We start from the raw sequence: 72,089 nt of genomic DNA, 5'->3' as shown, positions 1-72,089 counted from the left end.
TATTGGATTAATCTGCTGCCTTTCCACCGTCCAGAACACTTCCACCGCGTTGCAAGTTATGATTCCCAATGGTCCCGGGAACAGAATCAGACCGTAGATTCCCAAAGCGAGAGCTACTGAAGCCCGGTCCCACTGTTTCTCTTGGAGGCATTGATCTAAACATTTCTGGAGATATGTCCAATACCAACCATGTGTTTTTCCCTTGGCAGTTTCTTTGGACTTTACTTCTTCTGGGGGAGAACCCAACATATGTGCCAACCGTTTCCAGGTTTGCCTATGCTCGAGGTGTAAGTAAATGCAGTTACGCAATGAGTATGGGATCCCCAGCAATGCCTGATATTCTTCCATAGTGGGGACCGTATCAATGTCATTGAAAGAGAATACCCCATATTTAGGATTCCAAACCGACAACATGGCTTTTAATGCCGGGATTTGGACCTTGACTTGCATTAAGGTTGCAATCTTCCCGTACTTCTCTTCAAAACGTACCTTGGCCTGATCGGGAAGCAACCTCCATCCGTTAGACAGACCCTCTAGGCTGTTCATTCTGACCTCTATTTTATTCAGATCTAGCGAAGGTAGCGAGCTAGCAGGTGCCTCGGAAGCATCATTTTGCGAGGGTACCGGACTATGAGCTGATTTGGACCAAAGTTTAGCATTCTGAACCTTTTACGCCGTGACTCGAGGATGCCATGATAAAAATGATGCCTATCCTTTTACAGACTCTTGGTTTGGTAATGCCTGTGAGAAAATTCGTTAGTAAGACAAATTAGGGTAATCTTGAATCATACTGTTGACAGAGTGACACGTACACATTTATCAAAGTAGGAAAATGTATAGGTGTTCTAGTAGGATTCAAGATTACCCTCAAAAGAAATGAACAAAAGGAAATTAAAGCAGAATAGGGTAAGAGAAAGTATGCCCCTTTTGTCCTATAGTAGGGAGACTCCTAACACCGGGTGAGTGCTACCTACCTGGATAGTTCTATCTTATGAGGTAGTTTACTACGGCCTTCAACTATTGTGATAGTTTAGCTCAGGAACTAATTTTCTAAAAGCCACAGGTTCCCAAATTGCCCCTACTGTAAACAGTAGAGCCCCATTCTACCCCCATGATGTTATCGGGAAAATTCCACGAGTATCACAGTGGATAGAGCGAGTTTCAATTTGAGCAGAAGCCTTCACGGATACTAACGGGGTAAAACCCACGGGTACCGCTACATGACTCCCTCCTACTTTCCTAAAAGGGTAAGAAAGCCCGGGTTAGGACCATAGTGTGTGAGGACATTGTGTGAGTGTTCAGTGTGTGAAGGGACACCTTTACCTCTTCCCAATTCAGGGGGATTTTATTTTTCCATTTTTTCCTTTTTTTTTTCCTTTTTGAAATGAAGAGCACTGTAAGAGATAGAACAGGCAAAACAAAATAGTTAGCAGTAATAATAATTAACATATAAGACATCGCCGAGTGAGCCCATCTAACTATAATTTGATCGGACAAAATTAAATCTACTTTTGGACCACTAGACCGGGATATAGTCCCAATGAGACGCCTAAGTCGCATAATAGATTTTGCGGTCGCTGGACGATCACTCACCAAGTGGGAAAAAGTGAGTCGCCACCTTAGTTTTGAGGGAATCTAAAGAAATCCATTTGAGACGTTTAATTAAAAATGTAAACACTTAAAAACAGCGATTCTACGTTGGGGGTCAATAAACGGGTGGGGAAGGTGTTAGGCACCCCACCTCGTCCCTTAATAAGGGTAAGTAGATTTAATTCTGCGTCCTTTATAAATTAGTTAGGAGGGCTTAGGCGGCAATGTTAATCCTTTTGGTAGAAGGAATATTTGATTTTTCACTAAATTTGGATCACCCAGATACATAAGTAAATGAGACAACCTTAGTGAATGGGTGTGAGAATCGAATAAGAACTCTCCTCCAATCTCTTTTAAGTTATTTATTAAAATTTTGAGGGGAGACCGGATAAGAACCCTCCTCCGATCTCTTTTAAGTTATTTATTAAAATTTTGAGGGGAGACCGGATAAGAACTCTCCTCCGGTCCCTATTTAATAGTTATTAAAATTTTGGATTGAGACCGGATAAGAACTCTCCTCCGATCTCTTTTAAATTAGAATTTTGAGTTGAGACCGGATAAGAACTCTCCTCCGATCTCTTTTAAATTAGAAAGGAGCCTGAAAGGGATTTTTTCGATCTCCCGAATTTTGGTGTCCTAAGAACCTAAGGATAAGGATCCTTAAATTTAAAGAGGTTGGGGATAAGATTTCTCGATACCTTTTGGCTAGATGGGGAAAACTAGACTTGATTTACCGACCTTCCATGTATTCATTTTACCAATATCTATTAACATCCGATCTATGCTGTTATGTTTACTTTGGTTCTATTTCGCTTTATGACATCTTGCCGAATTCTTTGTTACGTCAGCCTAATAGTTTGGCTATCTTCCTGACGTGTTATTCATGTTCTCTCTTTTAAAAGAGACCCCTAAGTTGCAGCTACCTACGTTTACCCAACCATTTACATACTACTAGGAGTTAGAAAAACTTGTTTTCAGAAATGACGGAGATCAATAAAATGAACTGATCACTAAAAAGATGATTTGAGATTGACTTTCTTTGGGATTGCTTGTGCAGAAATGATCTTGAAGAAAATCGCAGATGTGAGAAGAACAAGGAAAATGCGGGAAATAAACGTAGACACTTAATAAAACAGTAGCATGAACTCTTACAACAACATTTTTCTTGGGTTCTCTTGTACAAAATAATCTTGAAGAAAGTTGCAGATGTATGAAGAACAAAAGAAGTGCGGAAAATAAACGTAAACAGCAGTATGAACTCTTACCTGTGAGGAGCCGGGTCTACTAAAATAGTTACGGGGTGGCAAATAGGGATAAGACCGTGGACTGATTAGCCTGAGAGTGGTGTTCTTCGTAAACTGGAGGGTGCTTAGCTAAAATGCGACCAGATCAAGATGAAAAGAACCGAATAGAATGAAGTTGAGCTTGGACAGAAATGATAAAATGGCAGAAAGTGAGAGTGTGACCAGATAATGAACAAACTGGAAATGTAGAGTTCCAGTATTCAGAATCTTTTCAAGAAAAACACTTCAGAAAACTTGTTTCAAAAGTCTTTTTGATTGAAACTTATAATTAGAAGAGTATTATAAAAAATGAAATTTCAGAGTTCCTCTGCTATAATAACAGCCTCTTGTCTATTTTTTTCTTGCCCGTCCGTTGAACAGTTTTTATGCAGGTATTTATAGGAATCGGGTGCTCTTCGTGAAGGGTCAGGATTTATTTGAGGGAGGTGGAGGGTCGAGATTTCGAAGGACATGATCGGAGGTTCAGGAATTAAAGAGAATCAAAATGAATGGTTGAGATCACTCTTCATAATATTTGTCCTTTTCTTCTTTCCATCTGACGGTCCCAAATTTCCTTGTCCGGAACGATCCGAGGGTTAAGAGCGAAAGACGCTGGTATTGTCGTCTTCTCTCTTGATCTAAGGGTTCCGGGTTTGTCCTTACAAGTGGGATCAACGGTGGAGATTGGGATGTACAGGACTGTCATGACATACCCTGGCACCTGTCAGCATTGCGGGCGATTCTTTGGCGTGCGGTGGAGATCTCGTCTGCAACGCCTTAACTACCTCGGCTCACGATTACGGCGCGGTTATTGGAATTTGTCTTATTCCTTTGCCTACCGATCCCTCCTCTTTCTGATCTCTTTCACATGTTCTTTCCGACCTTTCGTGCTGGTCTCCCACCTTCCGATCTACTATTCCGATCTTTTCCCTTCTTCAGGTCCGGTCTTGGTCAAAGTATTAATTGTCCCTCGATTCCCGAAGCGTTCGCTTCGTTTTCTGTTCAGCAATAAATGCTCATTTTCCCCTATATATACTCCTGTCGACAGAGACATTTCTTTCATCTGATTTTCCTCTCTTCTTTTCTTACTTTCCCTGTTCTAGCTGCTCCGGTGGAAGTTCTGGCTATAACTGTGGCTTTGATCTTTTTCCGATGAACTTCTTTACTCACCGACTGAAAATTCACGATCCCGGTGATCGAATGACCTTAACTGACGATGGTGAGAGGACTGGATTTGACCGATCTGTATTGCGGACCTTAGTTGTAGCGATCTCGAGTCGCTCAACTGAGTTCATTCGGTTTCTCATCACATTGAGTGTTAAACGGCGGTTTTCCTCCACATTGGGTGTTCAGCGGTCGGTTTGGTGGTAACATCGGTGGCGATGTCTCTCATCTTCATGGGAGTCATAGTCACCCCATCCGAGCTGCACATCTATCCGATGCCAACATAGGTCTTACGGTCAAACACATCTTTTGATTCACCACAAGACTAGGCTTTGACATAGGCCTTTTAGATAGGATGTTCCTTGGTCTCTAGAGATCGCCCAAATGATGTAATCTGAAATGTAATCAGATCTCTAGAGATTGCCCAAATGATGTAGTTAGACCTTTATTGTAGTCCGATCCTAGAGATCGCCCAAATGATGTATTTTATTTTCAATGCAATCCGATCTCTAGAGATCACGAAATGATGTGATCCAATGTTAGTGTAATCCGATCCTAGAGATCGCCCAAATGATGTAATCCGATCTTTTGAAAATAAAGACTTTATTTTATCGGTTATCATCTTATTATTTTTGCATTGATTATTTTTCCGATCTCTAATGTGGTTATCCGATCTGGTTCTTTACGAATGACACTTAAGCGATCCTTTATTCAAAATATTTAACTTATTATGCCGATCTCCAATTAACCGATCTACGAACATTCGGATATTTGAGAGAAGTGTCGTAAACATTGTCGAGTCCCACCAATCGATGCGTTGCCTAGAACCTCGCGAGCATTAAATGCTCGGACTAGTATAAATAGGGGTGGGAGGGTTAGCGGTTGTTCTCTCATTCCATTTTCAATCCCCTGCTCAAAACTTCGAAGATCTCTCGTTTTCTCAAGATCTTCCGACTCCGATCAGACTCCGGTCAGGGCTTTGATCCTCTTTTTAATTTAAATTATTTGTTTCTTTTGAAAATGAAGCGGTCAGAAGGTCGAGGCGGCCAGCCCTCATTCGATTCAGTTCTCGAGGTCATCGTCTGAAGAAGAGGCAGTCGGGCCAAGCGTTCAACAAGAACCTCCCAGGGCCTCCGCTCCAACTCGGGGGCGGGTCATACCATAGAGGCTCGCACCTTCTTCAAGGAGAGAGACCCTTCCTATAGACGAGCTTCCGTCGGTTCTTCGAGAATCCGATCTGCAATCGTTTGTTCAAGAATACAATATTTGTCCTGATTCATATGAGTGATCAAGTGCCATGGCGATCTTCGTGTCGATAACTCTTTTGAAGAGATTGACATGGTCTTTGTGTACGAGGAAGAGTTAAAGGCCGGTCTGAGGTTCCCTCTAGCCGATTTCTATAAGGAGGTCCTAAAACTTCACCGAGCATCCATTGTTCAAATTCACCCCAACTCGTGGCGGATCTTGGTAGCTTTCCGAGGTCTATGCCGAGCTAAGGGAATCAGACCTACGGCTAAGGTGTTCGCCGAGCTGCACAGACTAACTCGCCGAAAGGATGACGAACATTTGGTTCTTTCAGTGAAGCCTCATTGCGGACTCTTTTCCGATCGCCCTCATCCCTTAGAATTGGAAGAACCGGTTCTTCATTACGAGGAGTAAAGATCCGAGTGCTTTGAGGACTTTCCTCGTAGTGGTGGTACCAGGGCCTCGCTCGAAGCACATTACCGAGTCAAGAGGAAAGCTTAATAGTGATGGAGTGAAAAGTCGGGCCGCCACTCTAAAATATTCTGTCCAAATGCGGTGGCCGAGCGCACCATTGGACCATGCAATCGATCAGGCCAAGATCGCAAACTTAGCTCTCGACCTCGGCATTGGTATTTTCTATATCTCAGTTCTCAGGACCTTAGCGATCTCACTAACCTCTTTTCTGTGCAGGTATGGCGGGTGGTGAAGGTTCTAGGAAACGAAAGAAAGAAAGAGAGATCTCCCGGAAGATAAAGGAGATGAAGCGTTCGGAACGACTTCAAACACCCGGTCACGAACCTGGGGAGATACAAAGAGACCCGCCTCAAACTTTGGATTTGCCGACCGCTGAAGCTGTCCGATCACCTCCTAGATCGGAAGAGCAGCCTCCACCTCTCCCAATTGTTCCAAGTACAGACAGGGGTCCTTCTCAATCTTCTGGGAGGACCTCTTCTCGTGGCGCTCAGATACTGATCGATTCCTTGAAGGATAACCGGACTGTTAGGGAGAACCCCGATTTTGCCAAAGTCCTGGGGTCTACCATCTTCTTTCAGGAGGATCGGGACAGGCTATCCCGGAATGGTCTCGATGATATCTTGACTCGATCCATGAGCTTGAATGTGGAGTGTCTGGTGAACCAGACCATGGTTCGGGAAAAGATTCAACGTCTGGGTAAGGAGGTCGGGAAGAAAAATCAGGAATTGGCTTCCCTCCGATCCCAACTCTCATCCGCTCGGGATTATATATCTCAAGTCGAGGGACGGGCGAAGTACCATGAAGACCAGCTGGCCGAAAAGTCTCGTGACCTGGCTGAAAGAGAACGGGCTCTCAGAGAAGTCCAAGCACTTGAGCCAAGCGCTCAGTCGCTCAACTTATAGAGGAGCTTAACGCGAAGGATAAGGAGCTTACAGAGAAAGACAAAGAGCTTAAGGAAAAAGATGAAGAGATGGTGTCAGGAATAGCCGGAGCCTATGTGAATGCTCATAAGGATCTCTTGGCCGAACTCCAAAAGTGCTACCCTGAAGAGGACTTCTCCTGGATGGATGACACGGCTCCAGGGCGGCGTAGATAGTGTGGAGGAAGCCGAAGGTGAGGGAGAGAGGAGAGTGATCCAAATGTAGATCAGTGGGGTGATCCCCAGAATAACTGTCTGATTATGACATGAAATGGAATGCCTCTTTGTTCAATGAATGATTGTGATCGGAAAATTTTAAACCATTGTTTGTCTGAGTATTTGATTGTATGAGCACAGCAAAACAAAAACTAAATGTGATTATTAATCTAAGTATGAGAGATCGGAAAGCACTTTAAGCATGAGATCGGTAGGGAAGAAATGCTGAACGGAACTTGATTGAAAATTTAACTCGAACATTTAAGATCGGAATCCTCATTAAATCGAACCAAAACTTTAGCTCTTAAACCTTCGGAAAGGAGGTCGGCAATAAAACTGGTAGGAAAAGATCTAGTGCCAGTTCATTTTATTTATCAACAGAGATCAGGAATATACTTGACAGGTCCGGAAATTCGACAACGGGTTTGGGAGGTCGGTAAATGATTTGAGAGATCGGCGAGGCTTTAATGAATGTGAGGACTTAGCATTGATTCAATTCTTTGTGAGGAGAGATCGGAAATGTGACCGCCTATCAAAGAGGGATCGGAAACGTGATTAGCTGTTCAAAGAAGAATTTTTATTGATTCTAGGGGTCGGCCAAAATATGGTGTCGACATTATGTAAACGGAAAAGTGGAAATGCCTTTTATTAATAAAATATTTACAAGATACATACTAAATGATATGCTCTAGGACATACTACTAACAATCTCCCACTAGCACTAGAGCCATTCATTACAATATCTTAGACCCATCTTTTGAAGATGTCGGTCTAACTATGCTTGTGACAAAAGCTTAGTGAATGGATCAGCTGGATTTTAAGCTGATGCTATTTTCTGCATGGTTATATCGCCTTGCCCAACTATCTCTCTGATAATGCGGTAGTGCTTTTCTATGTGTTTGGATTTCTGGTGAGACCAGGGTTCCTTATATCCAAACAGCTTCTTTTACAGCATCTGATGCAGCAATATACTCGGCCTCTGTAGTGGAATCTGCAGTGGTACTCTGTTTGAAACTCTTCCAACTAACTGCACTTCCATTACAAATGAACACAAACCTAGAGGTAGACTTTCTATCTTCAATATCTGATTAGAAATCATAATCAGTATAACCATCCAATTGCAAGTCACCACCTCCATATATCAAGAATAAATCCTTAGTTCTTCTCAAGTACTTAAGGATATATTTGACAGCTATCCAGTGTTCCAAACCTGGATTGGATTGATACCTGCTAGTCAAACTAATAGCATATGCAATATCCGGCCTAGTACACAACACTGCATACATCAAACTTCCAATAGCCGAAGCATATGGAATCCTGGCCATTTTATTTATTTCTTCAGGTGTCTTTATAGACATCTCTTTAGAAAGGTGGATACCATGTCTCACTGGTAACAATCCTCTCTTGGAATCAAGCATGTTAAACCTTTTTAACACCTTTTCCAAGTTTAGACTTTGGGATAAACCAATTATTCTTTTCGCTCTATCTCTATAGATGTGAATCCCAAGAATATAGGTTGCCTCCCCTAAATCTTTCATAGAGAATGTATTTGACAACCATACCCTTACAGTTGTCAATATACCTGTGTCATTACCTATCAACAGAATGTCATCCACATACAAGACAAGGAAAGTGATAGCACTATCACTAACCTTCTTATATACACATGGATCATCCTCATTTTTTATAAAAACAAGTGACTTAATGGTTTCATCAAAACGGATGTTCCAACTCCTCGAAGCTTGTTTCAACCCATAAATGGATTGCTTTAGCTTGCGCACTTTGGAACCATCTTGGGATTCAAAACCCCTAGGTTGTTCCATAAAAATATTTTCTTCAATGTATCCATTGAGAAAAGCTATTTTTGACATCCATCTGCCAAATCTCATAATCATAGTATGCAGCAATCGCTAATAGAATCCTAATTGATTTAAGCATGGCAACAGGCGAGAAAGTCTCCTCATAGTCGATTCCTTGCCTTTGGCGAAACCCTTTCGCTACTAGCCTTGCCTTATAGGTCTCTACCTTTCCATCAGAATCAATTTTTTTCTCGAAAACCCATTTGTTCCCTATAGGTACAATACCTTCAGGAGGGTCAACAAGATCCCAAACTTGATTCTTATACATGAAATCAATTTCGAATTTCATAGCATCAATCCATTTTGAAGAGTCTATATCTGATATAGCTTCTTCATAGGTAAGTGGATCATCTCCATGATCTACTTCTTCATGAGTAGACAACTCTTGTTCTTCTTCATGAAGGAAATCATATCTCACTGGTGGGTGAGATATCCTGGTTGTTCTACGAGGAACAACTGTAGATGTTATATCAATAGGTGTAGGTTGACTAGATGGATCTATATCCATCTGATCTATTGGTTGGTCAGAATTCTTCAATTCTAACTCTATTTGCCTTCCTTTGCTTCCTTCTTGAACAAACTGTTGTTTAAGAAATGTGGCATCTCTACTTACCACAACCTTTTGTGATGTAGATAAATAAAAATAATATCCAAAACTATCTTTTGGATATCCAACAAATCGACTCTTTTCTAATCTGGTTTCCAATTTTATCAGTGTTCAGCTTTTTGATATAAGCTGGACAACCCCAAATCTTAACATGCTTAAGACTTGGTTTTCTTCCATGCCATATCTCATAAGGTGTGGAAGATACTGATTTTGATGGAATCCTATTTAGAATATGCAAAGCTGATTCTAATGCAAATCCCCAAAAGGAGATTGGCATATCAGTATAGCTCATCATACTACGTACCATATCCAATAGGGTACGATTTCTCCTTTCAGATACACCATTCAGTTGTGGTATTCCTGGAGGAGTTAGCTGGGAAACAATGACGTGCTCTCTCAAGTATTCATCAAATTCAATACTCAAGTATTCACCTCCACGATCTGATCGAAGAGCTTTAATACTCTTTCCTGTTTGATTTTCTACTTCAGATTTAAATTCTTTGAACTTTTCAAAGGATTCATGTTTGTATTTCATCAAATACAAATACCCAAACCTTGATTTATCATCAGTAAAGGTAATAAAGTAATGAAAATCACCTCTAGCCATTTCTTTAAATGGACCACGTATATCACTATGTATTAGCTCCAAAATATTTGCAGCTCTTAGTCCTTGTCCAACAAAGGGCGATCTAGTCATTTAGCCCTAAAGGTAGGATTCACAAGTTGGAGTAAGTCCAAAACCCAATGAGGATAAAATCCTCATTTTCCCTAGCTTTGCAATCCTATCTTCTGCAACATGACCTAATCTTAAGTGCCAAATATATTTTGAACTTGTGTTGATTTTCATCATTGCATTGTATTCTTTTAGATTGCTTGCCTTAGATTTGTATTTAACATTATTATCTAGATAATAAAGTCCATCATGCATATAACCCAAACCAACATATTTATTTCCAAAATAAATATTGCAAACATCATTTATGAACTGAAGTTCATAACCATCTCTAGTCAAACTAGATATAGAAATGATGTTCTTAAAAGGTATTAGGTACGTGCATAACCTTATTTAAATACAAAACATGTCCACACATATATAAAGATTTAGATCCAATGGCTAAGGCTTCAACAGTTGAGCCATTGCCAATCCATTGCCAATCCAAAATCTAACATCTCGTTACTGCAAGCTTCTATTATTGGCTATACTCTGGGCAGTTCCTATTCCTGTGCCCATCATTATGGCAGTGGAAACACTTTCCTTTTGCCTTTGTCAGCTTTGGTCTTCCCTATCTGTTTAGCTATCTACTTGGAAGGACCAGGAATCTGAGGTTTCTTTTTCTTATTGCCCTTCTTCTTATTGGACTTTCCAGCAGAAGAAGATGCTGTCAAAGCTACTTCTTTTCCTTTATTGCCCGGCTTATTCTTTTGGGCAATAACCAGCATGTTGAGTAAACCAACCAAGGTGCATTCCTGTTTAGTCATATGAAAATTTGTCACAAAATTACCAAATGACTTAGGAAGGGACTGAAGGATCAAATCCGTCTGTAGTTGGAAATCCATGTTAAAGTCAAGATGTTCCAACTGCTCAATTAGCCGAATCATCTTGTGGACATGATCCCCAATATTCTGTCCCTCAGACATCCTCATGCGGAACAACTGCCTAGATATCTTATACCTAGCATTCCTGTTGTGCTCACCTTACAACTCTTGTAGGTGAAGGAGGATCTCACTCGCACTCTGCATGTTCTCATGCTGCTTCTGTAACTCATTACTCATGGAAGCAAGTATGTAACACTTAGCTCTCATATCATGCTCCTTCCACTTGTCCAAAGTTTCATGTTCCTCTTGAGTGGCCTCTGGAGGTAAGGGACCAGGAATATTTGAGTCTAGAACATATCCTATATGTTCAAGGTTCAGGACAAGTTTCAAATTTCTTAGCCAATCAGACAGATTAGGTCCTGTCAACCTATTGCGATCAAGTATGCTTGTAAGGATATTGGTTGGTGGTGGTTGTTCTGTGCTCATTATTATCAAAAAATTAACTGCAGAAAATAACCAGATTAATTAGTAAATGTATCATGTAATTAACCAAAATGATTATGGTCTTTTAATCAAATTGGTCCTCCCACTAACTTAGCGAATCCTACACTTCCAAAGTAGAAAACAAAAATCCTAGTTGGATGGATTTCTAGTGGGGGATTGAATTCTTATAATTCTATTGATCATTCTCAGGTACATCCATTATTGGAATTACAATAAACTATAAGTGAGCAACTCCTTGCCCATCACATCTCATGTGAGGTTCAATCCTTTACCTACCACCTCATGCTCAAAATCTCAGGTACATCCATTATTGACTTATCTTGCATTAGTTAAGTTGATCCCATTGAGCCAGTAATTATACAAATAATTTTAATGTCCTCAGGTACATCCAATATTGGCCACCAAACCATTTACATATTTACAACATCTCATGCTTAGCAATTATTCTTAAGAAAATCTCTTAAATTAATTGCATCATATGCAACTATTTAAAATTTCTTAAAATAATTGCCCCAATGGAGGGCCCATGTTATAATTACTTTAATTATAGCATATCCAACTTAATCATTTGTTTGGAAAATTTTGTGGTCGTCCTAATTACTATTATGGTTTCACTTTGCACATTATCCAATTAGCATGCATATATCATTTAATTGCATACATTCTCATACATCTCATGCATTCATGGATAATAATAAATATGGTATGATCATGGACTTTCTAAGGGATTCAATTCTGAGCCACCAAGAATTGAATCAGGGCATTCCTAGGTGCATTTCATTCATTCATATTACAAGAGTTGCTGAAGGAGTACATAATCAACACTTGATATTGAATTCCTCCCACTGGTCCCACTAATACTCTTGACCTCCTTGATCTTCTTGCAATCCAATTACATAGTAATCCTTGGCATACCAAGGCGAATTTACAAGAACTAAATAAATGAAATTACAACCCAAAATTAATACAACCTTAATAATACATGCCCAAAATAAATTAAAATAAATTAATTAATTTACAATCCCAAAGAAACATAAATGAAATAAATCCAATCACATTGGTCTTTTATAGTCCATGATCATCCATCATGCATATCACTATTTAACTGTAACACCCTCCCTGTAGCAACTCCGTACATTCTACTGTTCCAGTGACCAATGTCGGTCCGAATAGCTAGAACGTCCGGAAAAATATTTAAACTAAAGTGAGGAACCATAATTAACTTAAATATTAATAAGAAAAATTTAGAAAAAATTTTAGAAATAAAATACAACCAAGTTAAATGAACCGGTGCCCTAGCGATGGGTAACCCAGTGGGAAGTTGCGGTTCTTGCAACTAGGAGCCCTAGACCAGGGGAAAAATTTATAAAATAATTTTTGGGACTCCAGAAAAGGGTCATTGAGGTTCCTATGGCATTAGAATGCCAAGAAAATGCTTAGAAAAATTTTTCAATCGGTACAGACAATTTTGGTATGTTAAGCCAAATGGAGGGCATTTTGGTCATTTCTCCTTCAGAGGTGATTTTTGGCCTACTTGTCCAGTTATGTAAATAATTATTATGACACAAAATGTAAATAAATATTATTAAAAATTAAATTGAAAATGAGTAGAGAAGAAAATGAAAGAAAATGAGATTAAATGACAATTTTGACATCACATGATATCATCAACCCTTTTCCCACCAATCACAATTAAGCTAACCTATTAAAAAGGGATAATTGAGACAAAAATAAACAAAAGCAATCAGATTCATCTCCTTCACCCAAACCAGCCGTTTCCTCTTCTCCCACCCAAAACCACCATTAAAGCTTATATAAGCTTTCTAACTCACCAAATCTCACTAAACCCCAAGTCCACTTCAACAAAATTTGTTTATACAACTTGGCAAGGTGATTGGCTGCCAAGAAAAGCCAAGAAAGTGAAGTTTTAACTTGGGAGAATTCTGCTCAAAAAAAGGTTAGTGTCCAACTCTTTCTCCTTTTGCTTTAATTCATGTTCAATGGTATGAATTATGTAGGAAATATAAGGAAATAAAGCAAATAAGTGTGTGTGTACAACTTACAATTTTTGGCAGCTAGGGTTTGATGATTTTTCTTGGTAGAAAAATGGTTATGAGCAGCCTTTGGTCGTAGATGGGGTATTGAACATAATTAAGTAAGTGAAATGCAAGAATTGTGCATGTATGAAATGAAAAAAAATTGGACACTTGAACAATTCTAGGGTTTGCTTATGTAATGGTTCATTAACCTTGTAATGGTCAATTAGTGACCATTTGAATGTGTATAATGAGGAAATGAAGTGAGTTGAGGCTTGGCATTTGTGTATGGGTGAGCTGCTTTGGCTGACCTGCAGGACTGAGCATGAGTCCAGCAGGTTTGGGCAGTTATAAATGGAGTTGTAGAGGTTCAATTGGTGCAAGGCTAATTGGACATGAAACTAGACACATAATGGCGCAACTTTGGTGAAGAAACCCTGCCCAGAAAACCAAACCAAGTTGACCAAAAAATTGCCCTAATCCGGGTGACCTGCATTCTGCTTGGGCAAAATAACCAAATAAACAGTATTAATTCATTTGGTCATAACTTAGTGTAGAAAGGTCCAATTGACCTGAAATTTTACCAGCAGAAAGCTAAGACATAGACCTACAACTTTTATGAGGAATACAAATCCAAATTCTGACCATAACCTAGTCAAATTGCCAACCAAACTTAGGTTACCAAATCTAGCAGAACCAGTTTTGCCCAGAATTTTGGATTATGTCCAATCCGGTCAGTTATGGTATTTAGGCTATAACTTGAGCTACAAAACTCCAAATGGAGTGATTCAAAAAAGGAAATGTAACTAGAAAAAATAAGGAACAACTTTCATGAAGACAATTTTGCCAAATTCCTACTGTACAAATGACCAATGGAACAGTAAATATGAGGCTTGAAATCTGAAAATTTTGAATGACTAACACTAAGCTTAGAAATGGTATTGGCAACAAATACCAACAATTTTAGAATGCACAATGCGGTATGTTGGGAGTATTAGAACCAATGTACCTATTGTCTATGCAAAAGTCAACATTTTAGTTGACTAATGAAATGAATAGTCAACATGCCCTAGTACACCTAGCAAGATTAGTTTAGATAGGTTGGCATGCCAATAGGGTTCAGTTAGCAGTACTGCACATGGCATTATGCCATTCTGTGATTTTATGGCTTTTAGCCATTCTGACATTGTGTTAATACTTGGCCTAATGCCTAATGTTATTACAACTTATTAGCTGTTCTGTTGCACACCGGGAGATGCATATGTGACCGATGGTGTGACGACCCGAGGTACTAGATACCCAGTGCTAGTTTACCCATTTATCCAGTCCAGTCATCCAGTATAGGTTACTTGGGCAACTAAAAATGAAAGTGAATAAATTTAATGAAATTATGAATATAACAAGTACAAAATAAATAAGATTATCAATAATGATCGAAAAATTGTCTGCATAAGACATCAGGACATGCACTGCATATTTATTTTCTGATATTTCTTTTTATTTTATTATTGGCACCACTAAGCATTATTGCTTAGCGCGTTGCTTTTTGCCATGCGTAGGTTCTGGAGAGACCGACTGAGAGCCCAATAGACCACAGACTGGGTGAGATCTTCTGCAGCTCTGCATAGTGTCCGTGTCATCTCACCGTCATCAGTGCATTGGTAGGACACTAGGTTTCATTTTGGGTATTTTGTAATTAACTTTTATTTTCTCATATAAAATTGAGACTCATGTAATGTATTTTGTTATCAATGTAAATAGTGGAAATTATGTTTATGAATGAAAAAATGAATATTTATTTATGATTTGTACATGAATATCCTATGAAATGAATGAATGAGAATTGGGAGTATATTTGAGAAATATTGAGATTTTGTTGATGAAATGGAGTTTGGGATTGATTGAGAATTTTGGAAATGTTTTTTTCAGGTTTCGAAGAACTGTTTTCTCTATTTTTAGCCGGCACTCTGTTGGATTTTCTATAAAATTTGCGGAACCTCAAATAAATTATAATTTCAATAAATGACTTAAATGAATGATATTTCATGAATTATACTTCATAACTATGAAAGAAATAAATTAGGAAGAATAAAAATAATTGAATTAAAATAAGGTATTCCGGTACACTGTGTGACATATCTTACTCGGCTATACAGTAGACGGATAAGGGATGTCACATTAACAATTAAATAAAACATACATACTTAAATTAAATTGAATATCTCATAGTCAACTTAAAAATCCAGATTTGAATATGATTCAAACAAATTTAAAAATTCAGATTTGAATCACATTCAAACAAATTTAAAAATTCATATTTGAATCACATTCAAACAACTTTTAAAATTCAGATTTGAATCACATTCAAACAATTTTTAAAATTCTAATTTGAGTCAAAATTTAATTGTGTGATTAAAACTCTAATTAAACAATTTAATTAGACATAGGATGAGCTTTTAGATCATACAACAATTGCAAATTAAAAAGCCAAACCTTGCGCACACCATTGGAGGCCACAAAGTGTGCGCACCAATGGTGTTGGTCACCATATCCGCCACCTTTAATTTCAAACAGCAATGGATCTATCATCTCATGATCATAACACACAATTAAATCATATAATCAACAATCTAAATGGCAAATATAGTGGCTCTGATACCAATTGAAGGAGTGGAAGCATGAAAAACACAAGTTTATATCATTGAATTCAAAAATTTTCATTTAAGGTCACATGCATCATGTAAGAGTTATTTTTATCTATTTGATTTCAATGATAAACAACATATTAAAACTCTTTTAATATATTTTTGGATCTGTATTTGCCATTTAAGATTTTAGAATTAATCAGATTAATTTTAGAACCCTAGATTAGATCAAGAACAAGTGCACTAACCTCTTGATGCACTGCAGTATGTTTGGCACCTTTGGGATGCGTCTTTAGGACACCAGATGTTGTCCCTCTAGCTTGTCCACACCAAGATCACCTATGGTAGCTCTTGAACAGCTTCTAAATCTTTTTCTATTAATTAGAAAATCAAGTTTTGCCTTTTAAGAGATTAAAAATGTAAACAGGACACTAGAAATAATTTCTAGTATTTTTAATTCAAGAGATTGTTTGCTAATCTCTTGGAATTGATGAGAGATGAAGAAGAAGAGAGAATGGAAACCTCAAGGGTGGTGGCACAAAGGAAGGCAGCAGCTGGTTGTTTTGTTCTTTCATCCTTACACTTATATAGTTAGGTCACCACTTAAAACCCTTGCGGCATGTCACCTTCTGATTGGCTCAAGGTTTAATTGACCCAATCACATTATGCCAAGTGTCAAACCTATATTTAATCTTAATTTTAATCATCTTACATGATTAAAAGACATTTGGCAAGCTTATGTGTAGTGCCATGTGTGACCATCTCATGATGCCACATGTCACCTTGAGAAATGACCAAAATGCCGCTGTGTCTTAATTTTGAGTTCTCAACCCAAAATAATTATTTCTCTTCCTCTAATCAATTTATATCAAATATAAATCAATTAATTAATCTTTATTAATTAATTTCTCATTAATTAAATTCATATTTAAACACTTTAAATATAAATTTAACTTATACTATACATCCAATAATCTAGATTTGGTTTCAAGCCATGCTAGGGACTTTACAATCTAATTGCAAACTAAACCTATTTAATTAATCAATTAAACTCTTTAATTAATTAATTAATTAAATCATATTTAATTTGGTGATTACTTGTGTATGTGTGTGACTTACTAGGCTCATCACTAATTGGCAATGAGATATGATATCAACTCTTAATATCATCAGAACTCTTTCTTATCATAAATGATTTCTCTAAATCATTTTATGCACCTCATAGACCATGGTTAATACCTAGTATAGCATGCCATGGCCACCCAATCAGTAATAAGGTTTACCTTAAATGAACCTATAATCATATGTTACCATGCACTAGAATCTCTCTGTTTCAAAATCCCAACTCAAGCCGAAGTCATGGTTTATGTCAAACCCCATTTGCTATGAATATTGTGTTCTCTTTTAATTCTAGTTCTTGATTAAAAGATTTTCTCATCAGAAACTCTTTTCTGATTAAATCTATCTGTCCTAGCCAGGAACTCGAAACATCAAGAATAATTAAATGAACATAGGATTTTATCCCTATTTACTTAGAGGAACATATTCCATCTTGATCAACACCTACCTCCATATATAACTAGTAGGAGCCAACACATGCCCATATACCCATATACAGTACAAGTATGAAAGCAGTATCAAACTCAAACCACCTATATACAAGATAATTGTACTATCTCAGGTCTAAAGATTATATGTACGTACTGATATAATTTATGACAATACATTGACAAGAGTAAACTCCATGTGCTTGTCATAAGTGTCATTGGTTCGACCTACTTATCATGTATAAGTGCCTATCATATTTGTCATATGGCATGAGACTCACCATTCCATCTTATTTATATCTCATATAAATAACTTGGGACATGAATACAATCTTTCTGGATAAGTCATGTCCTTATTGTAAAGTATCCTAGATTGTGAACCTATTTATGATACTTTGTACTAGAAATACTGTCACTTATATTCTTAACAACTTAAGAATAGAATTTCTAATAAAATATCAATGGACATTTTCTATTACACATAAATATATTATATAAACGGAAAAGTGGAAATTCCTTTTATTAATAAAATATGTACAAGATACATACTAAATGATATGCTCTAAGGCATACTACTAACACCTTTGAGCCTTATGCTAGGGAGAAGGGGGTTTCAAGGGTTACTGATCTAGGAGTTGTTTGGAATGTCCATAGTACAAATGGGAGCTCTTCTAGCCATCATCCTTTTGCTTTATCTAGTCTTCTTTTTAGCCCACTTAGAATAGTTCAGTTGATGACCTTTGTCATGCTATTGGACTGCGGATGATATGTTGAAGCAAATTTGAGATCAATTTCATATTCTGTGTAAAATCCTCTAAATTTGTGCCCTTCGAACTGAGTTCCATTGTCTGTGATGATGACTTTGGGATGTCGCTACGGCTAAAGATATTTTTCTTGACAAAAGATATAGCCTTATCGGCATTGATGAGTTGCATTGCTTCTACTTTGGGCCATTTAGTGAAGTGGTCTATGGCAATGATGACATACTACTTAGATCCGGTAGCTTTTGGGAATCGTTCGAGTACATCGATTCCCTATTGGTAGAATAGCCAAGGACTTTTGATAGCTGTCAACTTTTCTACAGGGGTTTGAGGGATGAAACCGTGCTCTTGGAATTTTCTGCATTGTTAAACTAAATTTTTGACATCATCTATTGTTATAGGCTAGAAGTATCCTTGTCAGAATGCCTTTTTAGCGATTGTTCGAGCTCCTTCATGACTTCCACACAATCCCTCATAAATGTCTATTAGGACCTCTGCTCTTTCTTTGGGCAAGACGCATTTTAATGATGGCTGTGGGAAAGACTTGTTGTAGAGCTGTCTGTTGAGAACACTATAATCTGATGACTTTTGTACCACTTTCTTCACCTCCAAAGGCTCATTGGGTAATGTTCCATACTCAATATAATTAAAACTTAGGGACATCCATGTTAAACCTATGTTGATTGGGAGGATCTCTTCTTAGTTAATTGTTGGTTGACTTATTTTCTCGAGGTGGATTGGCTAAGATAGGTACTGCTCCCTTGCTACTACCATTTTGGATAGGGTATCAGTGTCACAGTTCTCTCCTTTGGGTATTTGCATGATTGTGATATCTCCAAGGTTAGATAGGATTTGGGCTATTAACTGTGGTATTCTGGCTTCATATTTCCTTAAGTTCAGAACCTGCACTTGGAAGTTACCCTGACGCTGATTTACTATTAGCTGAGAGTCAGAATATATAGTAACATTAGGGGTTCTTACATCTTTGATGATGCTTAGGGTGATCAGTAAAGCCTCGTACTTGGCCACATTATTTGTAACTTGGAAGCTCAACCATGCGACATACTTCAGCCTTATGCCTTGAGGGCCCTCCAAAACGATCGATCCGCTGATACCTACTACTCCATCGACTCAAATGCTCCATGTTGCTTTCTGTTCTGTCTCCGCTTTCGGTAGTGGTGTGAGTTCGGCAGCGAAATCGATAAGGACCTATGTCTTTAGGGTTTTTCGAGAAACATACCTGATATCATAGCCTCCCACTATTACTGGCAATTGCATAGGCGACCTGACATGTTCGGCCTCTGCAAGATCTTAATTACGGGGTAGTTTGTCCGTACTTTGATGGTGTGGGACTCAAAGTATGGTCTAAACTTTATGGCTGCTAAAAGAACGGCAAAAGCTAATTTCTCCAAGGTCGGATAGTTGAGTTCGGCTCCTTTCAGGACTTGGCTTATATAGTAAATTGGCCTTTGCTATCCGTTTTCCTCTCTTAGCACAACTGAGCTTACAGTCTTCTTTGTTACTTCAAGATAAAGATATAGGATCTCGCCTTGTCTAGGCAAGTCCAATAAAGGAGGGTTCATTAAAAAAAATTTTAGTTCATCAAATGTTACCTGACAATCCTCTCCCCATTTAAAGCTCTTTCTTACTTTGAGTGCTTTGTAGAATGGTAGACATTTTGTTGCTGAGTATGACATAAAACGTCTAAGAGCTATTATTCTCCTATTCAATCTTTAAATTTCTTTGATGGTTCTTAGTGGTTTCATCTTTATAATGGCTCTGATTTTTTCATGGTTAGCTTCTATTCCTTTTTTTTAAGATTAAAAATCTCAAGAATTTTCTTGCTTTGACTCCAAACGTGCATTTTTCTGGATTTAGTTTCATTCCAACTTTATCAAATATGTCGAATGCCTCTGCGATGTCTTTTGGGTGATCTTCCAAATTTTTCCTCTTTATGATCATGTTGTCCATGTACACCTCCATCGTCTTGCCGATTAGCTTTTTGAATATTTTGCTAACCAATCTTTGATAAGTTGCACCTGTATTTTTTAAACCAAAAGGCATTACCTTATAATAAAAGACTCCTATATCTGTGATGAATGTTGTCTTTTCTTCGTCGTCTAGTCCATCTTTATTTGATGGTACCCAGATATGCCATCTACTAGGGAGCAGAGTAAATGTCTTATTGTGGAGTCGACTAGCTTGTCAATTACTGGTAAAGGATAATGGTCTTTTGGGCATGCTATGTTGAGGCTAATGAAATCAATGCACATCCTCCATTTGTTGTTCTACTTTTTGACTAGGAACACATTTGCTAGCCATGTTAGGTATTTGACTTCCTTTATAAGACCTGCTTTTAATAATTTTTGGACTTCTTTTGTAATGATCTACTGTCTATCCACCATAAATTTTCTTTTCTTTTATTGTACTGGCTTAATATTCATATCAATGTTGAGGTTATGAACCATGAATGTAGGGTTTACTCTGGCATTTCTTCCAAACTCTAAGCAAAGGTGGATGATCTTTCAACTAGTGTTTTGATGAGCTCGTCCCTGTTTGGACCTTGTAGTGTGGTGCCAACCCTAATCTTCTTTCTCATATGGAGCTCGACCTCTTCAATTTGATTTGTTGGTTTTGGAGAGGCACCACTTTCTGGCTTTTCTAGGAGATCGATTGGCAGTGTGACCTTGCTCGCTGCTTTTGTAGATAGGTTATAGCATTCTTAAGCTAATTTTGGCTCCCTTTTACCATAGCTATTCCACCTGGTGCTGGAAGTTTTAAACATAAACAATCTATATTAATCTAAATGTTATTATCGTTTAAAATTGATCATCCCAAGATTGCATTATAGGAAAGTGGGATATCCACTACTACAAACTTCGCATATATGGAACGCTTGTGGACTTCAAAAATTACTATTAGGTTTGTGGTTCCAGCTACTAGCACGGCATATCTCCTAGTCCGACCAAAGGAAACATTACTTTGGTGAGATCTACTCTTTTCAACCTATAGGTTTTTGTAAACTTCCAGTGTGATTAGGTTGACCAAATTGCCTGTATCGATGAGAACTCTCTGCACCATGTACCTATTCAATAAAATATTAATTACTATAGAGTCAGAATGAAGCCTTTTAATATTTTCATAGTCTTTTGGTCCAAAGGTGAATGGATCTTTGGAGAAGGATTCCATGTTGATGGAAAATACATTCTCCAAGCTGACTGCTCTAGCTATCCTTTTACCATTATCTTTATGACCTTCCGCTCCTCCTGCTATAACATTAATGAATTCAATGGGTTCTTCTTTATTATGTTTTTCTTAACTCTTGTCTTTTGTTTTATCCTGCATTCCTTCTATTTTAGCAAACCTTCTGAGGTTTCCTTGATGAATGAGCCTTTCGATTTTATCTTTCAACTGTTGACATTCATCTGTGGTATGTCTGTGATCATCGTGAAAATGATAGTACTTCTTTTTGTCTCTTTGGTTTGCAATTTCAAGTTTCATTTTCAGTGGCTATTTGATTTCTTGGCCATTTTTCTGTATCCACATCAATACTTGGGCTCTAGATTCTGTCAGCGATGTGTAAGAGCTATACCAATCTCATCGAGAGGTTACCAAGTCTGATCCATAGGTTCGCCAGTCACTGCGTCTTTTTTCATACCTCCTTTCTGAATTTTGGCCTGTGCGCCTTTCCTCTTTTAAGGCTATTCTTTCATCATCTAACCTGATGTACTTTTTGGCTCATTTCATTAGTTGCTCATAATCTACTACCGGGGTTCTTTATAAGGGAATTCATAAATCTATTATTTTTAGACCCCTTTTTTATTGCCTTGCAAGCTATGTCGTGGTTGAGGTTTTCTATCTGTATAGCTTTTGCATTGAATATGCATACGTACTACTTGAGAGACTCTCCTTCTGCTTGTCGAATCTTCCTTAGATCAAATGACAATTTCTTAGGTGGGATTTAGTTTGTAAACTTTTGTTTGAATGAGTTTGCCAGTTGCTCAAAGTTTTCTATACAGTTGTCTGGTAGCTTTTGGTACTACTTCTGGGCAGTCCTATTAGCATCATTAGAAAAACTCTGCGTAAAATAAAATTATTAACATGTTGTAAAAGCATTATTGTGAGGAAGCTTGCCAAATGGCTTTTAGGGTCAGAGGTCCCATCATATTTTTCTAGGGCTGGTAATTTCAATTTTGGTGAAAAAACTTCTGGTGATATTTCTTCACTAAGAGGTGAACCATCTCCCATTCCATAGTCATCGTCGTGAAAACTCTTTTGGAACTTTTTGATTGCTCATGCAATTTTTTGGCTAAGAGCGCTTTATTTAGATTCTAATTCTTCATCATCTGAATGTTCTCTCTTTAACTTGCCTTTGTTGTTTCCAGATTTCGATTCTCTAACTGGCTTTTTAGATGGTATCATAGTTATGGAGGGTAAAGATAGCAGTATGACCACTGGTGTATATGGGGGTGCTACCCTTAATGTTTTGCTCATATTCTCTCTTTAATGATTCTAGTATGGCTTCCATTTTTTTAATCTTTTTGATAATTGAAATGGGATCAGCAAGGGCCATGGGATGGTGTATTCAGTTATGGATCTATCGTCACTGGCAAAGTACCTATATCACCTAAAATCTCTAAAGGTGTTTTTCCGAAATTTGAACTTGCATCAGCCATTAAACTGTTACGAATGAGAATAAAAATTTTCCAGAAAAACCACAAAAAAAGTTTTGATAAGAAATATGGAGGAAAAAATAACTTATGGTTTTTCCCACAGACGACGCCAACTAATGTTGCCGTGGATTTCCTGGATGTTGGATTGGACTGAATCAAGGGTCACCTAAAAGTCAAAGAATAAGTGAGGGCCAGTGATGGTTAACAACCACTCCGACGCTCAAGTTAATAATCAAATTAGGAACTAAGTATTCAATGTAATCGAAGTGAGTGTTTTTCATTTGCATACCTGTTTCTGAAGCTTTACCTTGTTTAAATAGTAATTGGGATGGTAACTATATGGGATGGTAACTATATGAAATCTTGGCTAGATCTTCGCCATTCCCCATTTAAGTTGTAATGGTATTCATCCTAAAATTATTTTGGGAATTAGGCGTGATCAATGGCATGATCTTTGTTTGGTCCAAATTCAATGAGAGTGTTGATCTCTCCGATCTATCTGATCTCGCAAAATAGGTCATACACTTTTAGAGATTGCCTCTGAACTCAAATCCTTTAGGTGTCCAGATCTGAACTCAGATGGGCGAACTTTATCCAGATTAGCTTAATGGTCTTTTATATTAATATTTATAATTTTTTAATTAAATTAAAAGTTAATCATAACTATTTTAAATTAATAATATTTAATTAATGTTTTTATGATACATTTGATTATTATATTGACGGATAAATTTTAACAACTATCCCTGAACTTATATAGTTGTAACACTACAGTCCTTTAACTTTAAAATATAATATAAAACCCCCTAAACTTTTAAATTTTGCACAGTAAAATCTCTCTGACTTTCAATTACTAATTTTTTAGTTAAAAACTAATGTGAATAGCTCTCGCATTGTGCTTAGTTAATATTCCTCTCTCTTGTCTTATGCAAAGTGTAAAATTATTCTCTTTATGTATAAAAAATTATTCTATCTATAAAGAGAAGAAGAATTCAATTTACACATGGCTTGAGAGAGAAAAGAGAAATACTGACTAAGATCCATGCTGAAACTATTTAGGTCAGTGTCTAATTGAAAAACTGATAATTGGATATTAGAGGGATTTTACTATGCAAAATTTGAAAGTTGATGGGGTTTTATGTTACATTTTTAAGTTGACAGACTATAATGTTACAATTAGATAAGTTCAGAGACAGTTGTCAAAATTTATCCTTATATTGACTCATCGATTAAATTAGTGATTGACTCACCAAATCTTTTTATTAGATCAATTAGCTAAGTTTAATAATGGATATAATAATTAAATAAATAACCATGCAAATAATTATTGAAAACAAAAGAAAATCATATAATATTATTTTTTTTAATTACTTGAAAATTGACATGAAGAAAAAGAATTTTTTTTTTTAAGTGGAAGACGAGCTTTGATAAGGTTAAGGCCCAAAGATATACAAACAGACCAAATAGGGAAAATTTGGCCCACGTGAAACTCTAATGTTCTCTAGAAGTCTTTCCAAGGAAATTTTCAGAGACTCCCACTTCCATTGCAAATGTACTACAAGCAATCAAAAGGTGCACCTCACATGCACAATTACAGCCACCAATTATGCACCACAACAAAGAGAAACAAAAATTAAAGCCCTAGCTATAGTGTTTACTTAAAAAATGATCTCGATTGTCTCATAGCTTACAGTTATAGGCGTGTCAGATACTGATTATATCACCTAGTTTGTGTTCTGACTTTTAGGATCAAACGACTATGGAAACTGACTACACTGAACACAGTTTCATCAATCTCACTTTGAAAATAAAGGTAAAGGAACTGCAAATCCAAAAAACATTTTGATTGTTTGATTGCAAAAGGAACACAAAGCTTGAAATTAAATGCAAAGTTTGGAAAATACAAGACAGATAAAGTAAAAGATAAATAGACCGCTGGAGTCTGATTTGTATTATTGAGTTGAGTTATTGGGGCTTTTCATGTTGCTGCTCATCTGATATTTATAGCTCTCCTTGCAGGTATCTGGAAGAATTTAAAAGACCCATCTTCACATTTTGCAGTTGTTGGCAATTAACTGCCCATTACTTGTTAACTCCTTTAAACTTCTCACAACTTTCGATAACTGCTCTTTTTCAACTAACCACCCATTATCTATTAACTTCTCCAGATATTTATCTCTTAAACACCCATAATTATCTACTAATTTATCTTTAGGCCTTTAATTAATTAAATCAATAGAATAAATTTAATCAAATTATTTTTAAAAAAATTAATTTAATTAATTTTGGGTCTAAAAATAAAAAATTACTTTTTTGGTGTAAGCAATGCCCCTTGCACGTGGATTGACATAACAGGCCATTTTATGTGAATTTAAATTTTCAAGTTCACTTCTTTAGTACCTACTTAGATCCCAGGCACTAGTCAGATCTCGGTATCTGCTCAATTCTTCTACCCCATTTTACTAGTAAGTTCCTTACTTTATCTTCATATTTAAATTTCAAATGAAGACTCTTTCTTATGGATGTCTCCTAATTTCAAGATAATTAAACCTTATCACATTATATCAACTCACTCCACCGAAAGCACTTTTTTATATTTTCAATGCACACCAACTACTATACTTCATATAAAACTCTCTCTTTTTTTTTTTTAAATCTCACCAATAAAATTCAATTTTCACTTTCTTCTTCCTCCATTCTCCCTTCTCTTTCTCTTTCAAATTTTTCTACTCACCCAAAATTACTATACCCACATCATATTTCTTCTTTTTCTTCTTCTTCTTCTTCTTCTTCTTCTTCTTCTTCTTCTTCTTCTCTCTCTCTCTCTCTCTCTCTCTCTCTCTCTCTCTCTCTCTCTTTGTTCTTTCTTTTGTTTTGTTCCTTTTTTTTTTCTCTTCGATCAACCTTCATCAACATGCATTCTTCCTTCGTATTACCTAATGCTACTGCTGCTCCTTCATCAGTGATATAGTGTTGTCGAGCCACCTTTCACGCTGCCATTTGTTGTCACCGGCCATCCAACACCGTTCCTCTCCAACGCTCCTTGCCTTCAGTTCAAAGACGCGAAGCTTCCTCTTCGAACAGCGCTTCTCTACCCATTTTCAAATGGTTTTGATTCTTCCATCACCAATTTTGATTTTCTGATACTTCTTTAGATAATTCACAATTCCTTTAGTGTTAATTTTGCTCTATAATTACTGAGTCTTGTGTGGGTTTTATGAATTTACTGTCAATTTGAAGAATTTTAAAGAAATTTATGGGTACTCTCAATTTTAGTATTTTGGAATAATTTTTTATATCTTACAATTTTTAAGCTTGAATCGCACTTTAAATGTCTTGGATGACTTATTGACGTGGCTTTTGCACTTAGATTTCATTATGTGAAAGTGACATATAGTATCTGGACAATTCCCCTGATACCAGCTCCTCTGTTGTAGGTACCTCAAAAGCTAATTCTTTTGGTACACTAGTGCATTAGGTACCAATGCCTGTGGCTCAAGTACCTATGGTTTACTGGATGAGACTTGCTTTGTTGTATATTATGTGCTTCCTCAGGTGCCTTTGTTAACTTGGTAAGTGCTTCCACGAGCACCTCTATAAGTGCCTCCATAGGTGCCTAGTACTTGGTACCTCTATAGGTACTTTTTTCTCAAATACCTTTAGAGGTGCTCAACCTTCATTCACTCTTGTTAAGATTCCTATACGTGTTTACGGTCTCTTGAGACCATTGAATAATTTCCTCAAGTGCTTTTAACAGGTACCTAACTTCATTTCTTTGTTTTCGTTTTTGAAGAGAATGTAAGTGTAGGTCTCTGATGCTGTTTCATGAGGCATGGTATCAAATATTGGAGAGTTTCCTATTCAACCTTGTTCCAAAGTCACCTACTGACTTCAAGCTTCGTCCAAGAACTTTCCTGCATGCTATCATCATTATATTTCAATGCAATAAATTTAGCATACATTTGATTACTTAGCTACTTGTTGAACAATAAGCCATGTTTCGGCTTTTTATTTATGAATGAAAGTGGCCATAAGGCGTACTTGTAACATTAGCCTTTGTCTGATTACATGTGCATGCTTCAAAATGTTAGTCGTTGTGTTAGCTTTTCTATTTTACTTCTGTAGGGATTCTAAGAAAAGCCGTGAGGTCTACTATTTGAGGCAGTGGGTCAACTTTTGCTATTTTATGCTTGTTGTTAGTCTATCGGCTTTCTACAAGGCGCGATGACTTTGGACTTACAGAATCACATCATTGGAATCACTATCTTAAGAACTCGAGCAATTAGAATTGACATATCAGTTACCTGTACTATGGAAGCACCAGTTGCTTTGATATTGTGCCCCGAGCCAAAGGTCACTTAGGGTGCTTACACCTGCCAAGGGTCTTATACCACCTAAGGACCTACAACTATGTGACACCCCTTACCCGTTTACAGTGTAGCCGAGCAAGGCATGCCACACAGTGTGCCGGAGCACTATATTATATCCTAATTCAATTCAATTTATAGTTCTTATTTTTTTTATTGATTAAAAAGGCTTTTATGTGAAATTTATACCATTTATGTCCTTTATTTATAATTTTTGATTAATTTAAATTTTTTCGCAAATTTTATAGAAAATTCGGCAGAGTGCCGGTTGTAAATCAGAGAAATAGTTCTTCGGAACCTTTTTAAAAACACTCCCAAATATATTTCAATAATCCCTAACTCCAAATCAAAGCAACACCATTCCAACACAATTCATCAATCTCAAAATTTTAAACTCAAAATTTAAAATTCTATTCCATACATAAACAATTACATATTCAAATTTACAAAGAAATTTATACTTGCATTAACTCACAATATTTATAAATATTTACATGACTTTATAATGTACAAAACAAAAGCTAGTGTCTATTACAAAATATAACATACAAAATACAAAAGGAACCTAAGGGTCCTACCAAGGATGCATAGTATGGAGGTGACTCTGTACTCAATACAAATTTGTAACCTCACCCAGTTTGTGGTCTGCTGAGCTCTCTGTCAGTGTCTCTAATACCTACGCATTGCAAACAGCGACGCGCTAAGCAATACAGCTTAGTGGTGCCAATATAAAATAAAATAACTAAAATAAAATTTAATATGTAGAATGTAAGCTAATATTTTATACAGACTAAGTTTTGGTAATTAATCGTAGTATATTAATTTGGTACTTTTTATGGTAATTATTTGGTTAAGATTTATTTAGATTTGTTTTGGTTGCCCAAGTAACCTATACTAGTTGACTGGACTGGATAAACGGGTAAACTGGCACTGGGTATCAAGTACCTCGGGTCGTCACACCATCGGTCACATAGTGTGTATCAGGTGTGCAATAAAATGGCTATTTAGCCATATTAGTCACTTGGCACAAGGCTAAGCATAATCGATATAATCAAAATAGCCACAGGTTATTATATCACATAATGGCACAAAAGGCCATAAAACACAGAATGGCATGAAGCCATATGCAGTACTGCTAACAGAACCCTATTGGCATGCCAACCTATCCAAACCAATCATTCTAGGCATACTAGGGCATTTTATACAGTTAATTATTTACTTACTTATATTTGTGGTTTAGAGGTCACTATTCACTTGACTATTCCCACATAAATGTTAACTTTTTAATACCTAATAGATTTGTTAAGTCTAAGTTCACTAAGATACCACATTTTGAACTTTATTTTTGTTGGCATTAGTTGTCAAACTCAGTTCATAACCTTTTGAGTGTTATTTCAAATTTCGAGATTTTAAGGTCCATATTTACTATTCCATTGGACCTTGCTAAAATGAAAATTTAACAAAACTTTCTTCACAAAAGTTGTTCATTTATGTGTCTAGTTTAATTCCCTTTTTGAATCACTCCATTTGGAGTTTTGCAACTCTAGTTATGGCCTAATTACCACAACTGGCCTGATTGCAATTTTTTCAGAATTTTTGGGCAAAATTTAATTATAGCAATTTTGGTGTCCTGAATTTGGTGGACAATTTCATTAAGTTCTGAGCAGAGTTTGGGTTTATATTCTTCATGAAAGTTGTTCTATTTTATCTAAGCTTTCCATTGATATAAAATTCAGGTCAATTGGACATTTCTACACTGAGTTATGACCATTTAAATAAACACTGTTCATTTGGTCATTTTCCAGGAACAACTTGTGTGTTACCCGGATTGAGGAAATTTTTAGGTCAACTTAGGTTGGTTTTCTAGGCAAGGTTCCTTCACAAAAAATGTTGCATTATGTGTCTAATTTCACCTCTAATTGGCCTTGAACCAATTGAGACTACACAAACCAAGTTAGGACTATGCAAACACACTGGACTCAAGTCCAGATTTTCTGGCAGAATTGGGCAGTCTACCAATTCTCAATCCAATGCCACAATTGATCTTAATTTAGGGTCAATTCATCTCAAATGGTCACTAATTGACCATTAAATCACCAATTCACCATCAAGTTTGAAAAATCCTAATTTTTGCCTAAACCCTAATTTCCAAAGTTCCCAATTTACTCTCACATACACAAATTGGGTTACTAAGTTAGATATACATCTCAAGCTCCTTACTAAACACATGAATTTAATTGAAAATTCATAAAACCCTAAGCTACATCATGGCTGCCGAAATTCAAGGTGGGTTCAAAATTGTGTTTTTGTTTAATTTTTCAACAAATTCTCATTCAATTCATATGCCTAACAAAGAAATTCAAGAGAGAAAAGAATAATTGGGCACTAACCTTTGTGTGCGCCAACCCAAGCTTGAAGAAAAATCTTTCTCACCTCTTCTTTTTGCTGCCTTAGACTTGTTCTAGTTGCAAGGAGCAATTTTTGTGAAATCAACAAGTGATTTTATGGTGTGTTTACAGTGAACTTTTAGAGAGAATGAAGAGCATCAATGGAGAATAGAAAGGGAGAGAGTTTCGGCTGGTATGAAGGAAGAAGAAGTAGATTTTGATTTTATTTTTCATTCCTTTTTATTTGTTTTAAGTGTATTTATTAAATGGTGATTGGTGGATCAATTTTAAATGATATCATTATGATGTCATAATTAACATTATCTTGAAATTCTTTTTATTTTGTTTTTTTACTTTCATTTATCATTTTTAATAAATTTTTTATCAATATTTATTCACATTTTATGTCATAAATTTCACTTACTCGACTGGACAAGTTGGTAAAAAATCATCTCTGAAGGTTAAATGACTAAAATGCCATTTCGTTTAGCTTTTTGAGCTAAAATTGTCTGTGCCAATTGATAAAATTTTAGGAACATTTTCTTGGCCTTTTAAGGCCATCGAAGGCTCAATAACTCTTCACTGGAATCCTAAAAATTATTTCACAGGGTTTTCTCACGGGTATAGGGTCGACAACTATCTTTACAGTCGCTTCCCGTTAGGTTACCCATCGCCGGAGCACCGACTCATTTAACTTTAATATATTTTATTTTTAAAATTTTTCCTCAAATTTTCTTGATATCATTTGGGCTATTTATGACTCCTCACTCTAGTCTAAATATAGTTCCAGACATTGTGGCTCTCCGAACAGACATTGGTCTCTGAAAAAGTAGAATGCATAGAGTAGCTAAAGTGAGGGTGTTACAAACTACCTTTACATCATAATGTTAGTAGTATGCCCTAGAGCATATCATTTAGTATGTATCTTGTACATATTTTTATTAATAAAAGGCATTTCCACTTTTCCGTTTACATAATATATTTATGTGTAATAGAAAAGGTCCATTGATATTTTGTTAGAAATATTATTCTTAAGTTGTTAAGAATATGAGTGACAATATTTCTAGCACGAAGTATCATAAATAGGTTCACAATTGAGGATACTTCATAATAAGGACATGACTTATCCAGAAAGATTGTATTCATGTTTGTTCCCAAATTATTTATATGAGATATAAATAAGATGGAATGGTGAGTCTCATGCCATATAACAAACATGATAGGCACTTATAAATGATAAGTAGGCCGAACCAGTGACACTTATGACAAGCACATGGAGTTTATTCTTGTCAATGTTTTGTCATAAATCATATCAGTGCATATAATCTTTAGACCTGAGATAGCACAGTTATCTTGTATATAGGTAGTTTGAGTTTGATACTGCTTTCATACTTGTACTGTGTATGGGTATATGGGCATGTGTTGGCTCCTACTAGTTATATATGGAGGTAGGTGTTGATCAAGATGGAATCTGTTCCTCTAAGTAAATAGAGATAAAATCCTATGTTCATTTAATTGTTCTTGATGTTTCATGTTCTGGCCAGACAGATAGATTTATTCGTAAAAGAGTTTCGATGAGAAAATCTTTTATTCAAGAACTGGAATTAAAAGAGAACATAATATTCATAGCAAATGGAGTTTGACATAAACCATGACTCCAAATTTGAGTTGGGATTTTGTAATGAGAGATTCTAGTGCATGGTAACATATGATTATAGGTTCATTTAAGGTAAACCTTATTACTAATTGGGTGGCTATGGCATGCTATGCTAGGTGTTAACCATGGTCTATGAGGTTCATAAAATGATTTAGAGAAATCATTTATGGTAAGAAAGAGTTCTGATGATATTAAGAGTTGATATCATGTCTCATTGCCAATTAGTGATGAGCCTAGTAAGTCACACACATACACAAGTTATCACCTAATTAAATATGATTTAATTAATTAATTAAAGAGTTTAAATTGATTAATTAAATAGGTTTGGTTTGCAATTAGATTGCAAAGTCCCTAGCATGACTTGAAACCAAATCTAGATTATTGGATGTATAATATAAGTTAAATTTATATTTAAAGCGTTTAAATATGAATTTAATTAATGAGAAATTAATTAATAGAGATTAATTAATTAATTTATATTTGATATAAATTAATTAGAAGAAAAAAATAATTATTTTGTGTTAAGAACTCAAAATTAAGACACAGGGGCATTTTGGTCATTTTGCAGTGTGACACATGGCATAACACATAAGCTTGCCAAATGTTTTTTAATCATGTAAGATGATTAAAATCAAGATTAAATATAGGTTTGACACTTGGCACAATGTGATTGGGTCACTTAAACCTAGAGCTAATCAAAGGGTGACATGTGGCAAGGGTTTAATGTGTTAACCTAGCTATTTAAGTGTTGTTATGAGAAAATAAAATACAACCAGCAGCCACACTCCTTTGTCACGCCACTTTGAGGGTTTTTATCTCTTCTTCTTCATCTTTTATCAATTAAAAGAGATTAGCCATCAATCTCTTGAATTAAGAACACTAGGAATTGTTTCTAGTGTCCTGTTTACATCTCTAATCTCTTAAAAGGCAGAACTTGAATTTCTAATTAATAGAAAAGGCTTTAGAAGCTGTTCAAGGGCTGACATAGGTGTTCTTGGTGTGGACAAGCTAGAGGGACAACATCTGGTGTCCTGAAGACGAATCTCAAAGGCGCAGACACGCTGCAGTGCATCAAGAGGTTAGTGTAATCGTTCTTGATTTAATCTAGGGTTCTAAAATTAATCTGATTAATTTTAAAATCTTAAATGGCAAATACAGATCCAAAAACATATTAAAAGAGTTTTAATATGTTGTTTATCATTGAAATCAAATAGATAAAAATAAATCTTGCATGATGCATGTGACCTAGGTGAAAATTTTTGAATTCAATGGTATAAACTTGTGTTTTTCACGCTTTCGTTCCTTCAATTGGTATCAGAGCCACTATATTTGCCATTTAGATTGTTGATTATATGATTTAATTGTGTGTTTGATCATGAGATCAAAAGTTCATTGCTGATTGCAAAGCAAGTTGGCGGCATACTTGAAAAAACACCATCAATGGTGCGCATGGTTTGGCTTCCATGGGTGGTTTAAGGTTTGGCTTTTAATTCTGCAATTGTTGTATGATCTAAGGCCTATTCTTTGACTAATTAAACTGTTTAATTAGTAATTTTTATCACACAATTAAATTATGATTCAAATCAGAATTTTAAAAATTGTTTGAATGTAATTCAAATCTGAATTTTAAAAGTTGTTTGAATGTGATTCAAATCTGAATTTTTAAAGTTGTTTGAATCATATTTAAATCTGATTTTTTAAAATTGATTGAATAAAATTCAGATCTGATTTTTTAAAAAATGTTTGAATGTGATTCAAATCTGATTTTTTTAAAAATGTTTGAATGTGATTCAAATCTGAATTTTTGAAGTTGTTTGAATGTGATTCAAATTTTGAATTTTTAAATTTGTTTGAATGAGATTCAAATCTGAATTTTTAAATTTATTTGAATCATATTCAAATCTAGATTTTTAAGTTGAATATGAGATATTCAATTTAATTTAAGTATGTATGTTTTATTTAATTGTTAAATAGTGATATGCATGATGGATGATCATGGACTATAAAAGACCAATGTGATTGGATTTATTTCTTTTATGTTTCTTTGGGATTGTAAATTAATTAATTTATTTTAATTTATTTTGGGCATGTATTATTAAGTTTGTAATAATTTTTGGGTTGTAATTTCATTTATTTAAGTTCTTGTAAATTCGCCTTGGTATGCCAAGGATTACTATGTAATATTGGATTGCAAGAAGTTCAAAGAGGTCAAGAGCATTGGTGGGACCAGTGGGAGGAATTCAAGATCAAGTGTTGATTATGTACTCCTTCAGCAACTCTTGTAAAATGAATGAATGAAATGCACCTAGGAATGCCCTGATTCAATTCTTGGTGGCTCAGAATTTAATCCCTTAGAAAGTCCATGATCATACCATATTTACTGCTTATCCATGAATGCATGAGATGTATGGGAATGTATGCAATTATATGATATATGCATGCTAAATGGATAATGTGCAAAGTGAGACCTTAATAGTAAATAGAATGACCATAAAATCTTCCAAACAAATGATTAAGTTGGAAATGCTATAATTAAAGTAATTATAACATAGGCCCTCCATTGGGGCAATTATTTTAAGAAATTTTAAATAGTTGCATAAGATGCAATTTATTTAAGAGATTTTCTTAAGAATAATTGTTAAGCATGAGATGTTGTAAATATGTAAATGGTTTAGTGGCCAATATTGGATGTACCTGAGGACATTAAAATTATTTGCATAATTATCGCTCAATGTGATCAACTTAACTAATGCAAGATAAGTCAATAATAGATGTACCTGAAATTTTGAGCATTAGGGGCTAGGTAAAGGATTGAACCTCACATGAGATGTGATGGGCAAGGAGTTGCTCACTTATAGTTTATTGTAATTCCAATAATGGATGTACCTGAGGATGATCAATAGAATTATAAGAATTTAATCACCCACTAGAAATCCATCCAACTAGGATTTCCGTTTTCTACTTTGGAAGTGTAGGATTCGCTAAGTTAGTGGGAGGACCAATTTGATTAAAAGACCATAATCATTTTGGTTAATTACATGATACATTTACTAATTAATCTGGTTATTTTCTGCAGTTAATTTTCTGATAAAATGAGCACAAAACAACCACCACCATCCAATATCCTTGCAAGCATACTTGATCACAATAGGTTGACAGGACCTAATCTGTCTGATTGGCTAAGAAATTTGAAACTTGTCCTGAACCTTGAACATATAGGATATGTTCTAGATTCAAATGTTCCTGGTCCCTTACCTCCAGAGGCCACACAAGAGGAACATGAAACTTTGGACAAGTGGAAGGAGCATGATATGAGAGCTAAGTGTTACATGCTTGCTTCCATGAGTAATGAGTTACAGAAGCAACATGAGAACATGCAGAGTGCGAGTGAGATCCTCCTTCACCTACAAGAGTTGTATGGTGAGCACAGCAGGAATGTTAGGTATGAGATATCTAGACAGCTATTCCATATGAGGATGTCTGAGGGATGTAATGTTGGGGATCATGTCCACAAGATGATTCGGCTGATTGAGCAGTTGGAACATCTTGACTTCAACATGGATTTCCAACTACAGACGGATTTGATCCTTCAGTCCCTTCCTGAGTCTTTTGGGAATTTTGTGACAAATTTCCATATGACTAAACAGGAATGCACCTTAGCTGGTTTACTCAACATGCTGGTTATTGCCCAAAAGAATATGCTAGGCAATAAAGGAAAAGAGGTAGCTTTGGTTGCATCTTCTTCACCTGGAAAGTCCAACAAGAAGAAGGGCAATAAGAAAAAGAAACCTCGATTCTGGTCTTTCCAAGAAAATAGCTAAACAGAAAAGGAAGACTAAAGTCGATGGTGGCAAAGGAAAGTGTTTCCATCGCCAAAAGGATGGGCACTGAAAAGGAACGCCTGAGTATCTTGCTTCTCTCAAGGACAAGAAGGATACACCTTCGAAGGTATGTCCATATCTTATTATTTAGATTCGATGATACTCATAGTTCATCTACAGCTTGGGTTTTAGATATCGTGCCGCTTCACATTTCTAATGATATGCAGAACTAGCAAATAGTAGCGACTTGCGTTTTCAAGATGTTAGAGTCCTGATTGGCAATGGCTCAACTGTTGAAGCTTTAGCCATTGGATCTAAATCTTTTTACATGTTTGGACAAGTTTTGTGTTTGGATAATATTTTATATGTAACTGATGATTTTAAGAACATCATTGCTATATCTAGTTTGACTCGAAATGGCTATGAATTTCAACCATCGATGATGTTTGCAATATTTATTTTGGAAATAAATATATTGGTTCGGTTATATGAATGATGGTCTTTATTATTTGGATAATAATGACAAACACAAATTGAATGCAAGTGATCTAAAAGAATGCAATGCCATGGTGAAAACCAACTCAAGTTCAAAATATATTTGGCACTTAAGGTTATGTCATGTTGCGTAAGATAGGATTGCAAACCTGGAGAAAATGGGGATTCTATCCTCATTGGGCTCGAGCCTACTCCAACTTGTGAATCTTGCCTTCGTGGCAAAATGACTAGATCACCCTTTGTTGGACAGAGCTAAGAGTCTGAAAATATTTTGGAGCTAATACATAGTGATGTATGTGGTCCATTTAAAGAAATGGCTAGAGGGGTTTTCATTATTTTATTACCTTTATGATGATAAATCAAGGTTTGGGTATTTGTATTTGATGAAATACAAACATGAATCTTTGAAAAGTTCAAAGAATTTAAATCAAGTAGAAAATCAAACAGAAAGAATATTAAAGCTCTTCGATCGATCGTGGAGGTGAATATTTGAGTACCGAATTTGATGAATACTTGAGAGAGCATGGCATTGTTTCTCACCGACTCTCCAGAACGCCACAATGAATGGTGTATCCGAAGGAGAAATCGTACCCTATTGGATATGGTACGTAGTATGATGAGCTATACCGATATGCCAATCTCCTTTGGGGATTTGCATTAGAATCACTTTGTATATTCGAATAGGATTCCATCAAAATCAATTTCTTCCACACCTTATGAGATATGGCATGGAAGAAAACCAAGTCTTAAGCATGTTAAGATTTGGGGTTATCCAAATTATATCAAAAGTCAACACCGATAAATTGGAAACCAGAACAGAAAAGGGTCGATTTGTTGGATATCCAAAAGAAAGTTTTGGATATTATTTTTATTTGCCTACTTCACAAAAAGGTTGTGAAAAATAGAGATGCCACATTTCTTGAACAAAAGTTTGTTCAAGAATGAGGCAAAGGAAGGCAAATAGAGTTAGAATTGGAGAATTCTTACCAACCAACAGATCAGATGGATAAAGATCCATCTAGTCAACATATCCGTTGATGAAACATCTACACTGTTCCTCGTAGAACAACTGTGGTATCTCACCCACTGGTGAGATATGGTTTTCTTCATGAAGAAGAACAAGAGTTGTCTATTCATGAAGAAGTAGATCATGGAGATGAACCACTTACCTATGAAGAAGCTATATCAGATATAGACTCTTCAAAATGGATTGATGCTATGAAATCTGAGATTGATTCCATGTATAAGAATCAAGTTTGGGATCTTGTTGACCCACCAAGGTATTATACCTATAGGGAACAAATGGGTTTTCAAGAAGAAAATTGATTCGATGGAAAGGTAGAGACCTATAAGGCAAGGCTAGTAGCGAAAGGGTTTCGCCAAAGGCAAGGAATCGACTATGAGGAGACTTTCTCTTTGTTGCCATGCTTAAATCAATTAGGATTTTATTAGCAATAGTGCGTACTATGATTATGAGATTTGGCAGATGGATGTCAAAACAACTTTTCTCAATGGATACATTAAAGAAAACATTTTCATGGAACAACCTAAGGGATTTGAATCCCAAGATGGTTCCAAGGTATGCAAGCTAAAGCGATCCATTTATGGGTTGAAACAAGCTTCGAGGAGTTGGAACATCTGTTTTGATGAAGCCATTAAATCCTTTGGTTTTATCAAAAATGAGGATGAGCCATGTGTATATAAGAAGGTTAGTGACAGTGCTATCACTTTCCTTGTCTTATATGTGGATGACATACTGTTGATGGGTAATGACACAGGTATGTTGACGACTATAAAGGTATGGTTGTCAAATACATTCTCCATGAAAGACTTAGGGGAGGCAACCTATATTCTTGGGATTCGCATCTATAGAGATAGAGCGAAAAGAATAATTGGTTTATCCCAAAGTCTATACTTGGAAAAGGTGTTAAAGAGGTTTAACATGCTTAATTCCAAGAGAGGATTGTTACCAGTGAGACATGGTATCCATCTTTCTAAAGAGATGTCTCCAAAGACATCTGAAGAAAGAGATAAGATGGCCAGATTCCATATGCTTGGCTATTGGAAGTTTAATGTATGCAATGTTGTGTACTAGGCCTGATATCGCATATCTCGTTAGTTTGACTAGCGGTATCAATCCAATCCGGTTTGGAACACCGGATAGTCATCAAGAATATCCTTAAGTACTTGAGAAGAACTAAGGATTTATTCTTGATTTATGGAGGTGGAGACTTGCAATTGGATGGTTATACCGATTCGATTTCTAATCGATATCGATGATAGAAAGTCTACTCGATATGTGTTCATTTGTAATGGAGGTGCGATCGGTTGGAAGAGTTCCAAACAGAGAACGATTCAAGATTCCACTACGTGTCGAGTATATTCTCGCATCGATGTCGCAAAGGAAGTTGTTTGAATAAAGAAGTTCGTGATGTAACTTACATGAGTTCCTTCCATTGAGTTAGCAGCCCACTACACCGTGACAATAATGGAGCAGTCATATAGGCTAAGGAACCAAGGTCTCACCGTAAATCCAAACACATAGAAAGGCGCTACCACATTATCGAGAAATAGTTGGGCGGCGATGTAGCCATGCAGAAAATAGCATCACCTAAAAATCCAGTGATCCATTCACTAAGCCTATGTCACGCACTCGCTAGACTGACATCTTGAGAAGATAGGTCTAAAATATTATAATGAATGGCTCTAGTGCTAGTGGGAGATTGTTAGTAGTATGCCCTAGAGCATATCATTTAGTATGTATCTTGTACATATTTTTATTAATAAAAGGCATTTCCACTTTTCCGTTTACATAATATATTTATGTGTAATAGAAAAGGTCAATTGATATTTTGTTAGAAATATTATTCTTAAGTTGTTAAGAATATGAGTGACAATATTTCTAGCACGAAGTATCATAAATAGGTTCACAATCGAGGATACTTCAAAATAAGGACATGACTTATCCGTAAAGATTGTATTCATGTTTGTTCCCAAATTATTTATATGAGATATAAATAAGATGGAATGGTGAGTCTCATGCCATATAACAAACATGATAGGCACTTATAAATGATAAGTAGGTCGAACCAGTGACACTTATGACAAGCACATGGAGTTTATTCTTGTCAATGTTTTGTCATAAATGATATCGATGCATATAATCTTTAGACACGAGATAGCAGTTATCTTGTATATAGGTAGTTTGAGTTTGATCTCGCTTTCATACTTGTACTGTGTATGGGTATATGGGCATGTGTTGGCTCCTACTAGTTATATATGGAGGTAGGTGTTGATCAAGATGGAATCTGTTCCTCTAAGTAAATAGAGATAAAATCCTATGTTCATTTAATTGTTCTTGATGTTTCAAGTTCTGGCAGACAGATAGATTTATTGAAAAGAGTTTACGATGAGAAAATCTTTTATTCAAGAACTGGAATTAAAAGAGAACATAATATTCATAGCAAATGGAGTTTGACATAAACCATGACTCGGCTTGAGTTGGGATTTTGTGCAGAGAGATTCTAGTGCATGGTAACATATGATTATAGGTTCATTTAAGGTAAACCTTATTACTAATTGGGTGGCTATGGCATGCTATGCTAGGTGTTAACCATGGTCTATGAGGTTCATAAAATGATTTAGAGAAATCATTTATGGTAAGAAAGAGTTCTGATGATATTAAGAGTTGATATCATGTCTCATTGCCAATTAGTGATGAGCCTAGTAAGTCACACACATACACAAGTTATCACCTAATTAAATATGATTTAATTAATTAATTAAAGAGTTTAAATTGATTAATTAAATAGGTTTAGTTTGCAATTAGATTGCAAAGTCCCTAGCATGACTTGAAACCAAATCTAGATTATTAGATGTATAATATAAGTTAAATTTATATTTAAAGCGTTTAAATATGAATTTAATTAATGAGAAATTAATTAATAGAGATTAATTAATTAATTTATATTTGATATAAATTAATTAGAAGAAAAAAATAATTATTTTGGGTTAAGAACTCAAAATTAAGACACAGGGGCATTTTGGTCATTTTGCAGTGTGACACATGGCACCATGAGATGGTGACACATGGCATAACACATAAGCTTGCCAAATGTTTTTTAATCATGTAAGATGATTAAAATCAAGATTAAATATAGGTTTGACACTTGGCACAATGTGATTGGGTCACTTAAACCTAGAGCTAATCAAAGGGTGACATGTGGCAAGGGTTTAATGTGTTAACCTAGCTATTTAAGTGTTGTTATGAGAAAATAAAATACAACCAGCAGCCACACTCCTTTGTCACGCCACTTTGAGGGTTTTTATCTCTTCTTCTTCATCTCTTATCAATTAAAAGAGATTAGCCATCAATCTCTTGAATTAAGAACACTAGGAATTGTTTCTAGTGTCCTGTTTACATCTCTAATCTCTTAAAAGGCAGAACTTGAATTTCTAATTAATAGAAAAGGCTTTAGAAGCTGTTCAAGGGCTGCCCTAGGTGTTCTTGGTGTGGACAAGCTAGAGGGACAACATCCGTGTCCTCAAGACGAATCTCAAAGGCACAGACACGCGATTGCATCAAGAGGTTAGTGTAATCGTTCTTGATTTAATCTAGGGTTCTAAAATTAATCTGATTAATTTTAAAATCTTAAATGGCAAATACAGATCCAAAAACATATTAAAAGAGTTTTAATATGTTGTTTATCATTGAAATCAAATAGATAAAAATAAATCTTGCATGATGCATGTGATCCTAGGTGAAAATTTTTGAATTCAATGGTATAAACTTATGTTTTTCACGCTTCTGTTCCTTCACATAAATACCAGGGTGAGTAACTGAGTTAGTATTATTGAAAACTTAGGTGGGAATAACAATTTTACTGCTTGGGAAGCCGAGTTGAATAGGTGTTCTCGGTTGGCTAGCCACCTGTTCTTCTCTCATGTGAGGTGGCTGATACTTTCTTTCACTTTGAATTCAATTTCTGTTAGAACTATCCTAGGGAGTCTGTGATAGAGTCTGCCCCCCGAGTTCCCTAGCACTATTGGATGTCAAATCAAATTTCTCTAGCTTAGAAGTTTGGCCATCAGGTAGTACTGAAACTGGTGAACTAAGTTATCAACTACTTTCTTTATACTTGCATCAGTTCCTTGCATTGATTGCTTAAGGCTTCCTAACCACTTTTCCATGTATTTCATCAAGAAATTAGTGATGGTCAATGCAAGATTTTCTAATGAACTAAGAATTCGTCTATAAAGTGCAACATTTTGCCCCTAAATTGGGTTAGTAGAAAAGGTATGCACAGTTTCTGCAGTAATTGAATTTTGAATTTCTTCTCCTTGAGAGCCTAACCTCCTTTCAAGGCATTCAACCATGAGAGGAACTTGAACATTTAGATCTTCTATGGTAGGACTTTCTTATGTGTCCTGAGACTTGGTAGTTTCTTTACCAAGCATGCTTTTGGTTTTCAGAGGTGTGGTGTTGCCTGGATAAAAAAAAAAAAGAATAATGGTGTGGATTGTTGTTTTGACACTATGTGAGAATGTGTCACATTGGGCGTGCTAAATTTTTTTTGCAATTTTTGGTAAAGAACAGTGGTGATGTGTTGATATGAGACTTTCATCCCACTGGGCGTGCAAAAAATTATTTGCTAATTTTTAATGAAGAACAGTGGAAATGCGTGGAATTGAGATCTTAATCCTATTGGGCTAGCTGAGGGCCGTGGTTGTGCTATAGGTGCTTGCATCTGAGCTTGGGGTGGCACATTTCCTGCCATTTGTTGGAAAAACGCAGCCATCTACTGTGCAAACTGAGCAGGAAACTGCAGTGCTGGAGTAGGAGCTAGAGTAGCTAACCCACTCACGTTCTGGAGTGTTGGGGCTTCCCCTTGAACCTCAACCTCAACAGATTGTTCTACGGAATGATCTCCTTCTTCCATTTCGTTTTCCCAAAATTTCTACTTCCTGAGATCAAACACAAGGAGGTTGACCTCCGTTAGTGCATATTCATGATGTAAATATGTCACATGTATCAATTAAAGACACTTGAGCAGTTGTACTTATCAAAGAAATATTCACATACATAGTCGAAATTTATTGTAAAACCATGCTCTGATACCACTAAAACATGTCACACCTTACCCCTTTGTAAGGCATAACATGATCCCGTAGAATACCTAATGAACTACCGAACTTCACCTACAGATAATTCATTAAGTACACTACAAGGGATTTTAAAAATATTTTCTTACATTTTGGAAGTGGTGAGCATTTTGGTAGGAATTAAAATCATTTATTCAAAGATTAAAAACTAGTAAAATTTTTTATCTATTTTATTTTTCCGTAAATTTTATAAAAATTTCGGCAGAGTGCCGTCTGTATTTTGAGAAAACAGTTCTTCAAATACCTGAGAAAAACACTTCCAATAAATTTTTCACAACTCCCAACCTCCAAATAATCTCAAGTCAACACAATTCAATTCAACCAAAAATTTATCAACTCAAAATATTTCATAACTTCATTTACAGTGCATATAGTACGAAATTCACAAATACAAATCTTAATTTACAAAAAGAAAATCCAAAAATAATATTATTAGAATTTATTATACAACTGCTCAACTTTACATTGATACTTAAAACATTACAATATTTACATCAAAATAACTACAAGGGTATAAAATAATACCCGTACAAAAAGATCAGTGTAATCCTCAATTTCAATAGCAGTTCACTCTGCTGCTTTCTCCTTGCTCTTATCTGCGATAGCAAAATAAGCTATCGCTGAATATAAAAATACTCAGTGGTGCACAATAAAAATTTAAAATACAATACATAAATCATTCATTGACAAAACACAATTTAAATGTTGCACAATTATATTTCACTAATTATCAAAACTCATTATAGCAAAATTTTTGGGTCAAATAATTTAATAAATACAGTGTTGCCAATTCATACACAACTTAAGCCATGACACAAAATTTCCGATTAATGTCGCGTTGTACACCATGACAAAGTAATCTATAACCCCACTAATCGAAATCAATGAGGGAGGTGGCTAGCTAGCTAATGAATACTCATTCGATCTACAACCTCAACTGGTAAACCAGAGAGGGAGGAAAAATAATCGATCCCACCCTATAAATGGAGGAGGAATAATAAGGCACTGTCATGCTAAGTGTGAATAAAAAATCTATTTCAAACATTTTATTCAAATATTGCATACAAAAATCAAATCAATTTCCAAAGTTACAATTTCATCACAAAGTGGCAACACAAAAGTTCTTAAACTCATAATGCGTACTAAATCAATTTTTTTCAAGGATAAAATGCTGAAGTAGAGTTTATTGTGCACAAACCTGACGTGAGTCGCCTCTAGGCCTTGACTCAGTCTCTTAGACTTTCCGAGCCTTTTTCAGCTGAAACACGCAGTTTCACAGTGTTTTAGTACCATAACTTAACATAAATCCAAAAATAAATTCAAATTCACTTTTATCTAGCTTATATATGCTAAACTTGACGTTCTTTAAAATTTGTGTTTCGGGGTTACTATTCACTATGTTATTCAAGTCAATTTATTGACTTTCTAAGGCTTAATAGGTATGGGAATTCCAACTTCACCCACATACCACATTTTGGTCACTAAATTTGTTGGTTTTGGTTGTTTTCTCAAAACTTAGGTCTTTTAGGCAAAATTGCCAATTTTCAATTTTGGTGTCTTAAGTTACACTATTCCATTGGTCATTTTTCTGTTAGAATTTGGCAAAACTTCCTTCATAGAAAATGTTCCCTATTGTCTTAACTTTATTCTCCTTTTTGGGTCACTCCAATTGGAGTTTTGTAGCTCAAGTTATAACCATTTGAACCATGGCTACCAGATTGGACTTAACCCAGATTTCTGGGCACATTTTGGTTCTGGCAGTTCTAGGTTACCAACTTAGGGTGGCCAAATGACTTCATTAATGGCATAATTTGGGTTTGTGTTCTTCATGAAAGTTTTAGGTCTATATCTCAACTGTCCACTGGTAAAATTTCAGGCCATTTAGACCTGCCTAGCTCAAGTTATAGCCAAATGAACAAACACTGTTCATTTGGTCAATTTGTATAGGTCAGACTGAGAATTTTCGGATTTGGTCAATTTGTTCACTAGGTTTTGGTCACTTTTTGGGCATGATTCCTAAATGAAAATTGTGTCATTTTGTGTCTATTTTCATTCCCAATTGATCTCATACCAATTGGACTTGTAAATTTTCATTTTTGGTCCCTCAAAGGGACTTTGGTCCTGCTGCCTGCAGCATGACCACATTGAATCCGAATTTAACCTCAATTCAAACACTTCCAACACACTTCATTTGGTCACAAATGACCATTTCTCACTTCAAACTAGGTCAAACACATCATTTTACCATTTCTCCAAATTTTGTCTCCTAAACCCTAAGTGTCCAAAACCCTAACTCACTAAATTGTTGCATTTAACCAATTCAATGCCTATATACATGCTTCTTCAAACCAAACAAGATCACATACACTTTTAAGTCCATCAAACTCATGCATACACACATCAAAATCCTAGCTGACCGAAATTTAGGTTTGGTCCTCCAATAATTAATTTCATTTCATTTTAAGTTTATTTCTAAGTTAGTTAAGCTATAAACACAATTAATTCAACTAGAAAATCAAATTTAGTTTACTAACCTTAGTGCAGAATTTTCTTTCCTTCAAACCTCTTCCTTTCTTCTTTTTTTTGTTGTCAAGTCCTCTATCAAAACTTGAAATCAAGGTTTAATGTTGGAGGTTTAACTTTCTATGGTGGGATTTTGGGTTTGATCAAGCTCAAAATGAGCTTTAATGGAGGTTTTGGTGAGGGAGAGGGAGAGAGAGAGTGAGGGCGGCAACTTAGGGAAAGAAGAAGACTTTTATTTTTTTTTTCTTTTCTTTTCTTTTCTTTTCTTTTTAATGTCTTAGGAAGACCATAAATCAAATTAAATAAATTTTTAATTATAATATTTATGGCATCATGCATGATGTTATGCATGATGTCATCTCTCTTCACTTTTTTATTTTCTTTTTTTTTCATTTATTTTTCCATTAGTTCTTTAATTTAATTCTTAATCCTGAAATTTTCTTTTCTCCGATTTTATTTGACAGTTAGGTCAGGAGTCAGCTCTCGAGGTCAATTGACCAAATTGCCCCTCGCCGGTTCAACCGGGTTTGCAAATAATTCAATATTTCTTTCGGCTTGCTGGCCTAATTATTTGACTGGCTTAACAATTCTCTTTCGTGATTTTCTTTTTTCCACTGTGTTTGTAAGGGTCCTAAGGACCGCGGCGTCACATTTTACGGTTCGAAATTTGAGTTTAAATCGACTTCGCAATCCTTCCCGAGAAGGCTACCCATCGCTGTGACTCTCGGCTCATTTAACTTCTTATGTTCTGTTTTTCTTATTTATATTTAACTAATTGGCAATTACTAATTATTTGTGTTCAGGGCTTATTTAGTTGTCTTAAGTGTGGTTCTAATCCCTTTAATTATCCGGACCGACTCCGGTCACCGGAACAGTGAAATATACCAAGCTATACAAATAGGGGTGTTACATTATTAGGAAAGATTATTGAATAATTACACTAATAATTAAAATTGGAGTGTTAATCAGTTTAATTGAAATTGGAATTAAGACAACACTACAAGAAATTAAAAAAATAGCAACAAAAATTACCGACCAAATATACTGAAATTTCGTAAGTAATCAGTGATTACTGACGAATTACGAATGAAATTTTTTTGTCCACAAATACTAGCGTAGGTAATTTTTACCGACGAAAAAATGTTGTCGCTAAATTTATCGATGAATTATTTTGTAGGTAAATTTAAATTTTTTTGTAGGTAATTTCGTAGGAGATTTTACTCTTATAAATTACCGACTATTTACCGACAAAATTTTTCGTTGGTAATTACCGACAAAAACAAATTTTTGTAGCTAATTTTTATTTAATATTTTTTAATTTAGTCATTGCTTTTTTATTTAATTTAATTTTTAATTTTTTTAATTTAAATTAACTTTAAAATTTAATTTAATTTAAAATGTAATTTAAATTTTAACTTAATTTAATTTAATTTAATTTAATTTAATTTAATTTAATTTAAAATTTTCGAAATTAATTTTTTAATTTTTTTAATTTTTAATTTTTAATTTTTAATTTTTAATTTTTAATTTTTAAATTAAATATTAATTATTAATTATTTTAATTTATAATTTTTTAAGATTTAATTGACTTAAAAAAAATTACTAGTAGGAGCCCAACGTAGGTCCCATATATGTGACTATACTACAATTGCTCTATGTTGGAGAGTAATTCTCCTTTTATAGACAAACTCACTACCCTCAAATCTATTCTCAAACGATGTGGGAATTTCACATTTTTTGTGATTTACTGATGAATTACCGACTAAATATATTTCGTAGGTATTTTTTTAAAATTTTATTTTCAATTTCTCCTTAATAGTTTTTTAGAATTTTTTTCCCTATTTTCTCCTTAATATTACCTACGAAAAGCTTTTCGTTGATAATTACCAATGAAAAATTTTTCGTAGGTATTTTTTTTAGTTTTTAAGAAATTTTCTTTTCTATTTTGTCTTAATATTATCTACAAAAAACTTTTCCTTGGTAATTACCGACGACAAATTTTTCGTAGGTATTTTTTTAAAAAAATTTATTTTCTATTTTCTCCTTAATATTACTTACGAAAAGCGTTTCGTTGGTAATTACCGACGAACAAAATCCGTAGCTAAAATTTTTTCAAGCTTTTTAGATTTTTTCTTCTCTATTTTCTCCTTAATATTACCTACGAAAAACATTTCGTTGGTAATTACCGACGAAAAAAATTCGTAGGTAAAATTTTTTAGCTTTTTAGAAATTTTCTTCTCAATTTTTTTCTTAATATTACCTACGAAAAACTTTTCGTTAGTAATTACCGATGAAAAATTTTTCGTAGGTATTTTTTTTAAAATTTTATTTTCTATTTTTTTCTTACTATTACCTACGAAAAGCGTTTCGTTGGTAATTACCGACAAAACATTTGTTATTTGGTCGCTAAATTTACCGCTAATGTTAGGTACCACTTTTACCTACGAAATTACATCGTCGGTAAAGTTTTAGTCGGTAATTTCTTCGGTAAAAATTAGTTTAAATTTTATTTGTCTTTTTATCGGTAAAGCGTCGGTAATTCGTCGATAAATTACCCACGAAATTCTATAGTCGGTAATTTTCATAGTTATTTTTAATATTTATTGTAGTGCAAGTAAAATGAAGTTACCCAAATGCTTATTTTATTGGACTTTAATTCAATAAATTTGTGTTTATTGGAATTCGATTTTAGTTTAATGACTTTTTTTCAGTTTAGCATTTGGGCACAATCGGATGGTCTAAAATAGTAGAATTAGCACGCATTTTTTGCAATTAATAGCTAATTCTCGGGTGAACAATATTTAACTTATTATTATATTATTAATAATGATTTTGTAAAGTTGCAGGTTAATTATTATTTTACGATTTTGAAAAGTATTTTATTAAATACAGGTTTTGTTTGTTTGGCAAAAAATATTTTTTATATTTTTTTTAGTATTCAGGATATTTAAAAAATTAAATAAACAAAAAATATTTTTTTATTAAAAAAAATTAAATTGTTTTTTAAGGAAAATAACTTTCTTTTTTAAAAGAAGAAAGTCATTTTCTATTTTATAGATTTTGATAATTTTATTGAAATACAATTATATATATATATAAGGGTATAAACGAATCGAGTAGAGATAAGCTTTGGCTTGTTCAAGCTTGGTTCGTTAATATTGATCTAGACTCGAGCTCAAACTCGATTCGAGCTTTAACATTAAGGCTGAAGTTTAGCTCGTTTGAAATATGTTGAATTCTAGCTTGGCTCATTTTAAGTTCGTTTATTATATTAACGAGCTAAACTCGAGTTTAGCTCATGTCAAACTCGATAAATTTATTAAAACGAACTCGAACACAAGTTCGATAAGGTCAAGTTTAATTCGAGTTCGATAAACTCGATATGAAATTCAATAGGCTCGAGCTCGAATTTGAATTCAATAAACTCGAGCTCGAGCTCAATTGTTATCATATCTATTTTATACAATTATTTTCATAATACATTATTATATGAGTCTATAGTCATAATAATAGAAAATAACAAGAAAAACGGTTTAAAAGACATCGTAATTTATTTTAAAATAACACAAATTACCATACCATCATAATTCAAATAAAATTAATTATTCTTTATTCTTCCAATTCAAAACTACATAGTTTTAAATCATAATTACGTAGTTTTAAAATTACATTATAAATTTTATGTAATTATAATTAAATTATTATTTTATTTTTCTAATGTTATTATAATAAAATATATTACTTTTTGCATTATTACTTAATTCATACTATTAATAAATTTTATTAATTTTTTGCATAAATATATTATAATTTAAACTTTTTACTATTTTTATATTTAATTTATTTAAATAAGTTTAAAAAGATTAAATATATTAGATTATTTAATTTATCAAAATATATCCGGTGCTTTATATCTTTAATCAATAATCTATTTAAGATATGAATAAATTAATTTATATATAATAAATAGAGAATTAATATTATGTATGATAATAATTATGAAAACACATATTTAAGTTATATATAGAAAAGATAGACTAGTGCTGAACTAAAATCTTAACCTTTGAAAGGTTTATAGTTTAAAACGAAAGATATTATAAAAACAAATACTAGGAAAGGGATGTTATAGATTATAATAATAATATATGAATAAATTAGTTAGTGTTAATAGAAAAAAATAAGCGAGAGACTGTAAAAAGAGAGAAAATAATAATAATAGTTAAAATGATTATTATTAAACTTAGAATTTAATTTTTTAAAAGTTTAAAACATAGAAAGAAAGAGGAAGAGAGAGATGAATTTATATTTTAAGTCGTATGGCCACAACAAAAATTACGCAATTAAGTTTTGATTTATTTAGTACTTTAATATAGCTAAAATAGTTTAAAATAATTTTTATGTACTTATTATATAATATTTTAAAGTTTTTTCTCATATAAAAATTAACTTATTTTTTATAAAAATTATATTTAATATACAAATAATTATATTTTATAAATACACTTTTTTTTATTATGTTATAATTTTATATGATAATTAAATATTTAATAATATATTATTTTATTATATTAGGACCATATATTTAATATTATGATTTTATTTTTTATACAAATTAACTTTATTTAAAAAAATAAATTACAAATAATTATATTTTATATATTAATTATATTATAATTTTAAATAATATGTTTTTTATAAATTATTTTCAAAACAATCATAAATAAAATAATTATATTTGCAACATAAATAAAATACATATATTTACAACATTATAAATTATAATTATTAATATGAATGTTTTTATAAATGAGTTAGTTCACAAGCTTATGAACGAGCCTTAAAATGAGTATATTTACGAACTTATTCACGAGCTTGTTACTAGTCTGTTCAACGAGTCAAATTGTGAGCATGTTTAATGAGCTAACTCGCGAACCTGTAAACCAGTCGAGCTCAAACTCGAGTGCGAACCAAATACTGTTAAGTTCGAGCTCGGCTTATTTACAAAATGAGTCGAAACCAAATTGAGCTTTTATCGAGCCGAGTCTCGAGTAACTCATGAATGACTTAATTCATTACACCCTTATTTTTATATAAATAACATAAACACATATTATTAATTTAATATTATAACTATATAATTAAAAATATTTTTATGAAAAAAATTTTTTAAAAAATTTTTCATATATAAATTATTTTTTACAAAATAATCTAAAATCATAACTAAAATACTGTTCACTGCATTAATATTTTTTTTCCGATTTCCTCCATCCTTTTCAAAACAACGCCCCCTCCCCCCTCCCACGCACACAATTTCAACTTTTATATTTCAATTTCAACTACTTTTAAATTATTTAATTATTATTTTCATTAAAATAATTTTATTTTTAATAAAATGAAATTCAATAGGCTTGAGCTCGAATTTGAATTCAATAAGCTCGAGCTCGAGCTCAATTTTAATTATATCTATTTTACACAATTATTTTCATAATACATTATTACATGAGTCCATAGTCATAATAATAGAAAATAATAAGAAAAACAGCTTAAAAGACATTGTAAGTTATTTTAAAATAACACAAATTATGATACCATCATAATTCAAATAAAATTAATTATTTTTTATTCTTTTAATTCAAAACTATATAGTTTTAAATCATAATTACGTAGTTTTAAAATTACATTACAAATTTTATGTAATTATAATTAAATTATTATTTTATTTTTCTAATATTATTATAATAAAATATATTACTTTTTGTATTATTAATTAATTCATACTGTTAATAAATTTTATTAATTTTTTGCATAAATATATTATAATTTAAACTTTTTACTATTTTTATATTTAATTTATTTAAACAAGTTTAAAAAAATTAAATATATTAGATTATTTAATTTATCAAAATATATCCGGTGCTTTATACCTTTAATCAATACTCTATTTAATATATAAATAAATTAATTTATATATAATAAATGGAGAATTAATATTATGTATGATAATAATTATGAAAGCACATATCTAAGTTATATATAGGGAAGATAGACTAGTGTTAAACTAAAATCTTAACCTTTGAAAGGTTTATATTTTAAAACGAGAGATATTATAAAAATAAATACTAGAAAATAGATGTTATAGATAGTAATATTAATATATGAATAAATTAGTTAGTGTTAATAAAAAAAAATAAGCGAGAGAGATTGTAAAGAGAGAAAATAATAATAATTGTTAAAATGATTAGTATTAAACTTAAAATTTAATTTTTTAAAAGTTTAAAATATAGAAAAAAAGAGGAAGAGAGAGATGAATTCATATTTTAAGTCGTATGACTATAACAAAAATTACGTAATTAAGTTCTGATTTATTTAGTGCTTTAATACAGCTAAAATAATTTAAAATAATTTGTATGTACTTATTATATAATATTTTAAAGTTTTTTCTCATATAAAAATTACCTTATTTTTTATAAAAATTATATTTAATATACAAATAATTATATTTTATAAATACACTTCTTATTTTGATTATGTTATAATTTTATATGATAATAAAATATTTAATAATATATTATTTTATTATATTGGGACCATATATTTAATATTATGATTTTATTTTTATACAAATTAACTTTATTTAAAAAAATAAATTACAAATAATTATATTTTATATATTAATTATATTATAATTTTAAATAATATATTTTTTATAAATTATTTTCAAAACAATCATAAATAAAATAATTATATTTGCAACATAAATAAAATAAATATATTTATAACATTATAAATTATAATTATTAATATGAATGTTTTTGTGAATGAGCTAGTTCACAAACTTATGAACGAGCCTTAAAATGAGTCTATTTATGAACTTATTCACGAGCTTATTACTAGCCTGTTCAACGAGTCAAATTGTGAGCCTATTTAACGAGTTAACTCGCGAATCTGTAAATTAACCGAGCTCAAACTCGAGTGCGAACCAAATGCTGTTAAGTTCGAGCTCGGCTTAATTAGAAAATGAGCCGAACTAAATTAAGCTTTTATAAAGCCAAGTCTCGAGTAGCTCACGAATGGCTTGGCTTATTGCACCCCTATTTATATATAAATGACATAATGAAAAAAAAAATTTTTTAAAAAATTTCATATATAAATTACTTTTTACAAAATAAACTGAATCTAAAATGATAACTAAAATACTGTTCACTGCATTAATAATTTTTATTTTTTCGATTTCCTCCCTCCTTTTCAAAACAACGCCCCCTCTGTCACGGGGCCACTTCCTAGCTCGGACAGTAGTCCCGTGCGGCGCCTAGACTTCCACCCAATCTAGGCCAGCCTACTCGTATTCAAGGGTTTTTTTCCCTTAAAGGGGAACTCTAATATCCTTATCGAGGATCTCCCATGTATCTTAGCCCGATCATCGAGCATTGATATTCCTTGTAGCACGATGTCGCCCTGCATCGTGTACATCCTCGAACATCCATCGAAAGCCTAGCAACACGCATCGTCCGAAAGCAAGGCAACAAGCAACATCCGACCGTATGGCTGAACCCAAAGCCAAGGTATAATATTGTTCCCCTATACCGAATAGCATCATTGGCCCATATACCGAGCAGCATCGTCGGCCTTATACCGAAACCTCGGGCCTAGGAGAGACGCGCACTACAAGCCCCTCGGCCTTGTAGTGTCCATGAAGCTCCTTCTTCATGGAGACACCGAGTCCCTATCTCTCGAGAGCCCGATGCCCGCCGCCTAGTACAATGAGTACGTAGGGAGCTCACTTAGAGTCACGCCCTTGCGCCAGTGACCCCGGGGATGGTGGAGAGCTTGACACCAAATTTCGGAGACTAGCTGGCCCGATCGTGCCCGACCGTGCTCACCGATGGCCAACTAGTCACACCCCCCTAAAGAGCATTTGGAGCATAGTGACCTCTGGCAGGAGGAGACATCAGTATGTCTCACCCATCACACCCCCTTGGACTATTCCATATTTATAAAAGTGTCCGCCAAACTTCTCATTCTCTTCAATCGTGCCCTTATACCATCTCATAGGCCTACGGCTTGGCTGGGTTTGGCCAATCCTCACGGGGTAACGGGCTGTCCGCCTTACATTCTCCCCCACTTAGACAATCGATGTCCTCATCGATTTGCCCCGAACACCTCTTATTGAACAATGCTCTCCTGAACATCTTGTGCCTCTCCAAGTTAGTCACCATGTTGAACAAAGCTCTCCCCCAAATATCTTGTGCCTCTTCAAATCTTTCATCATATCTGGTTCTCACATATTAATCTCGTGATTCCCTTATGTATTCTTTATGTGAACTTGTGTATGTCTTCATACCCTTTCTTCGTATCATCCTCCTACTAGGATTATGGCATGGTTGCCCCACTCGATCAATGATGGAATGGTTGCCCCGCTTGATTAATAATGACATTACTATTTTCTTCCTTGTGACATTCCGTCCCACTTTGATGCTCAACAATCTGTCGCCTGCCGCTATTATTGCTATGGCATTGCCTCCCGATGAGTTCTCACTTCGATGGATCTATTCAATTATCTGCACACTCCCCCACTTAATTCTGTATGTCTCATTTCGTGATGGTTCCTCCGATGCTTCATTTCTCCGTATTGTGATTAACATGCCTCCGCATGAATCTCATTGGGCCTTCGCTAAGTCATTCTTGTGGCTTTGCCTTATGATCACACCATTGTAAGTACCTCGCAAAATAATCACAATACAAAACAGTGTTATACATGAACTCAAGCATACGAAAGCAATAGTATTCGATTTCGAATATATGCTTAATATTACAGTTGCCAATAATGAACAACATATTCATCATGTAAATGAATACCGAAACTGACACATTACCGATTTCGTGTATTGCCACGTTCCTCTCGGGAACTCCCATTATGCTCGTGGGACTCATTGCTCCAGTTAGGCTTGCCCTCATTTCTTACTGCACACCCATTGTTGGTATACCCGTCTCTTGATGCTATCGCTTATCGATGATAAATAATTCTCGGCTACCAATTGCTTTCGCTCGCCTCGTTCTCTTTCTGTTTGGTTTTGATTCATCTTGGGCACCACCAAGTGAGTTTTGCATTCATGTTCTCTTGAGGTCTCCACCTTTTGCTACTTCTCGTCTTCCACTTGGAATGTGGTTGACACCTCGATGGGCTACCATATTGCTCATGATTGCACTCTCCACCTGCAAAATTTCATAAAATCGCTTCGAGGGACTTCTCTTATCCCACATGCTTCTTATTTTTGTTTCCTCGGTGAAAAACACATATACACGACTGCCACAGTTATCAAGCTCATCTCGTTATCGCAATCTAAATGCTTGGACATCACAATTGCTTAGATTTCCCACAAATGTTTGGAACTCTATTTGACACTCCTATCGTCACAATTGTGATCCCAAGATCATTCGTTTGCCCATAACTCAATGTCACTTGACAAGTGCTTCATCATCTCTATGTATTCTCACTTCATAGGTATTCAAGGTGGCCTCAAGCTCTATTGGCACACCCAATTCATCGGGGAGTCATTACCCTCTCCTCAAAAGATTACATCTAATGAGGCGTGCAGCCCTCCCACACGTGGTATCACCACTTTTATCACCATGTGGCTCTGAACAGCACCATCTCGTATTTTACGATTGTTTTGGTGAGCTTTTCTCATATAAGCTACCACCATCAGTATTATGACCTAGTTACCAGTACTAGGTATCCGAAACTTTAAGTTTCATAGGGACATTTGGGCTACCATTTGCCAACGCAACTTTATAGTGCTTACACGCACAATTGGGCCTCCGCCCTTTCTCGTGTTACCACCAGCCAACTCGTTACCTCCGAAATGGGACCTTGGGTTTTATTCCCTTTCTAGGCTTTTCGCAAGCCATATCAATTTCTACGCAGCATGATTTGGGATCCACCTGTCCCTTTTCCGAATTTATCTCATAGCTGAATTTTACTTCAGCCGCTCTTAGCATCTATCGCCTCGTAATTAAGTGGGATTCAATATAATCCACACATAAGCCGAACTTGCCATCGATGGCCTTCAAGGACCGTCTCGCCTCAAGTTGCCCTCTAGCAACAGTTTCATTTTCTATGTTATCCATAGGATAGCAACATTATTATCTCAAGGGACTCAATGCATTTCTCATCCTTCATTTGAAGGTTATAGCAGCCAACCGCAATGGCATTCTCCAAGGAGAAAACAACCATCTCCATACCGATTTGGGTATTTCAACCCATCATTCCGAAGGTTCTCATAACCATTAGCTATCTCGAATTTTCCCATCTCTTTACCCGCACAAAATACTTTATCGGCTTAGCAATCCGTTAAGGTATTTTTGAAGGCTTTCATAGCCAATAAGTAGCTCCCGAATTCCAACTCGTACCCCAACTAGGGTAAGACACCATATCAATGAGATACGCCATCGGTTTCTTAATCTCTTGGGGGATAGAACACCCCCTATCTCGAAAGACTTTCACAGTCTATTAACGATTCGCAATCGTCTTATCAATCCTTGGGGCTTACCCGTCCCCATACATCTTGAAGACTCTCCCAGTCTTTTAAGCAATCCCGAGTATTGCATCTCATCACCCGATAAGGGTTGTTCACCATCTCAATGGCTTTAGGGCTACTTGCCCCATATTTTCTAGTGTTTTCTCAATATCGATCGCCTCATTTTTATCCGACCAAAGTCTCAAATGATGTTACTTGCTTGGCAAATGTCATTTGCCAACTTCGCACACCGTTTTGCCCACGTTAGCATCCTTTGCATTGAGGAGCCCCAATTGGTGTACTGCACTCGCATACCACCTCTTCAGGGCTCAACAACATCAAGAATACTCATTTGCCCAACATATTACCTATACGTTGTGCATGCCACAATATGTTTCTAACAAGGACATCATGCCCTTCCCCCATTTCGGGGTTACATACTCCGCTCACCCTTTCTCAAGGTGAACACACGATTGGCTTTCATCGCTTCCATCGTTTCTCACTATTTTTGCATCTTGTATGCATTACACAATCGACGGTTTCTCAAGGGAGGTATGGATTAAAATCCATCACGAGCACTGACCTTGCTCTGATACCAACTGTCACGGGGCCACTTCCTAGCTCGGACAGTAGTCCCGTGCGGCGCCTAGACTTCCACCCAATCTAGGCCAGCCTACTCGTATTCAAGGGTTTTTTTCCCTTAAAGGGGAACTCTAATATCCTTATCGAGGGTCTTTCCCGTATCTCAGCCCAATCACCGAGCCTTGATATTCATTGTAGCACGATGTCGCCCTTCATCGTGTACATCCTCCAGCATCATCCGAAAACCTAGCAACACGCATCGTTCGAAAGTAAGGCAACAAGCAACATCCAACCGTATGGCTGAACCCAAAGCCAAAGTATAATATTTGTTCCCCTATACCGAGTAACAACATTGGCCCGTATACCGAGCAGCATCGTCGGCCTTATACCGAAACCTCGGGCCTAGGAGAGACGCGCACTACAAGCCCCTCGGCCTTGTAGTGTCCATGAAGCTCCTTCTTCATGGAGACACCGAGTCCCTATCTCTCGAGAGCCCGATGCCCGCCGCCTAGTACAATGAGTACGTAGGGAGCTCACTTAGAGTCACGCCCTTGCGCCAGTGACCCCGGGGATGGTGGAGAGCTTGACACCAAATTTCGGAGACTAGCTGGGCCCGATCGTGCCCGACCGTGCTCACCCATGGCCAACTAGTCTCACCCCCCTAAAGAGCATTTGGAGCATAGTGACCTCTGGCAGGAGGAGACATCAGTATGTCTCACCCATCACACCCCCCTGGACTTTTCCATATTTATAAAAGTGTCCGCCAAACTTCTCATTCTCATCAATCGTGCCCTTATACCATCTCATAGGCCTACGGCTTGGCTGGGTTTGGCCAATCCTCACGGGGTAACAGGCTGTCCGCCTTACACCCTCCCCCCTCCAACACACACAATTTCAACTTTTATATTTTAATTTCAATTACTTTTAAATTATTTAATTATTATTTTCATTAAAATAATTTTATTTTATTAAAATGGAATTCACTGTTACAAGGTTATTAATAATCTGATCATGTTATGGTTCTCTATTTTTGGATTTTTTATTTTAATTTTTTTATTTTATTATTAAAAATATTTTTTTTTTTAATTTTTACATATATATCTTAAAATCTTTTAACATGCTGTTCAATTTTTTTTTCCCTTTTTAATTAGTTAAATCTTCTTAAGTAGGAAGGACACTTGAATCCCTTCAAAATTTAATTTAGGTGATTTATTTTTTTTTAATTTTTAAACTTTTATTTATTCAAATCACATAAGTGTTGATATAAGAATTTAAATTATTTTTTAAATATTTTTAATATTTTTTTATTTTATTTATTTTTTAATTATTTAATTATTAAATTTACTTTAAATCATTATTTTTATTTAACCAATTTTAAGATAAAATGAATTTTACTTTATAAATCTAGATTATATTAATGAAATATAAGAATTTCATATCAAAAGTATAATGAAAAAAAAATTATTGATCTATTTTAGTAATATTTTTATACAATTTTTTATATTTTCTATAAATACTATTTTAAAATAGTAAAATTTTGATTGATGCACATTTTTTATTTTTTTCTATAAATACTATTTTAAAATTATAAAATTTTGATTGACATTAATTATTATTTATTATTATTATTATTATTTATTATTATTATTATTATTATTATTATTATTATTATTATTAGTCTCATTTGATTGATAGTTTGTCAGCCAGATGTAGAATTCTCAAATGTCTTTAAAGAATTTGCCTATAGGATGAATGGTTCAAAGAGAGAATAGTTCAGAAGCATTAGAGAACACACACAAATGCAGTTTTATCAAGCCACTTCCATTCAAACCATCTCATTAATACTCATGGCTAGCTCTTCTCGACTATTCAGTTCTTATACTTATGCTCATTTGATACCTTCAGACTTCTGTGAATATATATAGATCTTCTCCTTCCTTCATGTATTGATTCTCATACGACTTTGTTCATTCAAATCCAAATAAATATAATATTTTATATTATCATAAAGCAGAGTTTAATATATTTTTAATATAAATATTTTTTATTTTATTTTATTTTATTAATATAATAAAATAAAAACATCCACAACATCGCGCAAAAGATTTTAATGCTTGTTATTAAACTAAACATCATTGATAATGAAATTATTTTTTTTAATAAACTTATAATAACAAATTCTAAATAATTAATTTTTTTTATAAAAAAATAAAAAATGTATAGACTCGAATTTAAAATATATTAAATAAATAATATATTTTTAATCATTAAATTAAATCAGATTATACAATCTTCTTTAACCTTAATAGTATCCAATAAATTTATTATATTATATATTATGAAACTAAGCAACATAATAACTTATTTTATGTATATCATTATTTATATTTCTGTGATGATAATAAATTATTATTATTTTTAGAATAAATTACAATTGAATTATATTTTAATAAAGGGATTAATTTGTTAGCAAAATAAAATATGAAAAATAAATTATTATGCAAAAGAAAAAAAATAGTGTAAGTTTTGGTATACTTGATTATAAATTATCCTTTAATAAAATAACAATAGCAAAGGCCCCATAAATTTTGTAGATTCCGGTTGGTATTATCCACTAGGGGTACTCGTGGCAGTAAATCGTTGGGACTCATATGTAGGCCCCACTCGGTCAGCTGATTGTTACACTTGGCAAAAATCTACCGACCGTACGAAAATTCAGTGGGTGAAATTATAATTATTCTACCTAAAGTAAAAGTAAATTTATTTAATTTTTTTTAAAAAGAAAATTATCTAATTTTTATATTTTATAATAATAAAATAATACTAATTTTGTTAATTATAATTTATAATAATATTTAGTTTAAACTAAATTATTTTTACATTAATTTAAGTAATTACTTTATTAAAAATAAAATATTATTTTATATAAAGTTTATTACTTTTATGATTTTATTATTATATAAATTTATTTTAATAATTATTTTATTTTTTATTTATTATTAAATTAATTATTATTAAATTATTTAAATGATAATTAGTAATAAAATAAAATGTATTTATAAAGATAAGTAATTATCTATAGAATTAAATTTAATTTATTAAAAAATTTTAATTAAGAAATTTAATTTAATTATAAAAAAATTAATTTATTAATAATTAAATTTATCATAAATGAATTTTGATTTAATAGTGTCGAGTGGATTTTAAAATCTGAATCGGATGTTAAAAAAAATCTTAAAATAAAAAAAAAAAATCTCAAAATAAGAGGAAAATGACGGGGACAACAACAGAAAAAAAAATATATTATTATTATTATTTTTTCCTTATAAAATGGTGTGCAGCAGTTTCGTTTCTCTCTACACAAAAACCAAACGCTCCTTCTTCACGTGTCTATCTCTCGCTTTTTCTGTTTCCTTCGGCTTCTTTCTTCCTCCATCATCATCATTTTCTTCTTCCCCTCTTCCTATTCATTTCATTCTTAAGCTCTGTTTATTTCTAGGCCAGAACTTGCAACGTATATCAACCTCTCTTTTATCTTTGACGGGTTGGTATTGGTATTTGAGTTCAGTGTATTTACAAATATTCTTTGCAAGAGAAATAGAGGTTTAAGGAAGGGTGAGAAATGGAGGGAAAGCAGTTGGCCTCGTCTTCTTCCTTCACTTCTGAACTTTTTGGCTCCACCTCCAAGGATTCTACATCTTCAACTGGGATTTTTGGCTCTATATTCGCACCTCCTTCTAAGGTATTAATTTTCTTTGAATCTTTAAGGCTTGAATCTTTTTTTTCTTCTTCAAAGAAAAGAAAATTATGGCATTCATGTGATGTTGGCGGGATATTCTACATTTCTTGACTTTTAATTTTAATAGAGGTGAATTCTTTGTCTATGAATTCTATAAATCACTTGTCCTGTTTAGGGGTTTAATGCGATTAAGATTCCATTTCTGTATTTTTTATGTTATTCTTTTGATTGCTGTTGACTATTGAGGTTTATCTGCTTGTTGGTTAAATACTGATAAGAGCAGTTGACGATAAGTCTGACAATGAGGCCTGACATGATTTTAATAAGTTCTAAGAATGGATAGCTACCCATTTTTTTAATTCTCTTCAACCACCCATAGGCAACTTGTTTTTGTGATATGAGAGAGAGAGAGAGAGAGAGAGAGAGAGAGATTTATTTGTTTGCAATTTATCACTTTGATGTTGGTTCAGGTGCTGGGGAGAGGTTTACTACGATCTGAAGTCTTTGGAAATAAACAAGATTCTGCAAATGAAGCTTGGAACACCAAACCTGGAGCTCCAGGTTTGAATAATAGATATAGATTAAATACCTTTTTATGTTTCCTTATAGCTTTATTGACATTTATAACATAATTTTACTGTTTCATTCACTATTATCCTAATTATTTTTGAAGGGAGCTTATTCTTGTGTTCTCAACCGCAATTGAATTAGTGACTAAGGTTGTTTAAAGCATCATTAGATATGTTGAAAGTAGTTAGAAAAAGTTGTTTATTATTTTAGTGTTATTATGGTTAAAACATAAATTTAATATTTAATTAATTTTTAATAGTAAAGTAAAGTAAAGGTAGCAATAAGTCTTTTTAGTCTCATTTTGTTTGGGGAGAAAGGTATGGTAGAGATAGTTTAGTAATCTTATGTTGTTTGGGTGGAAGGTATGTGCAAGTGAGGTTAAGTGTTTTTTTTTTTTTTTTTTTTTTTGTGAATATTAAGTGTAATATCTTTTTGTAGAGGAATATGTTTTAAAGTATGAAATTTTAAAATTTATAAAGTATAACTCGGAGAATAAAGTATTCTTTACCAGAACTTCCAAAACTCTCAAAACTCGCCAATTTGTGGTGTTAAAAAAATGATAGCTTTGGAGGCTTTGAAAACCTTTAAAAACCCATGAATAATCTTCTATCTTTTTGAAAAAAATCTTCCTCTCAAACAAGTGATCCATGTAACCATTGTTTTTTTTTTTTTTTTTTTAGTTTTTATGTACCCTTACTTTAAAAATTCATACTTAATCCTTACTTTACGTCCAAAATCTTGCTCCCAAACAAAGTTCACTAATATTGTATGCCACCTTTATTTTTGTAATTAAAATTTTCAGCACAAGGTAGTGCTAATCCACTCATTGAAGCCCAAAGGGCTTTTGCATGAAGGGGTGTAATAGGGAATGCATCGTAGAATGAAACCAACTCTTAAAGCTTTGGCATGAAGGGCATGTTACGGAGCATGTTATATCACGACTTTTATTGTTAGAAATTTAAGTTTATAGGTTGGGATGTATTTTAATAACTATGTTATTATATATTATGCTGTTTTAATCAGTAGTTCAGCTTAAACCTATGATCTTTACCCAATTTTCATCTCCATTAACACCTTGATTCATCTGAGTCGTCCTGTTGTATTTTCAGATGACACTTCTAAAAGCAACAAGGGTGAAGGTCAGAACATGCCAAGTAGAGATGTAAGTTCCCTTTATCAGGAACAAAGAGTACAACCATGCCATCTGAGTTCGTCAATCTATTATGGTGGTCAAGACATCTATCATCATCCCCAGAATAGCCAGAGCTCTAGTATGACCTCAATGGTGAGTTTAAATTAGTGCAAAACTATATATATATATATATATATATATATATATATATATTTTTTTTTTTTCCTTGAAGCTCCCCGTATGCACAGCACAATTCATCTTATTTGAATGCCAAACTAGAAATCTACTCTGTTTTTCCTCGTAAGAAACTATGAAATGAAATTATAGTTTGGTGAGGCTTTTTTTTTTTTTTTTTGTTTCCTTTCCTTTTCAAATATGTGATTTGAGATGCAAAACTTTTCTCATCTAGCAGTAGAGAAGAGGTTTCATCAATCATATTGTTTTTTTTTTTTTTTCCTCTGAAAATCATATTGTATTTAGGAGTTTAGTTTAGTTTAGTTTAGTTTAACATCAGGGTAAATATAGGGATGAAAGATTTAAATTTGATTGAATGAACTAGGTGGACTCTTCCTTGTATTTCTGCACAAATCCTGTTTTGTTCCGCTGGACAAGAGGAAATATTGGATGCATCATTAGTGTTGGTCTGCTATGCATCATCATATCATTATTAGCTTGCAGTCTAAAAACTGAGTAATTTTTTGATAATTGCTATTTCTATTCTCTCATCAGTTCAACAAAGATGGGGCAGAAGATGACTCTGGAAGTGCTTCAAGAGGAAACTGGTGGCAGGGTACGATTATGTGATTATGATATAACACCATGGATAGGACTTCAGAGAAATTTCCGTACTTCACTGACATCTTTGTTTATTTTTTCCCCCTTCAGGGTCTCTCTACTACTAAAATGTCACCTGCCATGACATATGATCACCTAGGTATTTATTTCTTAAAAGACGCCTGGGAGTAGATATTTTTCAAAGGGGTTTGAGACTTCCTTTTTCTTTTTTATATATGCCTAAGGTATAAACATGCTCGAGCTTCATATGTATGATGATGCTCCCACCTCTTCGGTTGGCTTTCTTTTAGTTATAGAGATCATATAGGTTAAAAGACTTTATTGAGTTCATGCCATTGTTGGGACTGCCATGTACTTCATAATATTTGTTCTTTGAATTATTGATGATTAACTTTATAATGATCTCTTGCCATATACATTGGTCGGAGTTTCCTAGTTTTTGCAATGAGTTGGGCTTTTTGAGGTGTGATGGAATAGAAACTGGTACGCCTATGCCTCGAAGATTTTAATGCTCTGTTTCTGTTGAATCACATAACTGGCTATGATTATTAACAGTTAGAAGAAAACGTAATTGAAGTTATCTGATTTGAAGCCACAAGCAGCTGCATGAATCCCATTGGACATTATTTTGCTATTTGTGTATTACATAGTTTTTTTCTTTTGAAAAAAAATGGTCTGTCACGTTCTCTTTTTTCCCTTCTTTCATCCTAGGTCCTCATAACAACTTATTGCTTTGCAGGTAATAGATAAAATGGGGCAGCACCTCAGTTTACCTTTCTTTACGTGGAAGATGTGAAGTAGCAGGCAGACCATAGCAGATGGGCGGTTTTCCTTCATCTAAATGTATACTTGTATGAAAAATTAACATGCCTGTATTTTTTTTTTTTTTAACATAAAAGATGTTTGGTTTAGGAGCTTGTAAGGATGGATACATTGCATGCACTCCCTCTTCTCACCCTTATCTTACCTAAAACTGTAAATATGAACAAGTTTAAATTTTGGATAGATTTGTTCTGCCTCTAAAATCCCCCTTTGCAGTGAACTTTGTGGTCACTCTGGAAACTGTAAGGTTGGTTCAAAGAATCCGAAATTGAAAGATTTCCAATTGAGTTTCTTATATATAGGACGAACTTCCATTATCAGGATAGAGCATAAAGATTCTTTCACATGATCCTCACTTCCTCAGTTTGTTTCTGGAAATTCAAATGCATAATTTTTCTTGGATTTCTATTATCTTTTGACTTTGACAAAAGTACCCTGTCTCGCGAAGCTACTAATGCGACGATGATATTTTAATCCGAGTCTTATGAGGCTCGTTTTCTTGTGAACATTGGAAGCCATGTAGATGATATTTTGTGAGTGGTCAAAACATTTTGGTCACTGGGATGCATGGATATTCAAGAAAGCTCCTGGTCGACATCGTCACGAAGTCTTACCTCATCTTAGGGCCTCGTTCCAGTAACTGGTTCGGACTTGCAGACAGTCTTCGTGGGCGTGGTCCCGTGTCAGAATTATCTTGCACTGTGTTTTCGCGTTCAAACAGTCCTGTCAATGTCTTATCGTGAGTTTGACATCAAATGCCCTGCTTGCTTTGTATTCCCTATCAGAAATGTGATCCACAGATTTGATGCAGTCCTTTTCCATGGTCGTGTGGGACGATGCCTTTCAAAAGTTGGAGAAAGGCTCGGCAGTTGAAGAAGATTTCTAAGCCGTGCGCAAAAGATCCTGCAGACATACTTTTAGTAAAGCTGAATCTGATTGCGATATTCTTCCATTTGAATGTTGCCGACACATACTAAAGTATTTGTGGTTTGGAACACCGAGTTCTAAGCTAGTTAACTGTTAGATTTTTCAAGGATAATTAATGAGATGTGGTTTCATGGTACTGGAGTTATTTTTAAGGTTTCTTGAAGATATTATAAGTGCAGGGAATATTAAAAAGATCGGCAGATAAAGTTGCTGAACATTTATTCAGGATGGATACATTCAAGCTGCTTGCATTTTATTAAAAAGAGAAGACTAGTACAATCTAGTTGCTAGTTGCTACTAGCCTCTTCACATGTGGCTACCAGCATTCAAGTACTTCATTTTGGGCTTATTCTGCAGGATATCCAATCATGGAAGTGTATAAGCTGCAAAAAAAAAAAACCAGCAATTGTGAGCTTAGCTGAATAGTGATCTATAGGTAGAAATGAATGACCATAAATAATTGAGGAAGCATAAATGCTACCAACCTCCACACTTGTAACCCACGGGACGGTTAGGAATGTTGCATCGCTTGGGGATGGTAATGGCAATTTCAGGCTTGATTCCAGATTCCTTGGCAGTGTTTGAAAGCATCACAGCACAAAGACAGCTTGGGTTCTGGCCAATACTCTTCACCTGAAGGCAGCAGCTATCTGACACAGCAGCATTCTCATTTTGTGCTGCCTCTGCACAAGGAGCTAACTTAAGTGCTTCCTTATCTGGAGAAGATTTTCCACATTCTCCAGCCCCTTGAACCCCTCCAGCAATGCTCACAAGCACAAACAAGCCCAAAAGGCAGAACAACTTTAGTGAAGCCTCCATTTATGTGTAATATAAGAATCCTCTCTGCTAATTTGGGATGCAAAAACTCTCCCTCTATGGACAGCTTTTATACTGTAAGAAGAGCGACGAAGGCGCTTGCAACTTCTGCCCACTAATTATAATGGAGGTAGCACTAACGAAACAAATAAGAGACGCACATATATTGTTGCAGCACTTGCTTTAGCAAATTTGCAGTTGGCATCATTTACTACTTCTTTGCCTTATCAAGGTTGGTGTCTCCACTAAAATATCATCCTGTTCTTTCCAATTATAAACAGATGTTATCCTCTCAGTGAGGATCTGTATTTTAAAAGAGTTCAATATCCAGCCATCACAGTTGTTCTTTAAAACTCCATTGCCATAAACAGAAACAGACAGCTTCTTCCAATAAAGCTTCCATTTTGTGAGGAGACGTGTAACCAACTTTGAGCCAACCACCACAGACCTCGCGCTGTTCAGAAAATATTTGGGATTTGGCTACGTTGGGCTCTTGTAATGCCAAGCTATTCATTTCAAGCATAGATGAGTAACTGGGGGAGGTGTATGAGTAACTGGGGGAGGTGTTAGATGTCTTCTATAATTACTTTAATTTTAATTTATTTTATCTTTATTTTAAATAATTTATCATTGAATTAGACGTAAGCAATTCATTTAATATTAGTTACCAATAAAATAATACTTACTTTATAAAAAATAAAGTTACCATAAAAATTCACAAGTAAAAATATGACGTAACAATTATGTATTGCTCAAAGTGTAAAGCACTCAAAATATTTAAAAGCGTAGTTTGCAGGGAAGCCATTCTGTTAGCTGTTATGCTCACACACAACTTCAAGGAACAGACATGCTCCTTATCATTCGTTGGTGGTAATTCAAGCTCTTCAAGGGAAATCACCCCAGCTGATATTCAGACAGTTATTGAGGATGTACACTGCCTTGCAAGGCAGCTGAATTCAGTCTCTTTATTCTACTGTAAAACGAACTGGGAATTCAGCAGTCCACTCCTATGAATTAGGCCTTGGCCTAGCCCAACGCACTAACCTCATAGATTTTTTTTCCCTGAAAGGAACCTGGCAATCATATTTTGAGGAAATGGAAAAGAAAAAATATCGTTAAAAAAATATCAACTTCGCCGTTGCCGGGGATCGAACCCGGGTCGCCCGCGTGACAGGCGGGAATACTCACCACTATACTACAACGACCGACTTATGAAACGCATTGCCTTATGGCTAAATTACATAGATTGTGAGTCACTGATTTCGCTAATTGCAAAATATCTTTCTGACATCGTATCAATGATTTGAAGTTTTTTTTTTTTTTTGAGCTAACATGATTTGAAGTTATGTGAATAGAAGTGGGAAAGAAAAAAAAAATTGCAAAACCAGGGAATCGGGGCAACAAATTTAACTTGTTTTATATTTATCTTTATGTCTACGGCACTATTCTATGAGGCGTGGGCACTTGGTCTAGTGCTATGATTATCGCTTAGGGTGCGAGACGTCCCGAGTTCAATTCTCGGAATGCCCCAACAAACAGATTCATATGAATATTTTCTAACCTTTTTCTGCCTTTTTCTGTTTTCTGGACAGTGCTAAGTTGAAATGAGAAATTTTTTATATGAATGTGAAGCAATCAACTCATTATCATAACAGACACCTCGTTACAAAGATCTAAAATCAACTTCCTACATGAAAAGCCAGCCTAATTCATCATATACATCAGATGATCCACTCTCGAAGCTCATTCCCCCACAACTAAATCTTCTACTGGAGAACCAATTGAGCTGACTGCTTCTTTTATAAAATCAAAAGATTCAACTCCACTTTGAGATGCTGATGCTTTTCGAGTTGTGTAATCTGTTCCTTCAGCTGGATTGTGACAATCCTTGCTGTTTCTATCAATACTGAGATAATCTGTCAGCACCTTCTTCACTCCCAAACCTCGCTGCTGAGGAATTTTGCTGCTAGTCATGAATGGAGATCTGTCACCCTTTGCAGGGCTAACTAGATGCCCTGGTGAAAAGCTAGGTGTGGCGTATGCTGTTTTGTATGGACTGCCCGAGACTGGAACCGAATATGGAATTGAAACACTTTTTGGAGCAATCACACTAACTTTAGAGATTGATGAGAATTGATCTGCATGCTTAGTCAAATGACTCAAATCATCCACATAAAGCAGATCATCCATCCGTGCTACAACATTGAATGCCAAGCTCTCCAAAACTCTTGAGTAGCTCTCCAAAATGGACTTCCCAACATCCTATATGACAGTAAAACTTGATTGCTTGATCATGACATTCAAATTGAAAGCTATTCATGAGAATAAAATTTTTGAATAAGATAAGAAATGCAAACTAACCTTGTTATGCTGTATTTTGCTCATATCTAAAGTTGTCTGTGGAAGGCCAGGGAACCGCTGCTTCAAGTAAAGCAGAAGGCTCTCTGCTCGATCAGCCAGCAATTCTCTCTCCTCTGCGTCAGTCATCAGCTCCTTTACTAATTCCCATGATGACTTTGAACTGAACCGAGTTGCATTACTAGCAGGTTTAGAGTTGATTCTTTTGCGCCACGCATAGATCGAGGCCTCCACTCTATTCGCCAGTTCTATAGCCTGATGTTACATGGACAAGTCAAGGCAATCAAGCAGACATTCTGAAGAAAACTGATCTGATGAAATATACCGATAAATGAGGTCCCCTAAGCTGGCTTTTCCATTCTGAAAACAAGGCCAGGACAATAACGAATTTTAACAACCATCTTTTTTGTAATTGTAACACCATTCACACAATGAGGATGCAATTCATACCTTTGGAAGGGCCTCTAAGTATGATTCAGGGACTTCCATATCAGCTAAAGCAATGCTATTGATAGCCATTGCAGCTTTCAATATTTGGTTTGCACAATCACGTTTGTGCTGCAACTGCTTTCTTGAATTTTCATGGAGGCCACAAGGAGGGACCCAAGGTACTGGTAGCCACCACTTTTCCTCTTGGCGCTGAAAGGTTCTTCGGAAAGATGATGACCCATCAGCATCCAAGGCTAAGATCCCTTGGTCAACATACCAGAACTCTGCATTGTCAAAGCTATCAAATATCTCCTGCAAAAAGAAAATGTATCATAACTGACTTATAGTAATTTAGCATTTTATGAACTAAGTAATGATAGTGAATCTTACAAGAAGCATGTTATCTAATTTGTGCAGAGCTGGAAGGTTTATGTAGAGATCTGACTGTGGTCTGCAAGTCATGACCTGAATCACAGCGTAAAAAGCCAACAACATTCAAGAAATCATTCATCTATTTGAGCTCAGAAAGGATAAAACTTTTTCTTCTGCTCGTTGCCAGAAATATTTTCACTATTCATAATCATTCCTGAGTCATAAGAAGGAATAGTTACTTTTTGAACATTTGTGGGAATAAACAGGCTCCATGTTATACATAGGGTTTCCAATTATTACTGCTATCAATTGAACAATCTTAGAACTTGGATTACTTAATTCTTTCTATTTTTCACCAGCACTTTGCAATGTTTTCCTCCATTTGTCCTAGGTGGCCGCCTGAGACCTAGGAATAATGAATTTGCATTTTGCAGTAAAATTTCAAAAAAATCAACAGGCCAACTCAATTTGCATATTTGATACTCAGATTTGCTAGCATTAAACATAAAGATTATTCCATGCAATGTAATGGTTGGCCACAATGGGGTGCTAATAAAAAGAAACAGCACTTTGAAGGATTATCAATTGAACAATCTTAGAACTTTGATTACTCAATTATTTCTATTTTCACCAGCACTTTGCAATGTTTTCCTCCATTTGTCCTAGGTGGCCGCCTAAGACCTAGAAATAATGAATTTGCATTTTGCAGTAAAATTTAAAATAAATCAACAGGCCAACTCAATTGGCATATTTGATACTCAGATTTGCTAGCAATAAACATAAAGATTATTCCATGCAATGTAATGGTTGGCCACAATGGGGCGTTAATGAAAAGAAACAGTACTTTGAAGGATTACATTCTAAAAATTAATGTGCCAACACACAGGCAAGCATAGAGGTATACCTCAAGCTTACTTCCATCTGGAAATGTCTGCCAAGAGGGTATCAACTCAACAATGTGATCGCTCACACAGAGAAGCCATTCCATCTCTCTTCGCCACATTGCTTTCTTCTCAGGAGGTAGAGGCTCTAACCTCCATAGTTGGCCAAAGAGGGTAGCTACATGTATAAAACCATTACTGATTAATATGAAAAACAATTCCTTGACAAATCAACGAGTCAAACAATCAAATAGAAAATGTAGATACCAGATAGATTAGTAATGGCATTTGAAATAGCCAATGCTGTGCAAACTCCATTCCCGCAGCCTGACATGTCTTCTCCAAGAAGCAATTTGGAAAACCTTTCCTTCATCATCTCAATCTCTATAACCCCATAAAACCAGAGTCATATCATCAAACATGTTAACATGAACTTCAAAATACATAATACGAGTGTAGAAGAAGGAAGGAATTAACACCTGAAATTGAAGACCCCTTTTTCTCTAACTTCATATCGTCCAAATGTAGATTCTCTCCTTCCTCAGTAGCACCATTGCTACTTGTGCAATCAGGTACTTCTTGTTTCTGTATAGGCCAACCCAATGAAGGAGGTGAAGATGACTCCTCTTCAGAGCTACTATGGCTCTGCGTCAAAAAATCAGAGCTTGAACTGCTCTCTCTACCCTTTTCTTCAATCAAATTCCCAAATGTCCGCACTTCACCTCCATTTTCATCGAAGGTTTCATTTATCTCTTGAATACCTTCTTTATTCTTCTCAATAAAACCCTCCATTGTCACTACCATACCCGTAAACTGTAAGCTTTTCAAGAAAATCCCATTTGAGAATGGAGCTTTGTTATATAAGTTCCACAGAGATTTTGAGAACCCAAGACCAAATAGAGAAAATTGTGTTTGGGGCTGTTGGAGCATCTAAGCTTGTCTAATGGAACACAAAGCTTAAGAAGGTAATGTTGCTGTTCATGCTGTCGGGTAGTTTCTTTCTTCTTGTTGGGTGAAAGCTCTATCCATTCCACAGGTTCTCAACCATGTCTACTTTGCGTGGGGCAAAAGGGAGACCACCCCAAAAAAAAAAAAGAAAAAAAAAAATTCCTTTTCCTCTTTTTTTATTTAAAAATTGCTGGTACGAATTTGGAAAGGGACTTCACATTCTTTAATTCTCATATCATGTGATTGTGAGGGAGTGAAGCTAGTATTTAATTTTTTTTTTTTTAATTTGTAATCACATAGTTCTTGAAACTTAATGATGTTAACAGATTAATTTATTCAAATTAACCATTAATTTTATTAATTTTATTAACTTATTTTTCATTTAAAATAATTTAAACTCTGTTTATTTCATATAAAATATTTTTAAAAAATATCGTTTATATTTTTAATATTTTAAACACTTAAAAAAATATCAAGAATCGATTATATTTTTCATATTATATCCTCTTTTCTCATAGACTATAAAATGATTAATTATTTATTTTTTTCTTATTCTATATATTTTATTTCTATAAATTATTTATTTTTATTTATTTTATTTTTATTTTATGTGTATATGTTATTGTATTTTATATGTTATTGTTTATTATTGCTCTTGTTTTTTTCTTTGGTTTTTTAATTCTATTTCTAAATAGAATAAAAAAATTCTATTTATATTCAAATTATAAATATATTTTTTTTTAATTTTCAATTTAAAATTTCATTTTTAAGTAAAATTACTTTTCCTTTTGAAAAGACTAAGTTATTTTCTATTTTATAAATTTTAATAATCTTATTAAAATATGAAAACCCTTACATATATATAATATAAATACTATTATTAATTTAATATTTCAATTAAATGATAAAAAATATTTTTATAAAATATATTTTTATTATAATCAAAAGATAACATTTTAGATTTACTTTTTTAATCTGTAAACACTAAATACTAATTTAAAATCCGTTACTCAACAAAGCTAACTATTTGAGTTTTTCTAACAATTAAATTAAATTAAATTATGCTTATTATTTAACAAAAAATTAAATTAGTTCCTCATGAATGATTAGTTATCGAATGTTATCAAATCAGAATTCAAATCTCACCAATATAATTTTCTCTTCCACGTCCAAAAAAATTATTGAGTATTACAAATGAGTAACATGTACCCAAAACTACGTGTAAATGAATCAAATAGATGGATAAGTAGAAAGAAAATTGCCATAGAAAAGGCGCGTGACCTGGTTGAGGTTTGCAAGTTCGTCGAGTGTGTTTAGATATTGATTTTTTGAGATTTCATATCTAATGTAGAGTGTACGTGTGTGTAAATTATATATGAATAAGGATTTTATTAAAATTGTTATAATTTTAATAATAATTTATTTTTATTATTAATTTATATGTGTATGTATTTTATTTAAAAAAACATGTATAAAAGAGAAACCAATATGAAAAAAATACCTGTACTTAAAACAAGGACTATGAAAAAGAAGAAGGAACCAACAAACAATGCAAGCAAAATAGAAGCATTTGCATTTCTTGTAACTAACAGTACACCACAAGGACATTAGAGTTGCAGTTGACATTATAAAACAACAACAACAACACAATTTCTTTAGCATCTGTAAATGTCCACAATGACAATCTCCTTTTTCTTTTTAGCTTTCCTTGCAAGGCTTTTTTTAACAAGTTTTATACAGAAATTCCTCAGTAGAATCGTGCACAATGATTTTGCCGGTTGTTCCAACTGAAACCTTCGAACGGCAACCACCGGTCGGGTTGGTGTTGACTGCTAATTAATATGAAAACCCATCAAGGGAAAGGGAAAAGCTTACACCAAATACTTCATGTCCAAGCTCCGCTAAGTAAAAGCTACGCCATTTCACTTTTATTTTAAAAGGTAATTTATTATTTGATTTTTGATTTTTAATTGATATTATGATTTAGTTTTATATTTTAAAAATTAAATAATTAAGTCACCCATTTATATTTTCATCTATTTACGTAAGTGAAAAGATAAATATATCATTTATTCAATTATAGAAAATTTATTATTTGATTCCTGAATTTTAGCTAATATTAAAATTTAATCCCCATAATTTAAAAATTGAACAATTTAATTCCTATATTTGATCATTGCTGAAATTATTAAAACTGTCCTATTAAACACAACTAAGAAAAGCAACTCATATTTGGACGATAAATTTTTACTAAATAAATAATTAAATCAAAATATTAATATTTTTAGTAGAAGGTTAAATAATGAAGAATTAAATGTTCGTATAAATTTTAATGGGTAATTATTAATCTAGTAACTCAAAATTAATATTCAACTAATTATGAGAGTATAAATTTTAATAAGATGAAAAATGAATATAGTCTCTTTAAGTATTAAACAACATTAGTAAGTTAAAAATTACATGATAATAATTATTTTTTTATTAATTTCTTACCAAATGTCTCATTAATTATTAAACTAAACTTAAAATTTTCATTAAAAAAATACTTTTTTATGAGAAAAAAAAATTTTAATTTTATGAACCTCTTATATAAACATTGATGTGATGGATTGAAAAATATAGGTTTTGAACATTTTCAATTTTATTTTAGAAAATTATGAATTTTCTTAAATATAAAATTATAATTTTGAAAGTTAAAAAGAATTCCATTATCTTATAAAATTTTTTACC

At 34.2% G+C, this 72,089-nt stretch overlaps 3 protein-coding genes and 1 non-coding gene across 5 annotated transcripts; 1 reads left to right on the top strand and 3 right to left on the bottom strand.

Moving 5' to 3' along the window:
* Positions 1-58,919: 58,919 nt before the first annotated feature.
* Positions 58,920-62,911, top strand: LOC110649000 (uncharacterized). Of its 2 annotated transcripts, none has more exons than XR_002493690.2 (6): positions 58,920-59,312; positions 59,780-59,870; positions 60,989-61,164; positions 61,741-61,801; positions 61,897-62,030; positions 62,546-62,911. XR_002493690.2 is itself a non-coding variant. In XM_021803395.2 (6 exons), exons 1-5 carry the CDS (start codon positions 59,193-59,195, stop codon positions 61,911-61,913), a joined length of 465 nt encoding a protein of 154 aa, XP_021659087.2. In that variant the 5' UTR covers positions 58,920-59,192; the 3' UTR covers positions 61,914-61,945; positions 62,546-62,911. The 2 variants fall into 2 exon arrangements, 1 of the variants encoding a protein (XP_021659087.2); XM_021803395.2 differs by having other exon boundaries at positions 61,897-61,945.
* An 840-nt stretch (positions 62,912-63,751) lies between these two features.
* LOC110649001 (uncharacterized) lies at positions 63,752-65,035 on the bottom strand. The gene is made up of 2 exons (XM_021803396.2): positions 64,041-65,035; positions 63,752-63,938 (listed from the first exon to the last, which is right to left on the bottom strand). The coding sequence occupies exons 1-2, from the start codon at positions 64,372-64,374 to the stop codon at positions 63,922-63,924; spliced, it is 351 nt and encodes a 116-aa protein (XP_021659088.2). The 5' UTR covers positions 64,375-65,035; the 3' UTR covers positions 63,752-63,921.
* A 469-nt stretch (positions 65,036-65,504) lies between these two features.
* Positions 65,505-65,576, bottom strand: TRNAD-GUC (transfer RNA aspartic acid (anticodon GUC)). The gene has a single exon. It is a non-coding gene; the product is annotated as a tRNA-Asp (tRNA).
* A 252-nt stretch (positions 65,577-65,828) lies between these two features.
* On the bottom strand, positions 65,829-69,480 carry LOC110648994 (rop guanine nucleotide exchange factor 7-like). The gene is made up of 7 exons (XM_058147072.1): positions 68,891-69,480; positions 68,679-68,795; positions 68,435-68,589; positions 67,549-67,623; positions 67,180-67,470; positions 66,733-66,984; positions 65,829-66,633 (listed from the first exon to the last, which is right to left on the bottom strand). Exons 1-7 carry the CDS (start codon positions 69,339-69,341, stop codon positions 66,115-66,117), a joined length of 1,860 nt encoding a protein of 619 aa, XP_058003055.1. The 5' UTR covers positions 69,342-69,480; the 3' UTR covers positions 65,829-66,114.
* Between the last annotated feature and the right edge of the window lie 2,609 nt (positions 69,481-72,089).

The sequence above is a fragment of the Hevea brasiliensis genome, chromosome 5, assembly GCF_030052815.1.
Source record: "Hevea brasiliensis isolate MT/VB/25A 57/8 chromosome 5, ASM3005281v1, whole genome shotgun sequence".
In the NCBI taxonomy this organism is placed as follows: Eukaryota; Viridiplantae; Streptophyta; class Magnoliopsida; order Malpighiales; family Euphorbiaceae; genus Hevea; species Hevea brasiliensis.
Note: the sequence above shows the minus strand (reverse complement) of the source record. Positions and strands in the feature narration are given on the sequence as shown.

Excerpts from the sequence above, each read along its gene's own strand:
- LOC110648994 (XM_058147072.1), bottom strand. The coding sequence starts at position 69,341 with ATGCTCCAACAGCCCCAAACACAATTTTCTCTATTTGGTCTTGGGTTC. Across the intron at positions 68,796-68,890 it reads AAAGGGGTCTTCAATTTCAG|AGATTGAGATGATGAAGGAA; the intron begins GTGTTAATTCCT and ends ATGGGGTTATAG. Across the intron at positions 67,624-68,434 it reads CAGATGGAAGTAAGCTTGAG|GTCATGACTTGCAGACCACA; the intron begins GTATACCTCTAT and ends GCTGTGATTCAG.
- LOC110649000 (XM_021803395.2), top strand. The coding sequence starts at position 59,193 with ATGGAGGGAAAGCAGTTGGCCTCGTCTTCTTCCTTCACTTCTGAACTT. Across the intron at positions 59,313-59,779 it reads TATTCGCACCTCCTTCTAAG|GTGCTGGGGAGAGGTTTACT; the intron begins GTATTAATTTTC and ends ATGTTGGTTCAG. Across the intron at positions 61,165-61,740 it reads GCTCTAGTATGACCTCAATG|TTCAACAAAGATGGGGCAGA; the intron begins GTGAGTTTAAAT and ends TTCTCTCATCAG.
- LOC110649001 (XM_021803396.2), bottom strand. The coding sequence starts at position 64,374 with ATGGAGGCTTCACTAAAGTTGTTCTGCCTTTTGGGCTTGTTTGTGCTT.